The sequence below is a fragment of the Phacochoerus africanus genome, chromosome 3 (assembly GCF_016906955.1).
Source record: "Phacochoerus africanus isolate WHEZ1 chromosome 3, ROS_Pafr_v1, whole genome shotgun sequence".
Taxonomy (NCBI): domain Eukaryota; kingdom Metazoa; phylum Chordata; class Mammalia; order Artiodactyla; family Suidae; genus Phacochoerus; species Phacochoerus africanus.
Genome location: NC_062546.1, coordinates 204,761,175 through 204,831,507, shown reverse-complemented (window position 1 = coordinate 204,831,507; position 70,333 = coordinate 204,761,175). Strand labels below are relative to the sequence as shown.

Genomic DNA, 70,333 nt, shown 5'->3' with positions numbered 1-70,333 from the left:
GTGTCTTTCAGGATACGAAACTGTCAACCCCGTGTTTACCCCAAATAATCAACATTCAACGTATATTTGTTGAATAACAACTTAATGAGGTTTGACTACAAGTGACAGAAAACAAATGGTGGCCTAGATAAAAAAAAGCTGTAATGTCTTGTGAAAATAAGACAAAATGGAAATATTTTCAATATATAATATGGGAGTTTCGGTTGTGGATCAGCAGGTTAGGAACCCAACATCGTGTCTGTGAGGATGTGGGTTCGATCCCCAGCCTTGCTCAGTGGGTAAGGGTCCAGCGTTGCCACAGCTGTGGCATAGGTCAAAGATGTGGGTAGGTCCTGCATCGCTGTGACTGTGGCGGAGGGCCTGCGTGCTGTGGCTCTGATTCAACCCCTAGCCCGGGGAACTTACATAGGCCAGGGGTGTGGCCATAAAAGTGAAAAAAAGTGTAATATGATCTATAATCATGGAGTATTAGTAGCACACTCTAAGTATAAATAAATATAAAATAAGACCAAAAATAGATGGAGCGAGGCCTCATGGTGATTCCATGGCACCACCAGGGACCCTGGTTCCTCTCCTATTTCTCCACTGGATTTCACTGTCCTCATTGCTACAACAGGGCTGCCATGCCTCCAAGTGTCTCTCTGAAGTACAGAAGGGAGAAGAGGAAGCGACGGAAAAGCAAAGAGGTGAGTTATTCTTTGTTACCAGGAAAGTAACACGTTTCTTTGGAAGCCTGACCCAGGGGGGTTTTGCTTGGCTCTCACTGCAGGACTCTGTCAGACGCGCGCCACTTGTGGAAGGGATTTGGCAGGTGAGAGGCGAGGGCGGGCTGGGGGCCGCCGGTTCAGGGCCCCCGATCTCCCCCAAGACGGTTTACGGGAACAGTGTCATCACCACCCCGGAGTGCTGAAATTCGATTCACACATTTTTGTAGTTCTTAACGAGGGAAGTATGTCTTTGTGGTTTATTTTTTCTGTTCTTCTGGTTTCTGTGTCACACATACATTTGATGTTGAAATCAGAGGCACATCTGTAACTGGATGGGGGAGTCTTCGGGGGAATAAAACTTTTTTATTAAAGTAGAGTTCATTTACAATGTTGTGCCAACTTCTGCTGACAGCAAAGTGACTCAGTTACACACACACAAAACACACACACACACACACACACCACACACACATATACATTCTTTACTTTTTTCTTTTGTCTTTTTAGGGCCACATGTGGCCTATGGAGGTTCCCAGGCTAGGGGTCAAATTGGAGCTACAGCTGCAGGCCTACACCACAGCCACAAGCAACACAGGATCTGAGCCACATCTGTGACACACCATACACCACAGCTCACGGCAAAACACTGGATCCTGAACCCCTGAGCAAGGCCAGGGATTGAACCGCATCTATGGATACTGGCTGGATTCTAACCTGATGCCACAAGGCGAATTCATATACATTCTTTTTTTTTTTTTTGTATTATTGCGATCTGTCCCAGGAGATTGGGTTCGTTCCCTGCTACTACAGTAGGATCTCATAGCTTATCTTCTAAATGTAATGGTTTGCATCTACTAACCCCAACCACCCCGCCCATCCCTCCCCCACCCCCCTCCGCCCCAGGCAACCCCAAGTCTGTTCTCCATGTCTGCGTGTCTGTTTCGTTTTGTAGGTAGATTCCTTTGTGCCAGGATTAGATTCCACTAGAAGCGATATCACGTGGATTTGTCTTTCTCTTTCTGACTTACCTCACTTAGTATGAGAATCTCTAGTTGCATACAATTTGCTGCAAATGCCATCATTTTGTTCTTTTTTCTGGCTGAGTAGGATTACCATTGATATATGTACCCCATCTTCTTAACCCATTCATCTGCGATGGACTTTTAGGTTGTCTCCTGCCTCGGCATTTGCGAATGGTGCTGCAGCGATGTTGGGGTGCATGGATCTTTTTGGATTGTCGTTTTGTCAGGATATATGCCCAGGAGTGCAACTGCTGGATCATGTGCTTAGTGCTATATTTAGTTTTCTGAGAATCCACCAAACTGTTTTCCATGGTAGTTTACCAATGTATATCTTTTGGGGGAATTTTTAAAATAACTCAATATTTAAGGCTATTCATCTTGATATCTCTTCAGCAGTCCTTTTGGTAATTTATAGTTTCTGTAAATATATTTATATTGGTAATATATACTTTTGCATTTAATGTATAGATATTATAAGATTGCTTGGACAAAGCTGTATCCAACATTGTCTTAGAATTTTAAAAAACTCTTCTGTATCTGGTTAAGACTGCTGCTTTCCTAACAGTATATATTTATGTTTTGTCTTTTTAAAAATTTTCCAGTCTTGCCAAGGTTTGACCCTTTTTTATTTTTATTCTGTTGTTTTTAAATTGTCTGTTCTGACTTTGTCTGTCAGTCCTACCCCATTTATCTTCCTTTTCTGTTTTAATGTTATCTGGCTTTATATTTTTGGTTAAATTTTCTTGCTTTCTCCTTATTTCTTTAGCTGCTATTCTTACATTTAATATTTAGTAATTTATTCTTCTAACTATAACCTCAGCCTCCATCTATAAGTTTTGGGTTTTTTTTTTTTTGGTTTTTGTCCTTTTAGGGCCGCACCGTGGCATATGGAGGTTCCGAGGTAGGGGTCTAATTGGAGGCTACGGCTGCCGGCCCACGCAGAGCCACAGCAGTGCCAGGTCCGAGCCACGTTTGTGACCCACCACCACAGCTCCCGCAACGCCGGATCCTAACCTGCTGAGCGAGGAGGGATCGAACCTGAAACCTCATGGTTCTCAGTTGGATTCGTTTCCGTGGGCCACGTCGGAACTCCAGTGACTACATCGGTCTGTTACAATGTTTCATTTCTTCTTTGGCAGAGTTAAGGGTGTTTGAAAGCTCACGTGTGGGTTTGTATAGTCCTCTGTTTTCCTCTCTTTGTGAGGAATTTCTAATTTATTGGTCAGAGAACCTGGCTTGATGACTTCAACATTTAAAAATCTTAATTCCAGGATGCTCTCCTCAGTCCAGGATCTGACTTCATGCCCCAAACCCACTCTCCCTCGTAGACGTGATTCAATGCTTCACAGGTGTTTGAAAAAAACCTGCTGATTGGTGTTGTGGGGGGTACGGTCTGAACCACCAGCCAGCCACGGGTATTGAATCCCTCCCTGTGTTTAAACCTTTCCTACTGTTCCACCCACTCGTGGCTTCTCCCAGGCTCGCCCCTCAGCCTGAGCTCTCGGTGTCCCTGCGTCCGACCTGCGCTCAAGGTTGGGGAGGAGATGAGAGGCGATGGGGAGGCGGGGGGAGCTACCTCTGGCCAGGAGCGGTTGCTGTGCAGCCCGGCGTGCAGGTGTCCACCCGGAAGAGACTCGTGGAGAGGCCGGCGGAGCCTGAGACGGAAGCCGACCGCTCACGGGCGGGGCTCACGGCGACGGGGGCCACGGTGGACGACCCTCGTCCCGTGAAGAAAACGTTCGACGCCCTTTCGCCTGTCCGGGGGCCTTGCCCGTCGGTCCGGCTCGTGCGTCCACGCGCCGTGTGCCGCGACTCCCGGCCGCCAGCTGCGTGCTCGCAGGGCTGGGCGGGTCCCGCCTGCTGCTGTCTGACGCCCGTCTGCGGTAACGGAACGAGCTGGATTTTGTCTTGGCTCATGTGACCCTTGGTGCCCCCTCTCACTTTGTTGTTATAACAAGGGTTTATGTGGTTTCTTTTCTTCTTTTGTTGTACTTCTGTGGTTAGGTCTTCACGCTTCATCAGCATCATCCTCATCATAACTAATTGTTTTGGTACATGTCACATTTTCCTTTACTCGAAAATGAAGCATTTTTTCCCTCTAGGGGCTGCCTTATACGTTAATGCAACTTTTATGCCCCATTTCTCCGTCAGCCTTAAGCCATGACTGTCTTTCGCCCAAGCAGAGGCAGAGTTTGCAGCATGTTTCCAAACCCACATCGAATAAAATGGTCTTGGGTTTTTTCGTGTGTGGCTTGTATTTTACTAATTGTGTATTTTTGCAATAACTCTTTTGGCTTCTGCGCCCTGTTCCTTAAGTATGTTCATTATTTACTTTGAGTGTGATTTTCTGGTTCGGTCCTCCTCTCCTGCCTTTGTGCCGTATCTCTTACCTGCAATCTCCGCTTCGTCCATCTCTTGTTCACTGACCTTTGCTAGAGCCACGTTTTCAGGACGAATTCTTTTATTTTATTTATTTATTTATTATTTATTTATTTATTGTCTTTTTGCCTTTTCCAGGGCCACACCGTGGCATGTGGAGGTTCCCAGGCTAGGGTCAAGTCAAGCTGTAGCCGCCAGCCTACACCAACAGCCCACAGCCACGTGGGATCCGAGCCGCGTCTGAGACCCAAACCACAGCTCACGGCAAAGCCAGATCCTTAACCCACTGAGCCAGGCCAGGGGACCGAACCCTCAAACCTCATGGTTCCTAGCCGGTTCGTTAACCACTGCGCCACGACGGGAACTCCTCCAGGACGAATTCTGAGTGCTGGTATTTGTGCATGTATCCCTTTGTGGCCTCACATGGAAACGTTGGCATTGGGAGGACAGAGAACAGGGTCACTCCTCTGAAGTCCGAGCTGCTGTCCAGGTGTCAGCTGCCTCTGAGGTTTGCATGGGAGCTGGGAGCTAACATCCCCCCGACACCATGGTGGGCTCCCTCCCAGCCTGGGTGCCTTCCCAGTTCTTGGAAAGTGAACTCTCAAGGATAACCCCCCCGACTTGACCAGCCCAGCATCTGTTGGCCAGGAGCCAATGCTCCTTTCTTCGCTGCTGGGTCTCCGTTGTGAACATCACCCTCCAGGGTTCCATCCTTGTGCCCAGATAACCCTTCCCAGGTTCTCTGCCCCCACGGCGTTCTCTCTTATGCTCCTCCTGCCAGTCTCGGGAAGCAGGAGGGAGGAACCACTTGGGTCCCTTGGGAAACTTCTTGTCCTTTCCTCCAACTGTTCTCTCTGCTCAGGGCTGTGCGCACAGGTTGGGGCCTGGGTGGAGTGATGCTGGCTCACTGGTCAAGCTTCTCTCTCACCAGTATCTGGTGTCCTTCCTCCTGTTGCCGTCAAGGGCCTCGTGTGTGTGAGTGTGTGTGTGTGTGTGTGTGTGTATTTTGCCCTAGATGTTGGAGTTAGCAGGAAATACTTTAACGTACTGCTATTAATATTGAAGGAATCGTGGGAAATTGGTCTAATAGTGAGTAGATGGAAGAAATCTCAACAGGTTAAACTATAAAAAACAATCAAATAGATATTTTAATACTAAGATGAAAACTTTACTGTATAGGTTAACAAAGTATTAGAGATGGCAGAACGAAAACTAAACTTGACAGATTTTTAAAAAATGACCACCTTAAAGCAGAACAAAAGAAATTAAAGTAACAGTGTCTCCGTAACTATGTGGTATTATCCAGCCGTCTAATAGACTTGTAATGAGAGTTACAAAGGGAAAAAAAATAGAGAATGGGAAGAAAAAATATATGAAAAGGACAGAAATTCTCCTAAATTTGGTAAAAAACAGAACAAAAAACAACCCCCCCCCACCAAATTTATGGATTCAAGATCACTGAGCCTTACACTGTAAAGGAAAGAAGAAAATCACCCTGGCACACTGCAGTCAAAATGCTGTGAAAACTAATTATGAGGAGAGGACTCTTGAATGTAGCCAGAGGAAAACAAACTCATGACATTCTCAGAAAACAGCAAAAATTAGGCTAACTTCTACTGGAAACATGGAGACCAGAAGACATGGAACCAATCTTTAAAGCAGCGACAGAAAAACTGTCAACCCCAAATTCCTCTCCATCCAATTAGGAGGCAGAACTATTCGTTCAAAGATCTAAATCACCAAACCCTGGCACTTAGAAGACCGAAAGATGTGAGCAGTTCTCTACATAAGGAAATTGAATTTGTCATCAAAAACCTCCCACAAAGAAAAAGCCAGGCCCAGATGATTCCATCATTGAATTTACCAAACTTAAAAAAAAATACCAATTTTATACAGATGCTTTCAGAAACTGAGGAGTTGGGAATGCAATTAAATTTATTTTATGAGGTCAAGAAGATCTAACACAAACTGACAAGGACGTTGCAGCAAGAAATGACATTTTAGTCCCATAGCCCAGGACAGAGATCCAAAAACTTCGTAAAGTTAGAAAATTAAATCCGGGAACATACAAAAAGAATAATATATCAGTACACCAGTGAGGTTTATACAAGAATACAAGATTAATGCACCCTCCAAGAGCCAATCAACGCAATTTAGCCCATTAACAGATAAAGGGGAAATGTCCATCTCAACAGGTGCAAACAACGTTTGAGACACTCACTATCACGCGTGATAAAAAATGCTCACAAACGAGCCGTGGGAGGAAGAGTCTTCAATCTGTAAAGGGCATCGGTGGAAAACTTACAACGTTACCACAAACACTCATTCTCTTAAGTTTTTTCTTTTTTGGCTGCAGTGCAGCATGCGAAAGTTTCTGGGCCAGGAATCAAAGCCGAGCTGCAGCTGTGACCTACGTCACAGGTGGTGGTGACACTGGATCTTGACCCTCTGTGCCACAGTGGGAATTCCCTCTTAATAATTTTATACTAACACTGAAACATTGCGTGGCTTACCCCTCATATCAGGAATAATGCAAGGATGTGTGGCCTCATCACCTCTAAAAACAGTGTTACCGTAGCTCTCAGCCAGTGTCCTAGGGCGTCAGGGACATAAAGGTCACAAATATCGGAGAGAGTAAAGTGAGACTGTCTTAACGCACACACCTCATGATTGTTTACGTAAGAAACCTTAAAGCCACAAAATCCTACTCTAGATAGCAATAAATTTAGCTCATGTACAACTACAGGTGTGATACATTCACTGAGTCATAAAAAAATGACAAAAAATAAATTTAGGAATTCACGGGTCATAATCAACATAAATATTCCATTGTACTTTCATATGTTAGCAATGAAAATTGGAAAAATAAAATTTAAACTCATTCCAATACTGTCAAAATTAAATACACAGGAATCAATTAGGTACATTAAAACCTGTCTGCTAAAAACTATACAACGTGTCTGAGAGAAATTGAAGATGTAAGTTGAGAAATAGACTCTGTATAGATTGTAAGATCATGATTGTTACAATATTAATTCTCTTCACATTTATCCATTCGAATCCAAACCTGAGTCCTTTTATAGAAACTGACTCAATCTGAAAGGCACCTGAAAAGCAGAGTCTTGCAGCCAAGTCGTCTCAAAGAATAACAAAGCTGGAGGGTTCCTACTACAAAATTTTAGACCATGTGCCTGCAGCAATTGGGAAAGCAGGCATTTGGTATAAGGATAGGCATTGAGATAACTGGAACAGACAGAACCACCAAATATGAGCTACATAGATATGTGGTTGTTTTTCAATCGAGATGAAACCGGTTGTAACATAAAATCAACCACTTCGAGGGCACAATTAAGTGAACATTTAGTGCATTACAGCCCTGGGAAGCCACCAGTGGCTAAATGATGCGCTAGGAGGGTTGGGGGGAGTTCAAAAGGAAAGGAGAATCTTCTGACCGATGTTGGAGCGAGAGTGGATACACAGAGGGAGGGGAAAATGAAGGTCAGCCCTTACCTCGCCCTGCACAAGAGGCTCGAGCCAAATCAATGGATCAGTGACCCGTGCTCTACACACAAAATCTTAAAACCGTAAAACTTATAAAAGAAAACAGAGGAGATGGATGTCGTAGGACACAAAAGGCAACCAAACTAAGGACGAAACCGATCGGTTAGTCTTCATTAAATCCTCACCACCAGCTCATGCGCAGACCCTCTTAAAAACCAACCCACGGCTGTGGGGAAAAGAGTCCCAGTGCATGTGCCTAACACGAACGTCTATCACGTACATAAAGAGCCCCACCTCTCAATAACAAAGACCAATGTCGTTAGAAGTTGGAGCTCCCTTGCAGCTCAGTGGTAATGAGACTGACTAGTATCCATGAGGACACAGGTCAATCCTGGCCTCACTCAATGGGTAAGGTTCTGGTGTTGCCATGAGCTATGGTGTAGGTTGCAGACATGGCGGATCTGGTGTTGCTGTGGCTGTGGTGTAGGGCCGGTGGTGCAGCTGATTCGAGCTCTAGCCTGGGAACCTCCCATGCTGTAGGTGGGGCCTGAAAAGAAAAAAAGATTAAAAAAAGAAATCATGAGACAGGAATTCTTGCCGTTACTGCGGTGTAGGATGCGGCTGTGGCTCAGATTCAGTCCCTGGCTTGGGAACTTCCGTAGGCCACAGGTGTGGCTCCCGCCAAAATGCTACCCTCCAGGTGGCTGAAAGTAGAAGACACTGACACCACTTGATGTGGGGTGAGGATGTGGAGCAACTGGAAACTCCTGGCGCAGCTGAGGGGGTATAGGATGCATGGCACCTCTGGAAAACTGTTTGGCTAGTTCTTATAAAATTGACATCTCATAAAATTGACATTTACTCTATGAACCAGAAATTCCACTTACTCAAGAGAAATGAAAATATATGTCCAAGAAGAGACTTGTGAAAGAATTTTTACAGCAGTTTGTTGATAATAGTAAAAATTAAAAAAAACAAACCTAAATATCTTTCAACAGAAAATTGGACAGACAACTCAGTTCTATAGTCACACGGTGGAATACTATGCAGCCAGAAAAAGGGGTGCACTCAAAATTTGTTAAGGGAAGAAGAGAAATGGTGCCTCCTTATAATTCTATGTATATGAAGTCCAAGAAGAGGCAAAACTAATACATGATGACAGAAATATAGAGGTTACCTATGGGGGGTGGGGCTGCTAGAGAACATTCTGGAGCAAATGCTCCTTTTCGTGAATGTGGTAGTGGTCTGGGGTATATCCAGTTATTAAGACTCAAATTGGGAGTTCTGGATGGTGCAGCAAGTTAGGGTTCCAGCCTCTCTCTGCAGTGTCTGGTGGCTGCTGAGGCAAGGTTCGATCCTGGCCTGGTGCAGTGAGTTTAAGATCCAGCATGCCATAGCTGTGGTGTAGGCTTGCAACTGCAGCTTGGATTGATCCCTGGTCTGGGAACTTCCGTGTGCCGTGGAAGCAGCACCGCCCCCCAAATAAATTTCCAGTTGTGCACTGAATGTGTACACTGGGCCCTGTGTAAAAGCTTCCAGAAAAGTGATGAAGATGAGGTCACCCATGTACTATAGTGCCCTGTAACTTGAGTGGGTTTCGAGATTATAGTATTGAGAGGGCATGTCATGCCAGGTTGGACGTCAACTTACTCCTTGGCACCAGCTTCAATTGCTGGCGATCACGCTGGTGTCTGGATTTGCCGTCAGTGTCACCAGCCCCAGGAAGCTTTGGAGACCAGAGTAGGAGCTGCTTTCCAATTCATGCTCACGGTGGCAGAAAATAAAAGCAATGCAGACACTCGGGTGTCTTTCTATTATGGAAAATCTTGAACGGGGCCCCCATCTGCCAGTGGCCCATTTCGTAGGTGGCAGTTGAGGCCACAAGGGTCAGTCCGGGCCGGATCGGAAGACGAGGGGTCTGGAGACAAGCCGGGTGAGGCTTTGGCTATGAAAGAACAGAGGAGCCCTGTGCTGAGCCCTTCATGGGAACACAGTTCGGGGCTGTGCGGGCCCAGATGTGGCGTGTCATCCACGGGTGAACGGGCGTGGGCCTGTGCAGCCCGGTCCCTAGGCACAGCGGGGCACTCCAGGGGCGGTGGCAGCGAGACCCAGGAGACCAGCTGAGACCTCAGCTGGGGTCATCTGGGGTCATCGGAGGTGGCAGTACTCTTGGCAGGCCGTGGGGACCGTGGAAACGTCATCTGAGGAGGGCGGCCGGCTGTCTCCTGGGGCTCTTGGAGGTTTCCAGCAGGCTGGACCGTGGCTGCAGAAGGGCCACTACCAGGAGGTCCAGCAGGACACGGTGGGCCCAGGCAAAGCGTCAACTCACCAACCACGGCCACTCTGCTGCCCCGCGTCTGCTCGCTTCGCTCAAGCCCTGCACCCCCCCCGCCCCCCCCGCCCCAGTCCTCACTTCATGCTCTGTCATGCGCCGGGGCGGAAGTGCTGGGGCGGCTTTGGGAGGACCCTCCTGAATAATAGTGGGCGGTGTGGCCCAAGGAAGCCAGGACCCATGTGGGCGTGAGGACACGTGCTCAGGGGACCTCCGGGCCTGGGTCAGGAGGCTGGCTGCCAGGGCTCCGGGAGGTTTCTGGGGGGGTGCTGACTAGGCGCGGGGCCCACAGATGGGGCCGGCCTCAGGAAAGCCCCTCCCCCACTGCCTCGGCTCAAGTCGGACTGGGGGTGGGGGGCTGGGGGCCCAGGAGCCCGAGGGCACAAAGCTGCCTCTGTGGCTGAGGCCGTGGCAGCAGAGATAAGTCACAGCGGCCGCCTTGTTGTGCCGTCAGAGGGCAAAAAATGACCAGGGCTCCGTTTCCCAGAAGGGCCCCGTGTGGGCTGGGCCAGGGGCGGTCTGCCCTTGGCCTTGAGTGCGATGCTGCGGCGCCAGGGCAGGGGAGGTCAGACCCTCCCTCCTCTGACGCTGCTTCAGACACAGCTGCACCTGGGGACCAAGGCTGCGGGCCGGCAGGTGTGCCAAATTGGCCCTCCTTGGGGTCTTGGGTGGGGGGCTGCGGAGACCCCCACACCCACGTCCACCTCTCAGGCACTGTAGACCCGGCACCTCATGACGCTGGGCTGCAAGGCCCCGGGGCCACGGACCCTAGAGCAAGTGGTCGGTGTCTCGGGTGCGGGTGCACCTGGCCTCACCTGGCCAGCCAGCCCTGACTGCCCGTGGCTCAGGGACTCAAGGTGGCCCTGGGCACAAGCGAGGGGCACATGGGGAGTGCTTAGCTCCTGGAATAAGGGGGTGTCCAGTCAAGGGAGCATCAGGAACCTCGCTGGGCTGGCTTTGACCTGCGACTCCCGCCTGAACAATCAGAGCTCCCGGGGGCTCCAGGCCGCTGCCTTCCCGCCCGCGCTGCTCCGCACCACATGCAGGCTGCCACCGTCCCAGTTCACTCAGAACCCTGAGTGATCAGGACACCGGACGCTGCACCCCAGGACATCCACTGCTGACCCCAGGACCATGGGCTTGGCCCGTGACATGCAGGCGGGGGCGGGGGTGAGGCCCCATGGGCCATGGTGGAGCCCCAGTCCCTCTGCTCCCAAAGCTGGGAAGTTTGGGAGGTTTTCCGGGCAGTGACCACAGCTGGGGTGTCTGGCTCCATGCCAGATCTCCAGCTCAGGGCACGCCTGCTCTCCAGGCTGCAGGCCGCCCTGGGGGTTCTGAGACGTCCCACCCAAGCCAAGGAGTGGGCGTGGATGCAGGGCCTGAAAGCAGAGTGCTCACTGACTGCCTTCAGGGCACTGGGACCAGTGTGGCCAGGTGGCAGGAGGCCACATGATGGGGACACGCTGCCCACGCTGCCCACGGAGCATTCCTTATCCTGCTGGCACCCCCCCCCGGGGGGGTGGCGCCAGAACCATGTTCTCAAATACCCAGCTCAAGCGGGAGTCCTCGGGTGGACCCGAGGCAACGCGTCATTCGCTCACCAGGTTGGAACCTCGCCCTACGGTGCGCCTGGACTCACATGGGTGGGCTGGGGCTGGGACTCGAGGCCCCACACCCTGCGGCCCTGGGCTTTGGCAGGCGGGGGGAGTGGGGCAGGTCCGGGGCCTGGAGAGGTTTCTGGAGCTGCTGGAGGCTCCCTTGCTGGACCAGCATCAGCAGGGGGGCTGCTTGGGGGGGGGGGGACCCCTGCTCACTGCAGCGGCCAGTCTTAGAGATGCGTTGGTGGTCTGTACGTATGTGCACATGTATGCACGCACGCGGGGCACAGAGACTCTCGGTGGGCGTGATCAGCCCTAGTTCCTGAGTTCAAAGGGGGAGTCATTCTGGAAGGTTTCCGGAGAGAGTTGGGCCCAGGGAGGACGCAGCGGGTGGAGGGGGGGGCTTCAACCCCAGGTGGAGGTGGCACTGGGCATCTAGCACAGCCCTGAGACGGAAGACTCTAGCAGAGTAGGGGGCCTGGGTGTGCACTGGCTGGGCCCCTTCCAGCAGGAAACAGGCCCCAGATGGGTGGCTGAGCCACAGGCCGGGGCTGGGCCCAGTGCGGGGCCATGACCAAAGTCCAAGATGTGAGTGAAGCAGGTGCTCAGGTCCAGGGCTGCTCCCCCCACACCCCGCGGGCAGGAGCTGCCCCCAACCCCAGGCAGGAGCTGTCTGCCCCCCACCCCACCGAGGATGGCATAGCCTGGGGGCCAGTCAGGGGCAGGTGGGCAGCTGGGAGGAGCAGATCTATGAGGAAGGGGTGGGCTCTCTCCTGCTTCCCCGGGGCCTCTTTCAAGGAGGGGCAGTGTGGGTTCCCGGGGGGGGGGTATCAGCACCCTGTGACCTGAGAGCTCTGGGCGCAGGACTTGGCCTGGGGAGGGTCCCTACCCGGGTCAGCCAAGGTGACCAGCACTGGCTATGGGAGGACTCTGGCCCCGCTGGCCCTCCCCCAGCACCCGGGTTCCAGGCGGGCACCCAGGGCATGGAGGGGGCTTGCCTCAGGGGCCCCCTGGCCAGGGTGGTCATGAGGAGCCAGCTGGACCAGATGATGGGACCCTAATGGAACTCTGGGGTGGAGGGATAAGGAGACAGACCAGCCCCCTCTCGGGCCCACCCGCCGTCCTCCAGGCCTTGGGCGCAGAAGGAAAGGGGGAAGGGAGTGGGGGTGCCCCTTGCGGCTGGGCTAGTGTTTGGGTGACACCAGTCAGGATTCCAGACCCCAGCCCCGCGGAGAGCCCAGGTGGACACTCGGTCACCCTGCAGTCACCCCGACAGGGTGCAGGGCAGGAACGCACAGATGCCAGGCCCGACCGCTGGCACAGCTAACGCTCTGGAGGAGGCGAGGGGGAGATAGGTGTGGGGCAGTCCTGAGACAGCCATGGGGCCTGGACCCCCAGGGAGCTGTTTCCTTGTCACCCCCACTGCTCTCTAAGGGAACAGTGACGAGTCAGAGCCACCCGCCTGGGGCAGCACTGCCCGCCCCTCCCCCATCCCAATCTGTTTAGAGTCCGCTTGTCCCCGGAGCACGCGTTGGAGGTGGAAGCAAAGGGAATGCTGATCTATTAATAGATGTCACAGGGGAGGTGTCGGGGGGGGGATGAGAGTTCCCTGTGGCTTGCTTCTCAAACAGGGCCCCATGGGCCTTGGGCATTTACGGTGGCCAACGCCCCCTGCCCTTCGGCTCCAGCCCGGGACAGTCGCTGCTCCGCCCCCACGCGTTCCAGGCTCTTTGGCTCTCACATCTGAGGGTGGTGCGGTTGAATAATACCTGTGGTTGGATGTGTGTGGCTGGGAGAGAAGCGGGGGAGGTGGAGGAGCTGGAACGACCCTTGTACTTGGGAGGCGTGTTCACACGTCCGTGAGCAGGAAGTGGGCGGCTGGCAAAGGCTGACTCGGATGTGGCTGGCGATGGCCGGGAGGTCCCTAGGGGCCTCTGTGCTTGGCAACAGCTGGTTAGACCCAATGTGGCCAGTGTAGCTGAGTGGTCCCTTGCACACGTGTGGCTCTTCCCTGGACCTCAGAGACCCTTGATAAAACACCGGCGAAAGCTGCAGCTGCCCCAGGTCCGGTGCGTACAGACCCCAGCTTACAAGTGCACTGCTCATGTGCCGTTGGGGCCAGTGGGCAAGCCAGAGTATGGCGGGCGGGTGCCTCCTGGACATGCACGTTTCAACAGGTGGGTTTCCTTCCTGAAGGCCACCCCATCTATGCGGGCTCCGGCCATGACTTGCTCCTGAAGCACTGGGACCTTACACTGGGTGTTGTAGGGCACGGTGAAGCCCTCCTAAGCACTCAGGCCCCGTCAGTTACCCCACTCCAAGTCTAGCCTCTAGGTCAAGCCATTGCCTATTGGTCAGTCATCACTATATGGAAGTGACAGACACCTTGCCCAAAGAAAATAAGATGACTGATTAAATCATAGAATTGGAAAATGTAAGGTGGATGAGCTTCAGGCATAGCTGGATCCAGGGGTTAGACAAGGTTATTAGAAGCACCCCTCTCTCCCTCTGCTCTGCTTTCCCTTGTGTAGCATTACTCACAGGTAGACTGTCTCTCCAGGTGAAGAGAAAAATAGCCGTAAAAGCTCCAGGCATAAAGCAAACTTCTTTTCAATAAACTAAATTGCCCACAGGACTCATGTTGGTGGCTTGTGTTTTTTGTCCATCTCTGGGCTGGTCAACGTTTCAGAGACTGGGCAGTCCTGATTGGCTGGTCTGGATCATGTGTCCATCTCATGCTAGTCAATGTCTCAAAGGCTGGGCACGTCCTGATTGGCTGGTCTGGATCATGTGTCCATCTCATGTAGTCAATGTCTCAAAGGCTGGGCAGTCCTGATTGGCTGGTCTGGATCACATGTTCATCTTTGGGCTAGTCATGGTCCAGAGGCTGGATGATGCTGATTGGCTGGCATGGGTCATATGTCCACTGCCATACTTACAGTCCCAACAGGATCACTGGACTGGGGAGAGGGTCATTTTCAGAGGAAATTTGGGGAGTGAGGGGTGGACAAGCAGACCCCACATGCGCCCCCTCCAGGTGGTCATTCCAGGGTGGAAAATGCGTGCTTCCAAGGAGGAATTTTAAAGGTAAGAGCCCCGCTCAGAGCCCTTGGGGCTCCACCCGCCAACCTCTTGATTTGGAGCAAAACTCTGTGGCTGCCAGGACCTGCGTCTCAGAAGCGCCAGGAAACTTCAAAAGGGGCCTGTCCACCTGCCAGCTTGATCTCAAAAGGGGACTCACTAAGAGGCAGGATCAAAAGGAAGGGTACGATCCCAGGTATGCACAGACACCCTCCCTGGGAGGAAATCAAGGCTCTTTCATCCAGGCTGCAGGAGTCACCATCTGAAGAGACTTAAATATCCTAAAAGCATGTTTCTTTTTATGTCAGAAATGCAGCAACAAAGCCTGTTTCCGTCTTGCTTGGAAGTTGTAAGGGTGAGAAAGCGGAGCGGAGTCACAGAACCCGGCCGAGGTCTGTGCGCACAGGAACGATGACAGTGCTGGTCCAGGGGGGTCCCGACCAGCGTGCTGTGTGTCTTGGCCAGTTGCTATCCCTTTCTGGGCCCCAGTTTGAGCTTTTATAATAACAAGTGCCATTATCCCTCTTATTGCACAGTGACATCCATGCCACCACATTTGGGGCCGGGTGATCCCAGCAGGTCCTTCCAGCTCAATATTTTATGGTCTTGAATTCCAGGCTGAAGACGATCCGGGGAAACTCTGGGATCCCACAATCATTTCTGGGAGCCAGCCTTCCACGTTCCAGATTCCAGTCTGGGAGCAGAGAAAAGGGCGACTCTTGAACGGGTGATAAAACCGGCATGCCCTCCAGAGAGGATGGCGCGGGCGGCTTGCTTGGTCCCCAGTGACCTCAGCGAGTGGTCACGGGTGGGAAAAAGACGCAGCAGCAAATACAGGTCTTCCTTTAAGGGGCTTAACTTTGAAGATGGGGGTGGGGGGCAGGGTGAAGACGGCAGGAGGGTCGCAGCCTGAGGGGCAGTGCTGCGAAAGGAGACACCTGGCAGCTGAAATGCCAAGGGCAGAAGAAGCGGGACAAGGGCAGTGTCAGGACACAGTGAGGCTGTGACTGGGGGGGCACTGGCTGGTAGGGGACGGACCCTCTTAGTCAGGAGGACATGGTGCGGTGCAGCTGGGCCTTGATTTTCTAGTCAAGTTGGAGTCAAGATTGGGCCCGGAGGGAGGCGTGGGATCTTGAGCGCTGCCAGGGCCCGCTGGAGGGACCACTCATCTGCTTCTGCCGCCCAGGTGTGCGGGGCATGGGAGCGGACCTGGAGCAGGTGGACCTGGGTCTAGGGGCGGCAGGCAAGTTCCTGGGCCCATCATGAACCGTCAGTGGGATCTGAGGCTGAGGACCAGGCAGGGGACCCTGGGGCTGGGAGCGGGGTAGGCTCATGCCCCAGGCTCCCTCTGAGCACTGCGCATGCTCCCTCCGGGTGCTCCCAAAACACACTTCTGATCCCAAGCCCTCCTCACTGCCCAAATGGTGCCATGTCCCCAACGCAGGGGTGGCCCATCTTCCAGGAGGGGCCCCAGAGGGAGCCGCTGCCATTCGCCCCGGACGGGTGAACACCTGCGCACGTTTCCGCACGTGCGTGGATCGCTCTGGACTTAAGCTTTGAATACAGGGGGTATTTACTAGGGACTGTGGGAGTGCAAGGTGGAATCAAAGGAGAAATGAGATTGCCTTTGCAGTTTGGAGGGTAAGCTCAGTAATCACCACGAGACAATGAGAGGAAGAGGAGCTCATCAGGAGGAGGAGCGGCGTGGGGCAGAGAATTAGATCAGATACAGTTATCGGGGCAGAATCAGGAAAAACAGATTGCATTCTGTGCTCCTTTCATTGGGGGAGAAAGAAAGTACTCAAAGGGCTTTAAATTAAAAATCAATTCCTATTAAACTCTGGCTAATTTGTTTGCAATCCCTTTCAGCTCGGATGGAGGTGCAGGAAAGAGGGGGGCATCTCGGTTTGAGACCCGGAAGCATCCTTGGATGTGACCTTGTTCTGCCCCCTCAGGGGGAGGGGGAGGCCTGAGCTTTGCTGGAGGGACAGGTCACCTCTGCCCAGGGTGGCCCTGGGGTCCTTTGTGTGCTCTCAGGCCTGGCTGCCCTGGGTGCATCTGTTCCCACATAAGGGATCCAAACTCCTGGTCTGAATTTTTCTTCCCAGGACCCAGGACCCCTAGCGCCCGGCGTCTGTGTGGATGCCACCAGGGGAAGTGCCGTGGCGGGCAGGGGGTGAGTTCTTCACTCTGTCCGCATCCCTCTGAGGAGGATCTGGGCCGAGGAAACAGAAGCTTAGAGAAGGATGGTGCCCTGGTGCGAGTAACAGCCCTGGGACCCGCCTGGGACCTTGTTTGGGGTTTGCAGATGCATTAACTGAAGGATCGCGAGATGCGGATGCGGGGGGGGCCTGAACCGATGACCGGTTGCTCATGAGAAAGAGGGGAGGTTTGAGGCACAGGCACTCGGGGGAAGGGCCGGGGGAGGATGGAGGCAGAGACTGGAGGGAGGCGGCCACAAGCCAAGGCACAGGAGCCACCAGCCGCTGCAGAGGCAGGAAGGCTCCTCCTGCAGATCTTCTGGAGGCAGCACAGCCCTGCTGCCTCCTGGATTCCAGCTTTGGTCTCCAGAACTGTCGTTCGGTCCACTCAGCTTGTGGTCATTTGTTGGGCAGCCCCAGGACACTGACGCAGCCCTGCGGCTGCAGACTCGTGTCTTCACCCCCTGAGCCTCGTGTTCGGGGTGCTCGTGGTTGCCATGGAGACACCTACATCACGAAGCTCTGGGAGCCGATTCTGGTCAGGGGAACTTCTGCAGCCCTGAGGACTGAGGGGGAACCAGACCCGGGCCTCAGGCTGACAGGTCTGAGCTGCTCCTGACTGTGACCCCCAAGCTGTCGGGGGCCCCAGACCCCACCCCTGGCCACTGCCTGCTGTGCACCTATTTACAGGGCTCTTCCGGGAGCCCCAGAACTCTCCAACCTGGAGCCGTCACAACCCACCCAGACCTGGAGCTGGGGCGTGGCTGGCTCTGATGCGGTATCCAGGCAGTTCTGGGCGAGACGGTGGAGCCTGCAGGGGTGGGGAGGTTGTTGGAAAAGGCCTGCCTCTCCACAGGCTTCTACAGACTCAGCCATGTGGGGTTGAGGTGCCCCAGGGGCCCGGCCAGGCCCTGGCCCCGCGGCTGGGGCACCAAAGCGATCACGGGTCTCTTCTCAGCTGAACCTCTGCTGTGCGCCAGGAACTGGAACTGGCGGACGATGGCCAGGACTGGAGATCCAGGGGGAGGGAGCAAAACCATGTGGCATCACGTGTCGGAGGAGAAATGACGTAGGGAACGGGGACCTGGGTCCCTGCAAGGAGACAGCGCCCTTCAAAGGACAGGCGGCTCCTGTGGGAAGAGGCCGTCTGCAGAGTTCAAGGGCAGGGGGTCCCCAGGGCCCACTCGGTTCACCCGGCTCCACAGGAGGTCTGGTGCCTCTGCTGCCCTCCACCTGTTCCAGGTCAGTGGGACGCGCCGGCCCAGGCCAGCCCCCTCTGGAGTTTCATGTCCCAAGGACACCCTGTGTGCAGACCCTGAGGGCAAGGGCCCCCTTCCGTGAGGCCAGACCTGGGACCCTCCTGCCTGAGGGGGCGATTCCTGCAGCCTAGACCCAGGGACCTCTGCCCTGGAGCGTTGCTGGCCGAGCGCGAGCAGAGGGAGCCCTGCGGTGGCCCAGCCCAACACCATCCATAGCAGCAGGCTGTCCTGCCCTTGCTTGCCCCAGACTAAACCCAGGCGGCCCATGTGACATCCGTCTGTGCCAGGCCCGAGCGAAACCCTCTGGTCCAGGAGTGTCTCCCCATTTCTAAGCACATGGTCCCCGCGGCACAGCCTGGCTCTCACCCCATCCGCTGGGAATCATTTGGCCCTGGGGACTCCCCTGGCCCCTCAGCGTCTTCTGTCCAGGCCACGAGGACAAGGCCAGACTCATTCACTTCTGTGGGTCCCATGTGGGGAATAAGTGGCCGCCACAGGCCCTGTTCCACGCGGACCTGCTGCACGCTGGGTGGGCCAGGGATCCAGTGAAGATGCGGGGCCTGGGCAGGTCTATGGAGGGTGCCCAGATGGTGCCAGCAGCGTGGTACCGGCAGGCCCTTTGAGGGCAGGCCGAGTGACCGCACAGATGGTGAGCCGGGAGGCCGGCCCAGGCGTGGAGATCAGCTGCAGGCGGCAGCTTGGCATCATCGGGGGCTGGACTTGGGCGCCCCTTCTCACCGTCATCCTGGCAGCACTTGAGATGGGCCTTCCCTCTCCACCCTCACCCCCCAGCCTTCTGAGATGCTATAATTTCTATGCATTCTGAACACAGAAGGGGGACCTAGAGCCACTGGGTCATTGACTCATCCAGTGTTGTTAGCGCGTCATACAATAATCTTTGATGAGCGATGTGCACATCTCCCTCCAGGAACTGCGAGCAAGAGGGGGAGGAGGAGGAGCGGCGGAGAGAGAGGAAGGAAGGGACGGAAGGGAGGTGAGGGCGAGGGGGAGGGAGGGAGGGAGGAGGGAGGGGGGGGATGGGAGGGAGGGAGGTGCTGTCGTGGTAGGGATGTAGAGATGTAGATTTGTAGAGGATGTCTCTATTTATCACCTCCTGGGCGTGCCCGTCAGGTAATTAATTCATGCCGTAAGGACGGACTTACTGACGTACCTGGGAAGGACGTTAATTATTTATTTCTTTCTTTCTTTCTTTTTCTTTCTTCTTTCTCCCTCTCTCTCTCTATCTCTCTCTCTCTCTCTCTTTTGTCTTTTGTCTTTTTAGGGCCATACCCAAGGCATATGGAAGCTCCTAGGCTAGGGGCAGAATTGGAGCTGTAGCTGCTGGCCTACCCCTCAGCCACAGCCACTCGGGATCCAAGCTGCGTCTGCAACCTACACCACCGTTCACGGCAATGCTGGATCCTTAACATACTGAGCAAGGCCAGGGATTGAACCCGCAGCCTCATGAATACTAGCCGGGTTCATTACCACTGAGCCACAGTGGGAACTCCGTGATGAGCAGTGTCTTACTTTCTGAATTAAAATAATTGTGACTAACGGACTAGACGGCACCTAACTCTGACAGTTCTCCTCGAAAGTTCTACAGAGTCCAAGCCCAGTTCCAGGGCAGGCGCAGGCTGGGCAGGTGGTCGGGGGCCAGCCAACCCAGAACTCCTGGTCACCTGCAGCCCCCCCAAAGCTAACCCATCATCTGGGGGGCTGGGTCCAGGCGAGGGCAGAGGTCAGAGCAGCTGCCTCTTTTCCCAGAGCTAATTCCACTTGCTCCGCAACCTCCGTCTTTAAACCAGACCGGAAATGCGGGAGTGGGCCGGGCTCTGGGCAGGGAGGGTAAGGGGCCGACACCTCTCTCTGGTCTGACCCTGTGGGCCTTCTGCGCGAGACGAGGGTTGGTGAGGGTTTCCGCCAGGCTGCTCCGGAGGGGACAGGGCCACCCGGCGCTGTGCAAAGGTCTCCATGATGGTGCTGCTGACCCAGCCCAGGACTCAGATCTCCCAGTGACCCCAGGGTCAGCCCAGTCGCGTGAGTGAGTCACAGACATGGGCCAGCCAACCCTCCCTCTGTGGCTGAGGACTAGCTGTCACCAGCCCAGAGGCCCAGGGCCTCGCAGGCTGGACCTGAGCTCCACGGCCCACTGGTCCTCATGCCTGGGGAGGTTTTGGGAACCAGCCAGGCCCCCTGCTGCCTCTTCCCCAGGAACCTCTTGGCCCCTGGCGTAAGGGGCTCTCCTGAAGCCCTTTGGGTACAGGGATGGGTTTGTGCCCACCCTCTCTCCCCAGAAAGGCAAAGGGAGACAGGAGGTCGGTGCATGGCCGCCGGGTGGGTGGGACCCAGAGCCAGTGGGTGCTGAGACGTGCTGCCCCGGGGGGGGAGGGCATCAGGAAGGGTGCCCAGGTGGCTTTAGGAGCAGAGTGGGCGCCTCGCTCCCTTCCTGTCTGGGCATGGGTCCAGCCTCTTCCCCAGGCCCACCTAGGCCCGATGTCCTCCAACCCCTAAGGCCAGGCTCCGTCAGTCTGTGGCTTCTTGTCCTGTGCCCTGTCGAGCCTCACCCGCCACCGACTGTCCCTTCAGCCGCTGTGGTCCATTCGTATTTTCAGAACTGCTGCAGCTAAGCCCCGGCCCCATCCCCACCCTGGAAATAGGAGTGGCCAGGCACAGTGGGAGCCCTCCAGGCCCTGCCCCACCTCAGGGCCCTCCGCCCCTCGACCTTCCTCCCTCCAGTCGGCTTCCGCTTCCGTCCCCCTTCCCGGGAAAGCTCCTTGGTGCCCAGAGGGACGGGGCCCACCCTCCACAGGTCTCCACCCACCTCCGCTTAGCCCTTCATCACTGTCCCGCCGCCAAACCCCGCGGGCCCCACCCCTGGGAGGGAGGCGGCGCCATCTGATTGGCCAGCCGAGGCAGGTGGGCGGGCAGGGCAGCGTGAGCGACGGGCAGCATCCCACCAGTGGGGAAGGCAGGTGGGGGGGAGCCCCGCCCAGACAGGTGCAGCTCCCATCACTGCCCAAGGAAGACCCCTCACCGCGCGGAGGTCCCTGCACGGGGCCAGGCTAGAGACGCTCCCTGGGGTCACTGGAGGCTGGACCTGGACACGCCTCCAGAGGAAACCTGCTCCGACCACGGGTTCCCAGATGGTGCGGGAGGCCCTGGCGGGGGACTGGGGCCTGAGTGGAAACAAGAACCCCCTTCTCCTCCCGGCCGGGCCCTGTTTGGCTCTGTCTCAGCTCAGCTCACAGACCGAACGCGAGACAGTAGCGCATTCAGTCCAGGCGTCCTGCCCCTGCTCAGAGGTCGGTGGAGTGGGGAGGGAGAGGGGCTCCTGAGAAGGCGCAGGTGAAGCCAGCAGGAGGGGGCCCCTTGGCCAGGTCCGCTGAGCCAGGGTGGGGTGGGGCGGGGCCCTGGGACCCCTTCCTGGACCTGCCTGGGATTCCTGCCGCAGAGGGAGGGGCTCCGAGCCCCGCAGGGCGGCTGTGTGGAGGCAGTGCACCCTGGGGCGGCCTCAGCACAGGGGTTCCGCCCTGCAGACCCGCTATCAGGCTCAAAAAAGGTGTCATGATCATCAAACAAGCCCGGAACGCAGACGGGTCTGGAAAAGGGCACCTGTGCCCCCAGGAGGCAGCAGCGCCTGGTCGTGGTGCGCCAGACACACGGTCCGTGGCCCCGGAACCCCTCCCACCGTCCACCTTCTGGGTGGTTCCCTCCCTTTAGATGTTGGAACATGGATTTGCTTCCAAGAGGACCTGCACAGGCGATAGGAGCCCCTCCTGTGACTGCGACCTGATGCCTAAGACTCTATCTGAGCAAACTGGGAGTCCAGACGCCACCTGGCAGGGAGCTTTGGGGGCCTCCCCGGTCTGAGGCCTCCTGGAAAAAGCCAGCAGAGGTCCAGGGCTTGCTGTCCTGCTGCCACAGGATGTGAACTCCTCGGGGAGCTGGAAGCCTAGTCTCCCCGGTCCAGCCTCCAGATGAGAATGCAGCCTGGCCCACGCCCTGCCTCCAGCAGCCGGCTGGGACCCTGCGGGGTTATCTGAAGCCACTGAGATTGTGGTGCTTTGTTCTGTAGTGTAGACAAGTGGTGTCAGCTCTGCCCTCTCTGGCCGGGTGGCCTCTCTGCTCCGTCACCTGGGCATCATGGTGGCGTCCCTCTGGGGCTGGCGCTGAGGATGAGGGAGCGCAGGGTGGCTCAGCACAGTCCGGGGCGCCTGGAAGAGGAGTGGAGGCCTTTGGGGTCCCCCACGTGCTGTTGAGGGAAACAGGCCAACCCCTCCTTTCCACATCTGGTGGGGTCTCTGAGGGGGCCTCAGAGGTGTCAGATGGGTCCCAGGCTGCAGTGCATGGAGGGAGACCCTGGAGAGGGTGGGCACTGGCTGGCACGCTGCCACCCTGGCCTCCGCGCGCGGCCAGCACAGCCCCTCCCCCATCCACACCCCCGACCTGTGACCTGGGGCAGGACGAGGAGAAACAGCTCTGAGGGGAGAAATGACAGGCCACACTTAGGGGAGGGGCAGGACTGACGCCAGCTGGGACACAGCCTGGCTGCCCCCAGCCCTGTCTGCCCCCCGGGGTTGGGGAGGTGGGTGGCTGTCGGCGACAGAAGGGCTCTGAACACCCAGGGGCTGCTCCTTGCCCTGGAGCATAGGGGCGGCAGGGGTGGGAGACACAGGGGCTGGGGCCTGCGGGGAGGGGTGAGCGTGGCTTCAGAGCTGAGCTGAGCCTGCTGCCCTGGGGGCCCCTCTGAGGTGGGCTCCTGGCAGCTCCGGGAACATGAGCGGGTCTGCAAGGGAGGCGCCTTGAGGACAGGTGGACCCCTGCACGCGTGGCTCCTCCTCAGGGCCCTGGACAGATGGGGCCACCCTCAGGGGAAGGTTGGGGACAGCGGGTGGCGGGTGGCAGGTGGCTGAGGCAGGGCCCCTGCAGAGGGGAGCCTTGTCTTTCCTCCCGGCATCCTGCAGCTGTGGCCTGTCCCCAGGCAGCGGACGGGAGCCCCCGCCCCCAGCAGGGATCCTGAGGGGCTTCCCACTGCAGGAGGAGCATTTATAGGGGAACTGGGCTCACCCTGTGGGCGCCAAGCCCCATCTCCCCCTTGGGGGACCGTCCAGCTTCTAAAAAGCCCACAGAAGCTGGCCTCGGGGCAGCGTGCCAGAAATGATCACCCCCATTCGTGCGAGAGGACAGACAGGGTTGGGAGTGGGCTCCAGGGGGAGTGGGCTCGGCAGAGCTGGGGACCCCAGCCGCCCCTGTGCAGGTGGGCAGCGGAGCCCGGGGGCTGGAGCTGGACCCACCAGGACCAGCAGAGGCTCCGAGCCATCCCCGCAACTGTTTGGGCCTCCAGAGCCCCCTCCCACTTGTAGCCTCTCAGGACAGTGGCTGTGCTCCCAGGTGGGGTCTCTCTGATGTTCGCTGGGCTGGTTTCCTCTGGAATCTGTAAACACACAGCTGCCTTCAGTGCCAGCAAGTAAGTGAAACCACATGGGGTGGTTTGAAGCTTCTAGATGCTCTTACACATAATGAAAGCAGACGAGCTAAGCCCCAGGCATGCGGCAGACACAGGGCTGGGCCCAGGCGGCCTCCAGCAAGAAGACGTGGGGAGCCCCAGTGGGGTCAGAGCATATGGGCAAGGGGCTCAGGCTTGGGCAGGGGCCCGGGAAGGTCACGTCCGGGGAGCCGACAACCGTCTGTTGAACTCTAGCCTGCCCACCAAGCCCGGTTTCCAGGCCACCTCGTCCCGGCAGCTCTCCAGGGTTCCTCCCGCCCTCTCCTCCTCTGTGCTGCTGCCCCTTCGTGATACTCCACAGGCCCCTCACCTCCAGTCTCATGTCCTTTGGAGACACACTCATGGGGTCTCCCCACGGGAGAGGGGCAGGGGCCTCCCTCGCCACTGGCACGGGCACAGCAGTGCACAGAAAACGCAGCTGGATCCGCCTGGGGTCCCCCGGCTGGGGGTGAGATGGAACTGTCCTCAGCCGACCAGGACCCAGGGCTCTGTGAGGTCGAGGGCCACCCTTCCCACCAGCTGAGACCAGCCACACCTTTGCTCTCAGTTCCAGAACCTGTCCCAGAGCGGCTGGGCAGGGCCCCTCCCCAAGGGCCATGGCCTCTTGGTCAAAGCATAGCTGATGCCCGTGCCGTGCCAGGCGCTGACGCTGTGGAGCCGGGCAGGCCCAGGCTCTGCCAGTTCTCTGCCTTCCCTGGGAGCGACCGCAGGCTGAGCCCCAGGGGGGCCTGCAGATGATCAGGAGCCAGCTGATTTTCTTTGGAAGGACAGGGTGTCGTGGACACCTAGAGGGACAGGATGAAGGCCGCTTGGAGAGTCAGGTCAGGGCTGGGATGCTCCCGAGGCCTTCAGAACTGCTCCTGGTTCAAGACCTCACTTGAGTCTGACTCCTTCATTCAACGGGCCGTGAATCCCCGGCTCAGAGGGTGCAGGGAGATGCGCTTTTCCAGCGCATATAAACCGTCCGGCAGGGCTGCTGCTTTAGCCACAAAATGGTAGGGTCCTCATCCGTGCAAACACGTGCTTAGGAGCGAGTCGGGGGCGCGTGGAGAACAAGCCGGGAGGGGGGGGTCTCCCCTTGGCAAGGCCTCCGCGTGGAGCCGCAAACAAAACTCACCCACTAACAAACAAATGTGTGTGGGTTACGAGGCAGGGGCAGCAGGGCTGCGCTAAAGGCTGGTTTCCTCGAGACTCAGTAGAAGGTGTGTTTGAAAAGCCCCATCCAGCAGGGTTCCTTATGGGTAAATACAGCCGTATGTAAGAGGCATATCGCATCTGTTGATTCCACATGTATTTGTTCCTATATACCAGAAAGAGCCTGCGAACAGAGAGAAAGGAACTCAACTCGAACCTGCCACTGTGGACCAAAAAATGTCGCCTGCCGTGTCAGCAACAAAGGATGTTGCCACCGAGGCATCCGCCACCTCCACTGTGCACCTGAGGGGACTCGGTTTTAGCCCTAGACCGTCGGTTCAGGGGCATTTCAAAGGAAAGGTTTCAGTGAGCCCAGACTCTGGGATCTTCCGGACACAGGAAAGCACTAAATTCATTCACCCTGAGAGGTCTAGTTCTCTTTACCTGTAAACGCTGATGTTCCGAGTCCCCGGTCTTTGCTGCAACCCCCGCATACACCCCGGCTTCTCCCCACCCCTTCAGAGCCACCCTCCGAATTATCTGAGTCCCTGGTCTTTGCTGCCTCCCCGCCGCTTACATCCTGGCTCCTGCCCCCGCCTTCGGAGCCACCCTCGGAATCGCATCCCAGGCTCAAGTCCTCCGCACGTCCTCCCAGTAAAACCTAATTCTCAGCTTTCAGGTTGTGCATTTTTTTTTTTTTCCGGTCAACACCGTAAAAACAAGTCACCTAAGAAAAGCCTTCAGCAGAAACTTCTTAGACTTTCGGAGGAAAACTATAAAACTCTATCATGGGCTGTAAAGGGAGGTTTGCACAAAGGGGGGAGACGTGCCATGTGGCTGAACAGGAAGAGGAGATATGCTGAAAAGATGCCAGCTCTTCCCAATTAACTCGCAGGCTGGATTCCCTTCCATGTGCAGTGGAACTGGCAGGCGTAAGGGTGCTAGGAGACAATTCTCAGTTAATTTGGAAGAACGAGTATATAGAAGTAGCAAAAAACTAACAAAGAGGGGGGGTAATCCCCCCAGAGACCAAACACTAGCGAGGGAGAAGCTCTGCTGTTCAAGGAAGGGAAGGGCAGCGGCTGGCGGGGTGGTTGGCCCGTCCCCAGGGGGCATGTATCTGCGGCCTTCTGCACCATTTGTCCGTATTTTCTATTCAAAATACAAACGTCTTTTGAAGGCAGGAACACGAGGAAGATTTAGGTTTTATGTAGAAGTGGCGCAGTGCGGGGCTAGCGCAAAGGACAGACAGAGGGACCAAGAGAAAGACTTCCCTGCGCGCCAGTATCTACAAATGGAAAGAAGCCCCAAATGGCAAGGCAGTGGGAAAGCCAAAGATTATTTGATGAATAATCGTACTAGACGCTTTTAGAGGAGGAGATAAGATGACAAAACCAGATGATGTCCAAGCAAATTGCAGAAGGATTGAGGAGTTCAGTGTGATGAAAACCAAGCGGCCCAGAGACGGTTGCGCTGCGCGAAGTAGGGCAGAGACCGCTACCCAGCCCACGATGCCACGTGCACGTGGCATCTACAAATGATGCAGACGAGCGTATTTACAAAACGGAAACAGGCTCGCGGCGCTAGAACAGAAACCCGTGGTTACGGAGGGGAAGGGGGAAGGGTGGGACCCGTTAGGGATGTGGGATGACCGCACACACACACGGCTCTGCGCGCAGTCGCTGACCAGCGAGCACCTGCTGTATTCGCCCAGGGACCGGCGTTCAGTGGTTTGTGACAACCCGCGACGGAAAAGAACCTGCAAAGACTAGGCACACACACGCACACGCACGAATCACTGCCGCACACTGGCGACTAGACAGTGTCAGCCAACATCAACTAAAAGCCGGGGATGAAAATCTTAGAGAATGCAGATACGTCTTTTGAGGAGGAAAACTCTCCTATTTTAACAGAAAAGGGGGAGCTCCTGTTGTGGTGCAGTGGAAACAAATCCGAGCAGCATCCCTGAGGACGCAGGTGCAATCCCTGGTCTCTCTCAGTAGGTTGGGGATCCGGTGTGGCTGTGGCTGTGGTGGAGGCCGGCAGCGGCAGCTCTGATTCGACCCCTAGCCTGGGAGCCTCCATATGTCTCGGGAGCAGCCCTCAAAAGCAAAATAAATAAAATAAAATAAAATGGAAAAACAAAGGGAAAAAACCCCAGTAGCTACAACTGTATTCAAATGGAAGGTTTCCTTAAGTTCGATGACAATATAACCAAAAGCAAAAGTAAAAAATCAGGTTAGGCAGTTCCCGTCGTGTCTCAGCAGAAACAAATCTATCTGGCTAGTATCCATGAAGACCCAGGTTCAATCCCTGGCCTCACTCAGTGGGTTAAGGATTGCTGTGGCTGTGGTGTAGGCTAGCGGCTACACCTTCGATTCGATCCCTAGCCCGGGAACCTCCATACGCCATGGGCGCGGCCCTAAAAATACAAAAAAAAAAAAATCAGGTTAAGAAAAATATTAGGTGTAAATATCAAATATAATAACAAATAACGATTGATACTGCAAGAGCTAAAGTAGTAAATGGACATTGAAAATAGTTTATATTAAGGAACTATGACTTAGTAATAAACATATAGAAAGCTATCATAAGATAGTCATACAATTAAATTAAAGAAAATGCTATGATGGTAATTTTATTTTATCATTTTTTTTGTCTTTTTGCCTTTTCTGGGGCCACTCCTGCGGCATATGGAGGTTCCCAGGCTAGGGGTCGAATTGGAGCTGTAGCCGCCGGCCTACACCACAGCCACAGCAAAGTGGATCCGAGCCGCATCTGCAGCCTACACCACAGCTCACGGCAGCGCCTGATCCTTAACCCACTGAGCGAGGCCAGGGATCGAACCCGCAACCTCATGGTTCCTCATCGGATTCGTTAACCACTGCGCCACGACGGGAACTCCTATGATGGTAATTTTAATTAAAATAATTTATCCATTGTTGTGATAGTATGTAGTAGAACTATTTTAGACAGGGTTGTGTCAAAAAACATAACGTCAATATTTAGTGTAGTAATTTCACAATATTTTGAAAAATATTTTTTCTTTGCAGCTCGACTTCCATCACCGGATGGGCTATTATCTGGCAGTAAGAAGGGGCGACGGGCTGGTCTGAATGGATGAGCCTCGAAAACACTGCAGGGACAGTCACACAAACCACTTATGCACGACCTCAGGGTATGCGTGTTCAAAAGAGACGAATCTCGAGACAGAAAGTCAGGGCTGGAGGCGGGGAGGGGGAGACCCCCAGGTTGGTGAGCTGGCAGCACAGGTGCCGGCTAAAAAGTCCCCAGGAGCCAGACGTTCCCGGGAGCCAGGTCCAGCCATCCAGGGGAAAGCGCCGGAAGACGGCGACCAGAGCTTGTAAGAGGAAACAAGGCGAACGCCTCTTCAAGAGAAGAAAAGATGCCCCAACTGCTCTTGTCCAAAAAAAAAAAGTGACGCCAAACAGCACGGAGGTTCCACGGCTCGCGTCTCCGGAGGGCCGGCATCCCAGGAGGGACCGACGGCTGCGGCGGGGGCACTGATGGCAGGTGGAGGCAGGCCGGCCCTTCCCAAGGAGGGACCAGCCCTTTCCGACAAGGTAGGGACCCACGTGGCCTTAGCCGCTCGGGTCCCATCTGTGAGGCCACGCGGGGAAGCCTACAAGGACCCGCACGCAGGGCGGCTGCCGCGCTTCTTCACCCGGGCGGCAGCGTTCAGACAGACCCGGCCGGCCGCCTCCGGACCGCACTGGCTGCACAACGTTCGGTGCAGGTCCGTGTCCGGAGAAGGCTGGAGAGAGGCTTTGTTGGCAGACAGGCAGCCACGGGGGCACTTCTTGTAGTTTCCCCGAGGACCGAGGCCCAAGGCCTCGGCAAAGCGGATCTGGTAACGGAGCTGCAGGTGGGGGGAGGGAGAGGGGACGGGGGACGGAGGGGGAGGGGGAGGGGAGGGGCTCGCCCAGGAGCCTCACCAGCTCACCAGGTCAGGAAAGATAAGAAAGGCACCCCTGCCACCCGGACACAGAAACTGCAGACCCCACTGGGGTCACCCCGGGGCCAGAACTCCTCAAGGAGCTTTAGAAGGGCAGGGTTTTGAATGTGGGGTCTCAGTGAGATACCTTCCAGGGACAACAAGAGTCTGTAAGAAGTTCTCCTGTGGGGAAGGCCTCGCAGCAGGGGGGCGGGAGACCTCGTTCTCTCTCCAGGTGAGAAGCGGGGAAGGGGAGCAGGACCCCCACACCCCCAGACTCACATCCATCTGAATCCTCTCCGAGGCAGGACACGGAGGGGGCAGGTTGTCCCCGAGAAGCAGGTCCAGGAGGACACTGGCCTCTGGTCGCCAGGTGTCCAGCTGGAGGATCTGGGCTGCCTCTGAGGTCCCTCCGTGGGCCTTCAGGCCGTGGGCTTCCCGATGCCACCTGGCCTCCCTGCTGGCCGGACCCTCAGGGGCACCTGCAAGGGGCTCAGACGTGGTGCCCCGGAGGAAAGCCATCCAGGAGGGGCGGGGGAGGGCAGGAGGAGGGAGGGGACAGCGGACCCTGATGGGGGGAGGGCACCTGCTTCTGGGGAAGCTCTGTGCTGAGGGCCCCACCTCACACCACTCCTCCCGTTTTCCAGACGTGGAAGCAGGACCAGGAGGGCTGGCCACCTGGCCAAGGCTGCACAGCCAGGGCAGGGCACCTGTGTTCCTGGGGTGCTGAGTGTGCAGACCATGCTCTGTTGGTGGAACCCCACCCTGGCCTGGGGACAAGGGGCCTCCCAGCTCCAAAGCCAGTCTGGTTGGGCGAGACAGGGGACGCATGCCCAGGAAGCCCCCAGCCTGGGCAGCAGGTCTCAGCTGGCAGACTCCTGCAGCCCAGCGGGGAGGAGTCTGGCCAGCTCCCCCAGACATGCGGGCCCTGCCTGGGCTCACGCTGAAGGGCAGAAATGCTGACAGGTGCCATCGCCCTCGACCGCCTGTCCCTGGAAACCAGATGCCTCCTGTCAGCAGCCCTTCAGGCCCAGGACAGGCGTGCCCGCTGGGTGCTCTGCTCTTGCCAGGCCCCTCCCCACAGGCCCCCCCCCCTTCCCCAGACAGACGGATGGGCAGGGCCCACACGCGCCCCTGGCTCCAGCAGGGGCGGGGCTGCTGCCGCCCCAGGGTCTGGGAGGGACTAGGTCTGCTGGGAGGCTGGGGCAAGGGGGCGGGGCAGGTGTCACAGGTCCCCAGGGAGGCCTGGAGAGGGACTGGGAGGCTTCTGGGAGGAGAGACTGGCTTGGGAAGGCTCTGATCACTGGAAGCAGCGGAGATGCAGGGGTCAGAGGAGGAGGCGTGCGTCAGGCCGCCCTGGGCGGGTCTTGGCGCCTTTTTGGGCCAAGAGGTTCGATGGGGCCCCAGTGGTCACGGGCCCTGCGGGTTCTGGCCAGGAGCAACCCCGCCAGAACTGGTTCAGGGCCTCGGTGAGAAGGAACGGGCTGGGCACCCTGACAGGGGAGGGGTCGATGGGCCGGGCACCCCGATGGGGAGGGGATGATGGCTCAGGTGGGGTTCTGGACGCGCGTGGCTGGAAATGAACTCCCAGAAAGAAATGACGTGGTCCCGTCACTCAGCTCTGCTGTGGGCACGTCCTCTGTTCTGAGCATGGTGGGAGGTGACAGGCCGTCATCTCTGCCTGTCACAGCGGGGGCCAGAGTCACAAAGCAGGGCCGGCACTGCTGAAGATGCAGAGGGAGGCCTTCCCGGCGGCGTGTCGGCCAGAAGCGGGCCGATGGCTGCAGTGCGCCTTCCAGCATGCGAGCCTCCTGCTGCCTCTTATGCGCTGGACCCCATTACCTTGGGGAGGGGCCACGAGGCCCCCTACTGCCGGCAGTGGGGGTGGGGCACGGTGCCCGAGGGTCAGGAAGGCCTGGGTGAGGGGCCGGAGGGCAGGAAGAAGAGGAAGAAGAGGCCAGTTGAGCTGAGCCCCTGGGATCACGGCCATGCCCTTGTCCAGAAGAGCTGGCTTCCCAGGCTGGCACCCTGGGTCCAGCAGCAGGGGTTGTTTTTGATCCTGCTGGAGGCTGGCCGCTGCTGAGGCCAGGCAGGCAGGCTTGGTGACCTTGTCTGGGGTCACAGCACCTTGACAGGGGCCCACCGCAAGGGGAGGGCCTGTGCTTGGCCGTGGCTGGTGGGGTGACATGAGGGGGGGCTAGCCTGCCTGGCCCCGGGGCGGCCCCCCACCTGCCCTCCCAGAACTGGTCCCCAGGAACCAGTCTATGGGGTGCATGCCAGGGCCCGGGGTGAAGGTTGTACATTTACTGGAACCCACAGGCTCGGGGGGCAGAAGGGGTGTGGGGAGGGGACACGGGGGGGTCCGTGACCCGAGCACCCGGCTAGGTCTGCTTCCCTCCCGTCCGTGACGTCCTGCCACCCTGGGCACCCCCAGCATCCTCCTCTTCCATCTCGATATTTCCTGCCTGGCAGGGACCCCCAGGTGGGCTCACAGCTTCAAAGGCGTCCTGGAAAGCGATGCGTTCAGGCTTGGCATCCAGCGTGGGAGTTCAGGCGGGAGGGCTTGGCGACCATTTCCAGGGGTGTGGATGGATGTGCCAGAGTGATGGGCACAAGACCTGCCCATCTGAGGACACAGGAGGGTCCACCCGGAGGCCTGTGTCCCCCTCCCCGCTCCCCTCAACACAGTGCATTTCACAGAGGAGGGGCAGCTGGCCCCTCCAGGTATCAGGTATCCTTAGAGGGGACACCGTCAGAGGAGTGGGGAGGCGGGGGTTCACAGCCACAGGACCGTCAGGTCTGAGTCCCAGCTCCGCCACCTCTGGGCGTGTGACCTCAGGGCGGTCCCTAAAGCCCCGTGAGGCTTGGCTTCCTCTCCTTGGCCCCTGAGCCCAGAGCAGGGGAGGGTATTGCAGACGTGGCGGCACAGAGGCACGCACCTGGGTCAGGCAGCACCTGTTGGCGCCCCGCTGTCCCCAAGCCCGGTGACAGGGCGAGGCCAGGGGGCTGGGGGCGGCTAAGGGCTGGGCCACCCACACAGGTCCTCTTCCCCTAGGTGGGTGGGGCAGGCCAGGACAAGTCGCCTTTGGCCTGTAGCCACCAAATTCGCTTCCTGTGCAAAGGCCCCCCGTATTCCCACAACCGCTTCTTCCGCAGCCGGAACAAAAGGCCTCCTTCCTGGATCAGGCCCCTCTGCCACACAGCGTCCCCATTGTTAAGGGCGTTCGGTGCCACCCTGTGGATGGGGCTGCCCAGCCCCACAGGGCTGGAGGGGCCGCATTTCCTCTAAGGCCCTGTGACTGGGGGCCGACCGCTCCTCCCCCGGCCCCCAAAGCCACGTGCATTGCACCCCGACCCGGAAAGAAGGCCTGAGCTGGCACCGTCCCCATCAGGTCCAGATCAGTCGGGCGAACTGGCCCCGCGGTGAAGTCACTGCGGGGCGGCGTCCAGCCAGCGGGGCACAGGGGTCCTTAGGAAAGCCGGTCCGGGACACGGGGCGCTTCCTTGAGCTTGAGCGCCCCCTGCTGTGCGGAGCCGCCACAGGAACAGCTGGGGGTCCGCCTCCCACGACCCTTACCCCCAGGCCCGGATTCCGAGGCCGTCGGGAGCCCCTGCCAGGAGGGACATGGAGAACCCGGAGAAGGGCCCTGCGGGTCTGGACATGAGCAAGATAAACGGGCCGATTTGGGACAAAGGGTGGATGCGGCCCAGCATAGCCCCGTTCTGAGACCCCCCCACTGCGTCCTGTTTAAGGCTCCCTGAGCTCCGGGGAAGCTGCTGGGACACTCTGGCAATGTGGTAGGAAGCCGGCCGGCAGGCCTAGGCTCCGGTGTCAGGTGTAAATGAGTCTGAGGGCTCTGGCCTAGGAGGGAGCTCAGGTGTCTACACACACCCCGCCTCCCTTGAGGCCGCCGTTGAGGGGGGGAGCCCCGTCTCTTCAGGGGCCCCAGTGGTGGGCCACCAAGCCCATCAGTGGCTGGGAAATAAGCTCTGGTTTCTGTGACTGGGGCTCACACTTCAAATTAGTGATGTACAGGCCTGAGCGGGGCCCCTTGGGGGCCTTCCTCTCCGCCTGCCGCGCCCTCTGCTTACCTGCTCCACTTGCGAGGATCCGCCCTGACCAGGGGCTGCCGGGGGTTCTGTCTCCCTCCTCGTCTCTCCTCAGGGACCCACAGAAAGCAACACTGATTGCCCACTGATGGCTCTGTGGCTAGGAGTGGGTGTCCTTCAGGTCTGGGCAGCGGCCGTCAGGGGAAGGAACCGATGGTCTGCGTGGGGCTTGGCACCTGCCGGGGGGCCAGCCCCCCTGTGGAAGAGGCAGTCTGGCTCATCTCCACGCGGCTGCTGCCGCACAGCCCCAGGCAGGTGGCCCAGGAAGGGGCAGCAGGCTTGGTGGGGACCTGGGAGGCAGACACACCCGCCAGGGGGCCCTTTGTCTGTTTTGTTGAGTGACATAGCTGGCGCTGGACCGTACCTGGGACCTGTCAGGTTGGCTCCTGCATGTGCAGAGCCAGAGTCTCCATCCCAAGGCCCTTGGCTGCTCAGCCCTGCTCCATCTGAGCAGATGGCACCGCTGTCCACTCCTCACTGCAGGGCCAGGCAGTGAGAGGAACAGAAGGCCTGGAAGCGGCTTGAGCATCCCAGCCACACCTGCCCTCAGAGGGTTTGGGCGGAACGGGGAGGTGAGATCACGTGGGTCTCCCAGGGGACCAAAGACCAGGAAAGCAGGCAGCTCGGTCCTTTCCTGTTCCCAAGGCCAAGGCCACCAAACGGTTGGTGTGCATTTCATAAAACTGGGCATTGTGGGGGGGGGGGGGCGGAACTATTCTTTTCTCAAATACAGATTAACCAGTTGTATTTCTTCATTTATGAGTTATCAATTCATAACCTTTTTCACTTAACAGAGCCATTCATTTTGCCCTCCTGTTTTATAAGTCCTGTTGATCTGAACTGCTGTATGACACAGAGAGAGCACCTTTCTTTTTCGGCACTTCCAGTTTTGTGATAAAAGTGACACGCGGCACGGTTAGATTGGAGGGGACTTAGGTGATGAGGAAAGGACCCAAACGGGTTCTGTGGGCGCTCGTCGTCTCGCGGGGGGCTCCGAGGGTTCTCCTCTCAGCTGCTCGCCTCTTCCTGTGCAGCAGCGTGACTTTGCAATGTTGCAACACGCCGGGAAGACTCAGGTACCTCACAGCCGGACGTCTCTCCTTTTGACCCCACTTCACGCAATTCCTCCTCCCTCTCCCACCACCTCTGGTGACCACAGACCCGGTCTCCTCTTCTCCGCGTTTGTCCGCTTGACCTACAGCCTGGGCTTGGGGGTACAGCGTAGTAGTTCGATGTTTCTCTGCATTTTGAGAAGATCACCACTCACCATTTGGATATCTGGTTCCACCCTGTCACCGGACAAAGACGTCACGTAGCTATGGGCCCTGTGCCCCGTGCTGTGCCTTTCACACCCATGACTCATTTAATTTGTAACTGGAAGTTTGTACCTTTTTTGGGGGGGGGGCACACCTGTGGCCTATGGAAACCCCCAGGCTAGGGGTTGAATCAGAGCTACAGCTGCCGGCCACACCCGCAGCCGCAGCCACACAGGATCTGAGCCGCATCTGCGACCTACACCTGAGCTCCCAGCCATGCAGGCTCCTTAGCCCACTGAGCGGGGCCAGGGATCGAACCTGCGTCCTCACGGATCCTAGTTGGGGTCAGTACTGCTGAGCCACAGCGGGAACCGGAAGTTTGTACCTCCTAATCCTCCTCGTCTATTGCTCTCCTCCCTCACCCCGCCCCCTCTGACAGCCACCTGCCTGTTCTACGAATCTCTGACTCTGTTTCTATTACATCCGTTCATTTGTTTCTCAGATCACATGCGTAAATGACATGATGCAGTCCTGTCTTTCTCTGTCTGACTTATTTCACTTGCTTAATACCCTCTGGGTCCATCCAGGTTGTCGCACATGGCAAGATTTCATCCTTTTTAAGGATGTGTAATGTTCCAGGTGTGTGTGTGTGATGCCTTTATCCATCTCTCTGTGGTTGGGCACGCGAGTTGCTTCCACATCTCGGCTGTTGTAAATGATGTTGCAGTTGACATATATCTTTTCAAAGTAGTGTTTTCGTTATCTTTAGACAAATAACCAGGAGTGGAGTTGTTGGAGCCTATGGTATTTCTATTTTTAATATTTCGAGGAACCTCCGTATTGATTCCATAGCAGTGGAACCCGTTTCAGTCCCACCAGCCGTGCAGGAGTGTCCCTTTCTCCCACATGCTTGCTCACACTTACTTGTGGTCTTTTTGATGACAGCCGTTCTGACAGCTGTGAGGTGGTATCTCATTGTTTTCTTCGCGTTTCCCGGATGATTAGTGATGCTGAGCATCTTTTCCTGGGCCCGTTGGCCATCTGTATGTGTTCTTTGGAAAAATGCCTATTCGAATCCCCTGCCCACTTTTTAAATTGGGTTGTGGGTTTTCTTTTATGTTCAGTTGTGTGAATTCTTTGTGTATTTTGGATATTAACCCCTGATCAGATATATCTTTTGCAAATCTTTTCTCCCATTCAGTAGGTGGCCTTTTTGTTTTGCTGATGGTTTTCTTTACTGCGCAGAAGCTTTTTAGTTTGATGTCGTCCCATTTATTTATTTTTGCTTTTGTTTCCCTTGCCTGAGGAGACACACCCAACGAAATATTGCTAAAGCCAGTGTTGAAGAGTCTATGACTTATGTTTCTTCTAGAAGTTTTATGGTTTCAGGCCTTACATGTATGTCTTTAATCTACTTTGAGTTTATTTTTGGATGTGTAAGAAATGAGTCCAGTTTGAATCTTGTGCATGTAGCTGTCCAGTTTCCCAACACCAGCTATTGAAGAGGCTGTCTGTTCCCCACCGTATGTTCTTGCCTCCTCTGCCATAGATTGATTTGCAGTTTAAGTGTGGGTTCATTTCTGGGCTCTCTATTCTGTTCTATTGATCTGTGTTTCTGTTCTTGTGCAAGTACCACACTGTTTTGATGACTGTAGCTTTATAGTATAGGCTGAAATCAAGGAGTGTGATGCCTTTTGATGATCGTTTTGGCTATTCAGAGTCTTTTGTGACTCCATACATGTTTTGGAATTATTTGTTTTAGTTCTGTGAAAAATGCCATCAGCATTTTTTTTTGTCTTTTGTCTTTTTAGGGCCGCACCCATGGCATATGGAGATTCCCAGGGTAGGGGTCAAATTGGAGCTGTAGCTGCCAGCCTATACCACAGCCACAGCAACACAGGATTCGTGCCACGTCTGCAACCTACACCACAGCTCATGGCAACTGTGGATCCTTAACGCTGAGCAAGGCCAGGGATCAAACCCAAGTCCTCATGGATGCTAATTGGGTTTATCAACCACTGAGCCATTGTTATTTTGATAGTGATGACATTAAATCTGTAGTTTGCTTGGGTAGTGGGTCATTTTAACAATATAGATTCTTCTAATCCATGAACATGATGTATTTTCCATCTGTCTGTGTCCTTTTCAGTTTCTCTCATCAGTGTCTTCCAGTTTTCCAAGTACAGGTCTTCTACTTCCTTAGATTTATTCTCAGATATTTTATTGCTCTTGATGAGATTGCATTTTCTTAACTTGTCTTATGGTATTTCTGATAGCTCATTTTTAGTCTATAGAAATACAACAGATTTCTGTGTATTGATTTTGTATCCTGTAACTTAACTGGATTCATTGATGGGGTCTAGTAGTTTTTTGTTTGTTTGTTTTTTGCTGGCATCTTTAGGATTTTCTGTGTATAATATTATCAAATATTTTCTCTTATTTTATATGTCCCGTTTATATATGTGTGTGTGTGTGTGTGTGTGTAAAAAACCATTGATACATTGAAAAATATACATTGGGGAGTTCCTGTCATGGCTCAGTGGTTAACAAATCCAACTAGGAACCATGAGGTTGTGGGTTCGATCCCTAGCCTTGCTCAGTGGGTTAAGGATCTGGTGTTGCTGTGAACTGTGGTGTAGGTTGCAGACACAGCTCGGATCCCACGTTGCTGTGGCTCTGGCATAGGCCGGTGGCTACAGCTCCGATTAGACCCCTAGCTTGGGAACCTCCATATGCTGAGGGAGGCGGCCCTAGAAAAGGCAAACAGACAAAAACAAAAAACAAACAAACAAAAAAAGAAAAATATGCATTGATATGTATACATCACAGCATCTTTCAATGTATCAGTGGTTTCCTTTTTAATTTTTGTATTGATTTTTTACATGTAGGAAATCCACATATCCAAATCCAGATAAATGCTAGTGCCCATTTGTTTATGGTTTGTTTTTCTCTGATATTTGTGTTGCATGGTATGAAGTGAGGATCTAAATAATCCCCCCAGAGTTCCTGCTGTGGCCCAGTGGGTTAAGGATCTGACTGCAGTGGCTCAGGTCACTGCAGAGGTGCAGATTCAGTCCCTGGCCTGGGGCAGTGGATTAAGGATCCAGCGTTGCTGCAGCTGTGGTATAGGTCGCAGCTGTGGCTCAGATTCTACCCCTGGCCCAGGAACTTCCATTTGCTGAGGAATAAGTAAATAAGTCTGTCTCCCAAGGGCTCATCAATTGACTTATCACATTAATTGAACCCCCCCCCCGATTCACGCCCCCACCTGCCCTGAGGTGATGCAACCTTCGCCTTTCGTGAAGCTTTTCTACCCCAGAAACTCTCTGGGTTGTGTATTTTCTCATTGGACTTTCTGGTAATAGCCCAATGCCATGCTGATTTAATTCTCGTGGTTTTATTAGATGTTTTAAAATTTGCTGTTTCACTCTGTTTCATAGGTATTCTTGGTTTTCTAATTTAAATGGATTTTAGAATTATTTGATTCCAACATGTTTCCTTCTGAAGATTTTTTTGATATTGTTAAATATGTACATTAATTTCCAAAGAAAGAACAACTTTCAAATATTGATATTTATCTCCATTATTCAATTTAGAGTGATGCTGCCTCAGTGGGATTTCACACGGTCCTGGCTATTTGGGGTTTGGTCATTCCTAGGACTTTTGGGATTCTTGATGCCACTGTGAATATGCCGTCCTGTTGTCTTTTCATGTGGTCTATGCATTGCAGAGCCTATGGGGACATCTTCGATTACTGGACTTTTTTTTCCCATGTCCTGCTTTCTCATAGAAAATTCTTATTGGCCCTGAATTTTCTGATAATTCTTTTCAGGTTTTAAATAAAATTTCCTGCACATACCGATGGTTTGTAACTTTCTTCCTTCTAGTTGGGCCTCTTCCTTCCCAGTAATGACACTGCGCTGACACCCCCTGGCTGTTAAATTGTGATGCAGTTGGCAAACGACCACTTTCAACTTCTGGTTTTGAGGACTGTTTCTCTGGGTTCCTGTTGTGTCATATGGGGTTTGTTTTACCATGATGATATTCTTCATGTTAGGAGTATTTCCCTCTGCATCTTGATTTTTAATCTTTCACTATGGCGTTGGTATCTATTTTTACTAAAAATTCCTCTAGTCTTAGAAGCAGGGAATGTTTCCACAGAGGCGCAAGCACCCGCAGTGGAATGGTGTCCTTCCATGGAGATCCGAGCTCCCTTCCACCAGGGACTTGCTTGGGAGCTGCGCCTGCTCTGAGCAGCCAACCCTGTCGCGTCAGCATAAGGCTCCCACCCCCCCATCTAGTCCTCGGTCATGGCACAGAGCACGACCTACTGTCAACTTCCCTGGAAGCCCCGGGCTCACACTTCCCATGGAGAACGTGCTGCCTTCCCTGTGATCCAGCTTCCACCTCTTGTTCTGAGCAAAGCCCCTTCCTCACACCCTCAGAACTGAGAAGAAGGAGGAGTTCTCCTTGCTCCCAAGGCCCCTTCTCTCCTCTACGTCTGCACAGCTTTTCCTCCTGGTTCAGTCAAACCCCCCTCCATCCAGACACCTTCCAGTTACGTGCATCTCTGCCCTCCCTGGGCCCTGGGGTCCACGCGACCCGCCTTCCTCTGCACCCTGACCTCGCCTGCCACCCCGAGTGATGTGGTCTCCCTCCTGTGGCCTGACCCCCTGAACGCCAGCAACTCTTTCTTCTCCTAGTTCGGCTCCCCCTCCCTGGACCTTGCTGCAATCTAGAAGCACCCATTGCAGAAACACCCTGACTCCACCCAGGAATCCCAGGTCGCCTTGCTGTCCTCTGGCTATATTTCTGGCCCACAAGCTCCCATCACCACGACTTCCTCCAGGCAGACCGTGGTCCATCACCTGAGCCCCTCCACTCATACTGCATCATCCTTGTCCATTTTCCCCTCAATCCTTTCCTTCAAGCCAGCAGGCTTTCTGTAAAATTTTGCCATTCCAGTGGCATTCTCTGTCATCCTTCCTGCCATTAGCCCTGGTCACCCTTGAACTGGTGGCCTTAATGGCCACCCCCAAGGGAACTGTGACACCTCTTCTGGTAGGTTGACACAAGTCCCTGATTCTCTTCTACCTGCAGCCACCACCCACATCACCGGTTTTGCCATCTAGGAAACAGAAGGTGCAGGCTTGGGGACTCTAGATCCTATGCCTATGCCCCACCTGTAAGGGAGTGTGGGATGGAGGAAGGTGAATTGGCCATGGATCCTTCTTTAGTAAGAAATAAACCCCCACAGATCCAGTGTGAGCTGTTACACACACGACTGCAAAAGCATCTCTTTGCAGGTTCTGGGTGCCCGTGTGTGAAAAGGTGGGATGGAGGAAGAAGAGCTAGAAGAGGTTAGAACGATGCTGAGCAGGATAATTTGTTGTGCCTGACACACGCAGTCACTGCCATGTGTTCAAGTGGGGCTTGGGTTTATACATTCTTCCCGGGATCTTCTGTGCCTGTCAAATCTGAGGGCTCATGCTGATCAGCTCTGGAACATTTGTATGCATCTCCTTTATATACTTTCCTTCTCCCAGCTGTCAGATCTTCCCTCTGGGACATATATTCTTGATATGTTGGACCTTCTTGTCCTTTGTTCCATCCTTCTTACTTTTCCCTACTCTTTTTTCTCTCTTCGTCTTTCTCTGCTGTGTTTGGATAATTTATCAAATCCGTAATATTAGGAGTTCCTCCTATGGTGCAGCAGGTTAAGGATCCAGCATTGTCTCTGAGGCAGAGTGGGTTTGATCCCCAGCCTGGTGCAGTGGGTTAAAGATCTGGTGTTACTGCAGCTGTGGCATAGGTTGCATTTGAGGCTTGGATTCAGTCCCTGGCCCAGGAATTTCCACATGCTGTGGATGTGGCCAAAAAAGAAAAAAATCTGTGATTTTAGTCTGTTATGGCTGCCATATGAAACACCACAGAATAGATGGCTTTGAACAATAGTAAATTATTTTCTCACAATTCTGGAGGCTAGAAGTTCAAGACCGCGGTGTTGGGAGGGTTGGTTTCTTTGGAGACCTCCCACTGGGGCTTGTGGATGACCATCTTCTGCCCACGTCTTCACATGATTTTCCCTGTGTGTCTGTCCAAATCCCTCTTCTTGTAAGGACACCAGTCATATAGGATTAGGGCTCACCCCAATGACCTTGCTTTCACTTATGTAACTATTTAAAAATCTTTTATCGAAATACAGTCACATTCCAAGGTATTGGGAGGGGGCTTTAACATATGAATTTTGTGAGTACACTACTTCACCTGTAATATCCATCTTCCAGTTCACGAATTCTCTCTTCAGCTGACTCTAATTTACTTTTAACTGTTCCATTAAGTTTAAGTTCCACATAGCTATATAGTCATTTCTAGAAGTTTGTTTAGGTTCTTTTCTAAATCTTGTTCTCTACTTAGAATTTCAGTTTCTTCATTTTTTATTTATTCATTTAAAACTTTCATATTCACATCCAGGTTGCTTCAGTGTATGAATTTCTTGGAAGTGCTAACCCTCCCACTTTGGGTAAATGTGGACCCTCTGAGCTCAGATTCAGAAAGTCCACCTACACACACGTTCTGGAGCCTGGGTTTGGGAGCACACCCGTGCATGGTTCTGCTTTTGTTTACGCCAGATGCCCAGGACTGGCCTGGAGCTAAATAAACGTTAATTATTAGCTTAGAATTCCAGTGGTATAAACCTGTATCCCTCAAGATGTTCGAAGTACAGGCCTGGACTCTAGTTTTTCAGGAAAGAATTTTTCCACCGAGAGTCCAGGTGGAGACAAGAACACATATCGCATCTCTGAGCCAGTGGGTGAAGATTTTCTCGTCCAACGTTCAGACACCCTTCACCCAAGCTCACTTCCAGCACCCCAAAAGTGGTGGTGAGGATGTGGGAAACAAATCCAGCCCTTCTGCTTCCAGGCCTGGACCTTCACATGTGGATACAAGGAAGCAATACAGTGATGATTTTTGCAGTGGTATGCCTAACGAGGTAAACTGGTTTGGCATTTATTTTACTGAGGGATCTGGGGCTTGTGCGGCAAAATGTTAATGCACGTGGAATCAGAGTGTGACTCTAGGGTCTGCTGTATAAAAATAAAAAGCTGCCCTTTTTCCCCCTTTCCGTCGTTATTTTATGATTTCATATAAAAATGAATAAACCCAATGGGCAGTTTTCCTCCTTGGCTTTCAGGTCGCTCTCTGGCTGTTGAAGAAGTTGACAGTAACAACAGGTCTTCCTTCTAACACGGCTCCCCCTGCTTGGGCCCAGTTGTGACTCCCCTTCTTGTAGACACCCCATCATGCTGTACTACTTGGGGTTCTTAACCACTGCCTCTCTCCATCGCTTCTCTTTTCACCTTGAAAACCTCCTGAGGGTGGCGGAGGTGGCTCTTGCTTAATCTCATGGCTTCTATTACATCTCAGGCTAAAAGCCCCAAGTGTGTATCTCTTCCTGTCTCTAACCCCCCTCCTGGGACCCAGACCATTCTGCCTGCACTGTGTCTCCACTTTGGGTCCCACAGGCATCTAAAACGTGTTCCGTACTGAACAGCGTAGCCCATTGCAGCGAGAACTCCCTCAAAGACCGGCTTTTCTGCTGTTCGCGCCCTCGGATGGAGCAACAAACTCCCAGGTTCCCGTGTCAGGAGCCAGGCTTGTTCCTGGTCCTCCTGTTACCCACCCCCGCCCACTTACTCCCTCCACATCTATGCCCTGTGTACCTTATTTATTTATTTACTTATATTTTTATTTTTTGTCTTTTTGTCTTTTTAGGGCTGCACCCACGACATGTGGAAGTTCCCAGGCTAGGGGTTGAATCAGAGCTGTAGCTGCCGGCCTACACCACAACCCCAGCAAAGTGAGATTCGAGCCGCATTTGCGACCTACACCTCAGCTCACGGCAACGCTGGATCCTTAACCCCCTGAGCGAGGCCAGGGATCGAACTCCAGTCCTCATGGATGCTAGTCGGGTTCATTAACCACTGAGCCACAATGGGAACTCCTTTTTTTTTTTTTTTTGCGCCATGTACCTTGATGTAACTTTCAAAGCCTCCGCTCCTTGTGCCCTGTCCCCAGAGCATAACTGAGGCAGGCTTGTGGGGACCCCATTCACCCAGACGGAACTATCCTATGGCTGGTGCCAGACACTGATTTTTGGCTAAAAAGTCCAAGATCGATTCTGAGGACACTACAGATTTCGTTTCAGGCCACCCTCCCAGTCCCTCGGTCCCGGACATGGAAACCCCAAGCACCAGGGACCACACGAAGGCTGGAGGCCCAGAAACGGTGGGCATTTCCTGTTTCCGGGCACAGACGGTGTCCTTGTTGAACGGCTTAGCGTAACTCCTTTCAGGGGTCGAACTCCATATGCCAGGGATCGAACCCACAACTTCATGGTCCCTAGTCGGATTCGTTAACCACTGCGCCACGATGGGAACTCCAATTTCAGTTTTCTAAAAATAGAAAAATGCGTATCCATTACAGTGAGGAAATGAAACCCACTGGAAAAAATATCATCATTAGGAGGTAGAAAAATGGTTGATGGCTACTTTCTTTTTAAAAGCTTTCTGTGTTGGAGTTCCTGTTGTAGTTCAGTGGTTAATGAACCCAACTCGCATCCATGAGGTTGAGGGTTCGATCCCTGGCCTCGCTCAGTGGGTTAAGGATCCGGTGTTGCCATGAGCTGTGGTGTACGTACAGTCATGGCTCAGATCCTGCGTTGCTGTGGCTGTGGTGCAGGCTGGAGGCTGCAGCTCCGATTGGACCCCTAGCCTTGGAACCTCTCTATGCTGCAGATGTGGCCCGAAAAGGCAAAATCAATCAATCAATCAATCAAAATATGAATTAAAAAAAACTTTCTGTGTTGTATCTATCTGTTTAGAAATAAATCTATCTGACTTTCATGCTGCAAAAAAATTTCCCCTAAAGGGCTCTTTTGAAAAGTCTGAGTATTTATAAATGCTCAGGGCGACACAGGAAGGAGTGTGGCACCTCAGCCCTGCGTGGCACCCCCTGCCCCCTGCAGCTCTGCCCTGTGACAAGCCCCTTGACAGGTGGCAGCTCCTCCCTGCGGTGCCGGGACAGTGCCATCTGGTACTGGGGGTGGTGCCACTGCCCAGGCCACCAGGAGCACAGCTTCCGCAGCCCCCGCCCCTGCCCCCAAGCTACAGCCAGACCACCCAGCCTGATGCCTCCCTCCACAGAGCGGGAGAGGGGGGCTGGGTAGGGAAGGGGCGGGGGTCTGAGAGTGCAGGCAGCCCCTCCGGGGTCTGCAGCTGCCTCTTGAACCTCCAGGGTTCCCCGTCTGGAGACACAGCTCAGGAAGTGGTTCTGGACCAGCTCCTCTGCTGGAGAGGCCTGCACCCTGGTCCGGATTTGCATCTTCAGTACAGGTGGAAAAGCCTGGCATCCTGCGCGTCCTCCACGCGGGGCCTGGGCGGAGTCAGGCAGCCCTTGGAGCCCACCGCCCACTGAAGGCCAGTGAAGCTGCCGCAGGACGCGGGTTCCAGCGCTGGGACCGCAGTGCTTGGTTGCTCTGCACAGCGGATGCCAGTCAAGGGCTGCCCTCAGCTCACCCCCTTCAGCCCAGTGAGTGTGTCTCGGGCCACATGCTGCCTCAGAAGGAGTCCTTTTCATCTCTTGCGTCTTTGTCCAGGTGGACTGTGAAGGGCAGGTGGGGGCTGCTGAGACCACCCCAGCTCCCCCCCACCCCGCCCCAGGTCTCAGGGAGCCCCTCCCTATGCCCCACCTCCCCTGGGTGGGGAGCTTGGGCTTTGCCATCTGTGCTGTGACTTGTGGGGTCCAGGAGGTCTGAGCTCTTACACTGAGGGGCTTCAGCTTCCCGTGACGAAGGAGAGCTCCCCATCGAAGCCCCCCTCCTCCTATCGCAGCCGCCCTCCCCCCATCTGAGCAGGTCCTGGATGCAGCCTGTCCTGCCTCCCGCTGCCTGCTGTGCTCTGGCTGGAGGCTCTGGTCCAGCAGCATCTGCTTGGCTGCAGCTCCGTGAAGTGTCAGGGGGAGCAAGGCCGTGAGCTGCCTGGCCAGCAGCCCCGGGAGCCACCTGCCGAGTCTGCACCGGATGTCAGAATCTCAACGCCGGCCGGATGCACAGGCCGCGGTGCCCTGCTGCACGGCTGGCCTGGGCACAGGGGGTGCTGCCTCTGAGCGCTGTCTGCTTGCTCCTCGCCCACCCAGGTGCTGGGTGCAGAGCATAGGACACCACCCAACTCTTTTTTTTTTTTTTTGTCTTTTTAGCTATTTCTTGGGCCGCTCCCGCGGCATATGGAGGTTCCTAGGCTAGGGGTCAAATCAGAGCTGTAGCCTCCGGCCTATGCCAGAGCCACAGCAACGCAGGATCCGAGCCGCGTCTGCAACCTACACCACAGCTCACAGCAACGCCGGATCGTTAACCCACTGAGCAAGGGCAGGGATCGAACCCGCAACCTCACGGTTCTTAGTCAGATTCGTTAACCACTGCGCCACAACGGGAACTCCTACCACCCAACTCTTGCACTGTGGGTCTCGGGGACCAGAGGTGGCTGCTCGGGGTCAGGCCTACTGCCGAGCACACAGTCCCAGATTTTGTGGCTGATTCCTTCCTTGAGGTGTGTAGACCCTCGCAGGCCTCCATCTGTCACCCCTGCACCCCCCCTCCTGGCCCAGACAGCTCTCCTGTGCTGCTGTGGCCCAGCCACACTCCTCCCTAGACAGGAAGCTGGGTCATCTCGGAAGCAGGGGACCCTTCAAGCTTGCCTTTGCTGTCACCTCCCCGGACCGACACCTCCTGGGTTGGGCAGGCTGGCAGGGGCTGTGAGGGGGGCACTCAGGCTCTTCCAGGCCCTCTTGGACAGGGTGCCCGAGAGGACAGCTCCTGTCACCCAGCCCAGGCCAGCAGGGTCAATGCGGCCCGCGTCCTCCAGGGCTGCCCTTGAGGGTCAGTGCAGGTGGTCCCTCCGTAGGCTGTTTCCCGCTGATTGGCCTCCATTCAAAGCAGGGTCCTTGGCAGCCCTGGGGAGAGGCACCTATGTCCCGCTGGTCAGCTCTGCCTGTGCCCCCTGGATCCAAGGGCCCTGAGCTGCCAAGAGCTGAAGCAGGAAGCTGGAGTGGCTGCTGACCCCTGCTGGCCCTTGGGATGGCACGGTGTGCACCTGTGTGAGCACCCGGGGAGACACGTGAGCACTTGGGGAGACGTGTGCACACCTGGGGAGACATGTGCACACCTGGGGAGACGTGTGCACACCGGGGGAGACGTGTGCACACCGGGGGAGACGTGCACGCCTGGCGAGTGCTGCCAAGGATGCTCAGGGAGCAGAGTCTGAGGGAGGAGCTTGGTGGGCTTCGTCCCAGTAGCAGTCTGTGGTCTTGGGGACCCCCGCCCTCTTGTCCTCTAGCAGGGGCCTGTCCAGTGACCCCCCAATGGCCTTCCTGTTCTCCATGTCGTGGTCTCCACATGGGGTGTAGGAGTCGCCCCGGGGTGAGGAGGTGCAGATGCTCCTTTGAATGCGGGCTCTGCGGTTTGGGTGGGGGCAGGGAGCTGGGCAGGCCAGGGTCCTGGGCTCCTTCGAGGCCATGCCCCTCCCTGCCCCAGACTATTCCAGGCCATCATCCTCGGGCCTGGGATCAACCCTCTTAGAAAATCAGTAGATGAGCCTGGGATATTTAGCTCATCTGCTGATTCTGGGAGATTCTCAACCAGCTCGGCTGGTTTGGAATAAAGCTTTGTGTCTTTGCTATTAGAAATGCCTCCAAGGAGTTCCCGTTGTGGCTCAGCAGAAACGAATCTGACTAGTGTCCATGAGGATGCAGGTTCGATCCCTGGCCTCGCTCAGTGGGTTAAGGACCCAGCGTTGCTGTGAGCTGGGGTGTAGGTCATAGACGTGGCTCAGAGCCTGCATTGCTGTGGCTGTGGTGGAGGCCAGCGGCTGTAGCTCTGATTTGACCCCTAGCCTGGGAACCTCCACATGCTGCACGTGTGGCCTTAAAGGGAGAAGAGAAAAGAAAAGGAAAGAAAAGAAACCCCTCCGACCCAAGCAGCCCCAGCTGGTGACTGAAACCCGGTCACCCATCCAACCCCCGGCCGTTTTCCAAGAGCACCTTCGTGCCCAGGGAAAGGATGTGAGCGTGAGGTGGGGGAGGGGCCCAGCGCAGGAGGCCTCTCGCTCTGGCCCCTCATGTCCTTTGCACCCTCGCTCTTAACTGCAACCCCTGTGGGGCCTCACCCCCAGCCCTTGAGCTGGGCCGGTTCTGAGCTGGGCAGAAGATGTTTAAGGTCGAAGCTCAACGCCTGTGAGAACCTGATTCTGCAGGAGCAGCATGTGGCCCTGAGACCACCTGTTCCCACCCCACCGAGCGCCAGGTGAGCTGGAGCAGGTGTGAGACGCCTGTGGGTCCTGCCCTGCGGCAGCCTGTTTGCACAAGGCGCGCTGCTCCTCGTTCAGGCGCGGCTGTGCCCGCTCCCTTCTTCCGAGGTTCCTCGCCTGCTCGGCCTCAGATCTCGGGTGTCACGGCAGGATGGCATGTCTGTGTGGGTCTGCCAGCTCAGGGGTGCACAGGACCCCGTGGAGCCTCAGGGGAGCACCATGGGGTGTAAAAGTCTCCCACAGACGGTCCCGGCTGCCAGAGGCAAGCGGACCTCAGAGCCGCTGTGGTTCAACAGAGGCAGGCTTTTCCAGGCACTGATGGCAGTGCCAGCGGGACCCAGCCCTCACTCGGGGCCCCGCTCCCCAGCCCCCCTCAACAAGCCCTGCACGTGCACACGGTGCTAACTTTTAAGGTTTTCTTAGGAATCTCAGTTGGGAAACACATGACCATGCCTTGAACAGCATCCGATTCTGAGTTGGCAGGAAAGCACTTGCAGTCACGGTTCGATGTTTATTCATGACTTTTGTGAGTGGTGGTAGAGGGTGATGCTAACTCATAGCAAGTAAATGTCCTTCCTTCCATTTGGGAACCGAAGTGCTCGTTATTTATTTTTGAATGTTGCAGGCAGGTATTGCTCATGGAAATAGGGGGAGCTCCACACTTGGAAAGGTAATAACCCCTCAGATGTGTAGAGCATTTTAACATTTTGAAAGTGCTTGTATAGCAGGGGGCCGGCTCACGTGTTCAGAGTCATTCTGTGTTGATAAAAAGCAACGCCTGTGCAGGGAGATGCGAGTGTACCTTTTTTATGAGCACAGAGAAAGGTGAGGAAGGATAAGCCACACGAATAAAGTTTGTTTTTCTCTGGAGAGGATGGGAGGCAGGGAGGAGATTGCTGACTTTTACTTCGTAGACCGCTGAATTATTTTACTTTTTAAAATGTTCAATAAAATGAGAACGACAAATCATCCATATTTTCATTTCCCTCCTTTGAAGGAGTCCAGTTATTTCCCTAGGGTTACGTGCAGAGGCAAAGCAGGTGGACCATCCATCTTCCACGCTGTTGACTGTGTTTACTGAGGTCCTACTGTGTGCCCATCCCAAAGTGGGGTGCCAGAGACACCATCCTCAATAGCCGAGACACAGCCAGGATACGCACATGCTCTGGAAGGCGCTCCAGACAGCCCCCCAGGATCTTGCCCTCCTCTCGTAATAATTTCACGATGTCACCCACACAGCAGAAACTCAGTAAACACCGAGTCCCCGTTTTACAGATTTATTTATTCTTCATTTACTTATTTATTTAGCAAACATTTATTGAACACCTACCATGTGCTGAGCTATGTCTGCAGAGCAGACAAACACATGGTCAAAGCTACGGTGCTGCGGGACCACTGAGGAGGGTACCTAAGTCTGGCCAGGGGTCTGGGAGGTCCTCACGGAGGAGGTGCTGAGCTGTACAGACGGGAAGGACCCAGCCAGCCAAGGTGGAGGGAGCACAACAGGCAGAGGGAACAGAGGGTGCAAAGGCTCAGAGGCCGGGTGTGACAGAGCGGGACATCCGTGGAGATACATGTGGTTTGACAGCGGAGGGGCCCATAAAGGCCGTGTTGCGAGGATGGCAGGTCCCCAGGTGGACTTGTATCCTGACCGCCTGGGAGGCACAGGGAGAGACCCACCCGGAAGGAAAGCTGCTCGAAGGAGGGGCGCACCCGAGCTGAACGCGGGCCTCTTCCTCCTCTTGTGAGAACGCGGGGAGGAGACCACAGACCGTGGTCCAGGCGGGAGAGGATGGTCCGGAAGTCAAGGATGGCTGGGGCCCATCCGAGGTCCAACGGCCGCAGGTCACTGTGTGTGACCCGGGCCGCTGCGGGGAGAGGTCCCTGGGGAAACCAGTTTTCCGCTTCCCATCCGCTCGGGTGGTGGAACCAAAGGTCAGACAGGCCCAAGCGGGCAGGTCGCTGAGAGTTGCGGAAATACTCGCCACGGTTACCATGTGACGCAGACGCTTGCCTCCGGGTACAGGCCCGCGAGCAAGGCAGACGGACGTCCCCGTGAAAACCTGTTCCTGTGTATTTACGGGGCACCATTCACAACAGCCGAAAAGTAGGAGAAACCAAATGCCCGTCGACCGAGGAGCAGACAACCACTGCGGTCACCCCCCGAGGGAGTGTGTTGGATCATAAGCAAGGAGTACAGTACTGACTCCCGCTGCGAAGGGCACGAGCCGAAAAACACCCGCAGTGAAGGAAGCCCCGGCGCAGCGGACACACGCTCTGGGACGTCCTTTGTACGAAACGTTCCGGACAGGGAAAGCTGCGGGCAGAAAACAGACTGGCCATTTCTTAGGGTTGGGTGGGGACTGGGGAATGGGTGGTGACAGCTGGAAGGTGCAGGCTCCTTCCGAGGTCATGAAAGTGTCCTGAAGTTGACGGCGGTGCTGCTGGCACACGTCTGCGGATGGACCAAAACCCACCTCACTGAACACTCGGTAAGCGAGCACGTTATGTGGTTGTGTTTAGCGATACACCTGCTAAAAAGGGAAAACATGATCGTTTTACCCACATCCAGGCAAAGGGCAGGTTGCCAGGGCTGATGGGCAGCTGGGTGAGGAGGTAACACGGGCTTGTGCCTTCATTTCTTCATTTCACCCCCACTGGGCAGAGGGCGGGGGTGGGAAACCGAGGCCTGGCCCTGGCCCCCCGTGGCTCTCCCTGGGGGTGGGTATCGGGGCCTGGGCCTGGCTGTCCACACAGAGCTAGTCCTGCTTCCCACGCTCCCATCAGAACCAGCGATGGCAGGTGGTTCAGCCCGGATGCAAAAGGGCACTGGCCTGTAGCTATTTTTTCCACAATATCACGCTGATACGGTTCTTCTAGAATTAAGAAAGAAATCCTAAAAAATACCATTTTTTTTTCCTTAGACATTCAACCCAAATGTGAATTCAGTTTAAGGAGAAGAGGAATGGGTCTCTGGGCTGCCAGGGGTGCGTGAACAAAGCGGCCTTGGCCAGAAGGAGTTGGGAATCTCTTAGACTTGGTGTGCAAAGGGACGCCGGAGGCCTGGCCACCTGACCTTCTCCAGAATGCCTTTCAGGGGGACCAGACTTCCTGGCAGAGGCAGAAAGTTCTAGGGCAAAGGCAGGTGGAAGGAGGAGGAGGGGGCAGGGCGCTCTGAGAGGTACCTACTTCTCATTCAATCAGCTTAACAGTCACACCTTGGCCAAGTTCAATCATTGAAAGAAAGAATGAATGAAAGTCCTTCCTATTTTATTGGGAAAGAAACAGACTCAGAGAGGATTGGATGTTTTGTGGTTATCGTGGGGTGGAAAAAGGCCTTTGAACCAGGCCTGCCTGGCTCCAAACCACGCCCCGCCTCCCCCGACCCCGCTGAGGCCAGAATCCATAAGGCTGGGTGCATGCAGACTCACCTGGAAGCAAGCGCACTTTCCCTGGAGCCCAGGTCTGCCTGGCAACACTGTTTCACTTTTCTAGGATTAAAAAAAAAAAACAAAAAACAGGAGTTCCTGTTGTGGTGCAGTGGTTGACGAATCCGACTAGGAACCATGAGGTTGCAGGTTCGGTCCCTGCCCTTGCTCAGTGGGTTAACGATCTGGCATTGCCGTGAGCTGTGGTGTGGGTTGCAGACGGGGCTCGGATCCTGTGTTGCTGTGGCTCTGGCGTAGGCCAGTGGCTACAGCTCCGATTGGACCCCTAGCCTGGGAACCTCCATATGCCGTGGGAGCGGCCCAACAAATGGCAAAAAGACAAAACAAACAAACCAACAAACAAAAAAACCAAAACCTAGAGAACGCCTGCCCTAATTTTGTGTGTTTTGTTGAGGTAGGGATTTATTCCATTTTTCTCCCTTCTCCCTGGGTTCCCAGCCCGCGGAGCTGGATGTAGCCTCGGGCTGGTGGGTTAATGTCACTGGGGCTAAGAAGCAGGACAGAGAGGAAAAGCCAGTGCAGACATTCCTACCTGGGCTGGGGTCCCGGAAGAGCCTGTGCTTCTTCTTGCAACTCAGTATTTGTGTTGTAGAGGAAACTGCTGGTTATCTTGACCCTGCGGCTTTGATCTGGAGCCCCAGACTCCAACGTCGATGTCCACCTGAAGATGCTGGGAAGTGAAACGAACCACAAACCTTTCAAAGGTATAGAATTTTCGACAGAACAGGGTAGAGGTGAGCACACGCAGAGGGTCTGGAAGCACAGCTATGCCAGAAACCACACAGACGGCCAATGTGATTTAGCGTCCTGCTGGGGCCCTTGCACTCAGATGAAAGATCATAGCACCTGTGCTCCCCCACCACGCCGGCAGTGCTGGGGTCTCAGAGACCTCACCAAGCTGCAGCCTCAGAAAAAACCTGGCAGGTGCACCAAAGCCCCCGGGGCAGAGAACACGAATGCCTTTCTGCCCTGCCGCCTGTGCCTGTGCCAGACATCACTAATCAACCCAGGGCATCACCGATCAATTCCGGTTCTGAAAATGCTGTCTCCACTCAGCACTTCTGGTAGCCCTGGGCTGGTAAAAACAGGCTGGGATCCTTCTCAGCTCTGGCTCTGGAACAAGGTAAAGTCATGAGCCCTTTTCCCAGGGACGTCTTTCAGGGCCTTGGCCAGCACCCATCACCTGGAATCCAAACCCCACAGTCCTGGGGGTCCCCCAAGGACTCAGCAGACCCGTGCCACCCACGGCTCTATGGGGGTGTCACCGGGGCGGGTAGGAAGGTGACAAGCAAGCTGGTGTTCTCCCTTTCTGGACAGACCCAGTGCCTCCCCTCCCCCTCGCCCGTGCTCCTCCCCTCCCCATAGGCCAGGATGGCTGCGCTGGGGGCACCCTTCTGGGCACAGCCCCACCCCTCCTGGCCCCCGCAGCCCTGGGACCAATCGGCTGTGCGAAAAGGAGGAGGGTCTGGTGTGCTCCTCCCCCGAGGTCGGCCTGCGGGTGGGAGGCAGCAGGACAGGTGTTCCTGGCCCCTCCTCCACTGCCTGGTCCAGCTCAGCAGAGGGGGGGGCAGGCGGGGTCTCCCTGAAGCCTTCCTGCCCCTCCCACGATGGTCGGCCCTGCGCAGGGGCTGCTGGCATCTCTCCTCTGAAGTCTCTTTTATCTCCAGGATCATACGCTGTCCTGCAGCATCTCCTCTGTTCTCAACATCTAGCGGGCTCTTCAGACGGTGATGACACCTCGTGGGAATTCTCACCCCTTTCTGAGGTCCTGAGCCACCCGAGGCTGTCCAGGAATAGCCGCCCCCAGCCGCAGAGTTGGGTCGTGAGGAGGCTGCGGCCAGGACCCTGCCCTCGTCTGCACCGACTCGTGACAGGAGGAGCAAACCCCTGATGCGTGGGCGGCCGTCCAGACGAGTCAGGCTGTACCCACGTCCTGGCTGTCCCCGGCCTGCTGTGCTGGGCCCTCCCTGCCTGTCCTTCCGAGCTCCTCACCCAGGGCAGCTGCTCCAGGCTCCTGCCAGGGGACGGTGCTGATCACGTGAAGGGCAGGGCGGCGTCCCGGCGGAGGTGACCCAGCCTCTCTGGCGAAGGGCCTCAGCCAGCACGGGCTCAGGGTGTCTGGCCTCCAGGCCGGGAGTCCCGGAGATGGCCAGGAAATCATGTTGTGGCCTGAATGTGTTCATGCACCGAGGCTGCGTCCCAAGAATGACGGTATTTGCAGGAGTGGCTTTTGAGAGGTGACTGTGGTTAGATGAGGCCATGGGAGAGGCGTGATGGGATTAGTGTCCTTATGAGAACTTCTGTCTCATCCTCTCTCTGTCTCTCCACCTCGTGAGGACGTGGCGAGAAGGCAGCCGTCTGCAAGCCAGGAGCTGAATTTGCAGGCGCCCCGAGCCTGGGCGTCCAGCCTCCTGGGCATGAGACTTAAGTGTCTGTGTTTAAGCCCCAGCCCGAGACACGCAGTAGTCGTGGCAGCTGGAGAGAGCTGAACAGACAAAGCCAGCCTTGTGGTTGGGGCGGCTCTGTAAGGGTGGGTGGGGCCCAGAGAAGCCCGGTTGGCTCCTGGAGAGAAAGCCACTTGCCTCTTTGCTGAGGGACCCACTGGAGATAGCCACCACAGCCACCATCCTGGGGCTGGGACCTGGAGCCCGCGAGGAGCAGGGCGTGGCGACGGGGTGTCTGTCCCTGGACAGGGCACCATGGAGCGAGGCTACAGTGTGGAAGCTGCTTGTGGCCGCCGTCCGGCCCCGCAGGCCCTCGGGGGCATACCCAGAACACCCGTCCCTTCAGACCTCCTGTTTGTAGCTGGACATGGAGCGCAGGGCAGAGCTGTCCCCTGGCCTCCTCCTGGTCCCCACCGCACCTCGGCCCTGTCCTTGCTGGGTGGGGCTGTCGCCTGGAGCCTCCATCTCGGCCGGACACCCCAGCCTCCCAGCATCCTGCCTCTCCATGTCCTCTTCTGCCCAACCCCCGGCCTCTGCCTTTCCGTTGGCCGGGGCTTCCCTGAACCTCTAGGCTGCCAACTCGCCCTCCCCCCGAGAACATATGTGCCTGGCCCTGGAGCCCCTCCGCCCCACCCTTCCCCGACACGGCCCCCACCCTCTGCCCCCCGCCCCCGCAGTCTCCCCTCGGGCCTTGCCTCCCAGCGGGAGCAGGACCCTGGCTCTCTCTGTAAGTAGTGAAGAGCCAGCTGGCCAGGGCGTGTGTGTGTTTCCGAGCGCCCCCCACCCCTCTGTGTCATCACCGTGAGGGGCACAGTGTCCCCAGCAGGGCGGTTCCCTCATGGCCCCCGTCACAGGGCCTGGCCACTCACAGCCTGTGCTGCGGCCACCTTGAGTCCTCAGCGGAGAGGCGACCGTCCCCCCCCCACTGGGTACATCCCTGCACTTTCCGCCCTCACCCCCCGGGGACCCCGCCCATAACACTTGCCCCCGCGACCCTCCTCCTGAAGGGGGGGCCCGGGTGTGTGGAGGGGTGGCTGGCTGGGGACAGCACGATTCTGCTGAACGGGGACACCGGCCATGGGCTGTGCTGGGAGGCAGCAGGGACCTTGGCCTCCTGAAGCCCAGGTAGCAGGTCCCTGGGAACAAGGGGCAGCCGCCTGGATCCCCGCCTTGGCCGAACACCACTGGGATGGCCTGAAGTAGAGCCAGGAAATAGGAATCAGGGTGCCTGGCCTCACGTGAAAGAGAAATGTGTGTTCACACGCGAGCGCCCCGTTCTGGGAGCAGGCATCGTGATGGAGTGAGTGGGGGGACCCAGGGGACACAGGGCTGAGCCGCGACCGCCCCCACCCACGTGGTGGGGAGGGAGGGCATGTGTCAGACGGCTCTCTAGCGCCTGGAAGCTTGTCACCCCGTGCTTGTCAGGGAGCAAGTCCAGTGAAGAGCGGTGATATTCTGAGTGATTGCTCAGCCTTCTGGGAGCACAAGGGCCGGTGACAGATTTCAGGCTTTCGCGCGTGTTATGATTCTTAAGTGGTGTTTTCCACCTGCCGGCCTCGGGCTGGGTCTGCTCGCTCCCCACTGCTCCCTGGCCCTGGTCAGGTGCCTCACCGCCCAGAGACACAGCCCGTCCAGCTGCGTGTTTAGTCCTCAGCCTGGGGCTGGGGTGGCAGGATGGTGGGGTCTGCGGGGCTCTGGAGTCTCCAGGAGGAAGGGCCGTGGAGCGTTCCTGCACCTGCCCGCCGTGCAATGCCCAGGTGTGCGGAGCAGTTTTCCTGCAGCTGTGCCCAGGGAGCTGGCTGGAGCCAGGCACTGTGGGGGGACGAGCAGGTCCCTCTGAGCCGGCCGGGTGAGGACGGAGTGCCTGCACAGGTAGAGGAGGGGCAGGGTCGGGCAAAGAGGGCAGAAGAGACCTGCTGATCACCTTTCTGGGCAGGGATCAGGCGCAGGCTCGAGGCGCCACTCCTGGAAGAACAGTACCTGGAAATGCCGACAAGAGCTGGGCATCCGGGTGGGGCGTCCACGGTCCCCTTCCCAGGACTCACCCCTTCCTCTAGGGCGAACATCCTCCGGGACCCCTGCTGGGCCCCTCGATCCACCCGCCTCTCCTTTCTCTGAACGCCAGACCCACAGGCTCTCCCGGACCGCACGGTGTGCCTGTCCTGGAACTCTCTGCCATGCAGAAGGCCACCAGCGGCCTCCACGCTCTGCTGGAGCAGGCCCGGTCTCCTGGGCCATGTGTCCAGGGGCGGGGGGTGGAGGGCTGCAGGAGGACGTTTCCTGGAAGGTTGCTGATGTCGCCGACAGCTGGTCCCCCACAGCTGATTCATTTTAGGAAGGAAATGGAAGGGACCCTTAAGCAGCGGGAGGCCTTTCTATTGTGAGCCACGCTTGTGATTCCTTGGCTCTGTGGGGTCTGTCAGGAGCTTCAGGACGGCAGGAGTAGCCCAGCTCACACACGGGGATGCCAGACCAGGGGGACACAGCAACTTAGGGGCCCCACAAATATCTTTCAACCAGTAGATAAACTTCCTCCTTCCTCTGGGCCCCGGAGGACGCGGGCTGAGTCTTGAGTAGCCCCAGGGCTGGATGTGGGCTGCCCCGTCCATGGGACGCTGTCCAAGGAAGCTGCAACTTGGGGGTGCAGGATGGAGAAGCCTGGCTCCTGACTGCAGCAGTGCTGAGCTGCCACCTCCAGGGGGTGCCCTGCAGGGCAGCCCTTCTGGCAGGTGCAGGGATTGCAGGGCCACCTGACGGACAAAAGCAGATTTCGGCCCCCACTGTCTTGCATGCCCTGCTCAGAGGCCAGGGAACAGAGGGGGCAGGAACCCTAGGAGCTTGATCCACACACTGGCCAGGCGGTTGGGATGGCTCAGAGAAGGAGGGAGGAAAGCTGGCCAGGCCAGGCATCCTGCCACGGGTGGAGGGGGCGGGAGGGGTCGATCGCAATTTGGGTACAGCAATAAGTGTTGCTTTCTTTTGCAGTTCCAGGCTGTGGATGCCTGGAGCATAAACATATATACGTATGCATAAATTATGCATGTAAATTACATCTCTTATTATGTAACAATTGGTTGTGAATTATACATACAGAACTTATATATAAATTATACATCACATTTATATATAAATACAGAAAGTGTTTTGCCCATATTTATGCTTCATGTATTAATATATTAATATACTCCTATGGCTTTTCTGCTTTCTATTTTTACTTAATAATTCATGTTGCAGTTCTCTCCATACAGGGCATACAGATTTATCGAATCCTTGTAGACGGCTCCATAGCTGGCCTTTGTGAGGTGGCCTGTGATTTATTCATCCACTCTGCCTTTGATGGGTATTTGGGTCACGTCCAGTTTTTCACTATTGTACGGAGGGCTGCAACAAACCCACGCTTTTCTCCTTTTATCTATTAATGTGGGAAATTAATAGATTTCTTAGCATTGAACCAGCCTTGCATTCTCCGAGTGAATAACACAGGTGCTGTGTTTTTCAATTCACCCATAAATTCTGCTGCCTAATATTTTCTATGATGGTTATATGAAAAGTCTATAGTTTTTCTGCAATGTGCCTAATGGCTTTTAGCAGGGTGTTATGCTGGATATGCAAAAAAGTGGTTTATGTATTTTACTAATTTTTTCAAAGAGTGAGCGCCTAGGTCTAGTTATCAATTCTTTTTTTTTTTTGTCTTTTTGCCTTTTCTAGGGTCGCTTCCCACGGTACATGGAGGCTCCCAGGCTAGGGGTCTAATCGGAGCTGTAGACACCAGCCTACGCCAGAGCCACAGCAACTCGGGATCCAAGCCGTGTCTGCGACCTACACCACAGCTCACGGCAACGCCGGATCCTTAACCCATGAGCAAGGCCAGGGACCGAACCCGCAACCTCGTGGTTCCTCGTTGGACTCGTTAACCACTGCGCTACGATGGGAACTCCTAGTTATCAATTCTAATGCATGTCTCTAATTCCCTATTTTCTGATTGTATAACTTCAGTTTTCAGTTTTCTTTAGTTCCTGTTTCTACTCTTTGTCTAACTCTTTGAGTCGGAAGTTTGATTTATTTATTTGGATTATTCCCTTTGTCCACAGACGTGTGCATAACAGGATGTGTTAAATGCCCACCACTGTGTCAGCTATGTCTCTGAGGGCTTCTTGGTGGTCCTTTTATAATTCATGGTCTCCAGCTCTTCTGTGACTGTCATTCTTTTTGACCTAGTATTGAGCTGAGAGAACATGTAAACATTTGAAAGTGTTTTTTTGTTTTTTTTTTTTCAGACTTTGCTATTGTTTTGTTGATTGGCTCTAATTTTGCTGTGACTTCCAGCTTGTTGTTTTTGTTTTGTTTTGTTTTTATGCGGGGATCAAGGTATGTGGGCTTTATCATTACTGGTTCCGGGGGAGGGTCTGTTGAGGTTCTGTCTGTGCAGAAACCTCCAAGCTGTCCCCGGTGGCACACAGGCCAATCCACAGGAGGGAGGAAATACGGGAGCTTCGGCTTCTCGACACGGTTATCACAGCCTTGCCCAGCGTCTGCTTTGGTGTGTCTTGTAATGGACTGGATGAGTTAGATTTTTATATCACACATTAAGAAGTCTAATTCAGAAACAAATTAGAGGCATCCATATCCTGGGGCGCCTGGTTAAAAGGTTTTTATTGACGGGGTGCATGACCGAAAATGTTTAGACACCCCTGGGGTAACACAGGATCTATTTCTGTGACTATTTCCCGGGTGCTTTAAATGAGTGATTTTCTGTATGCAGGATAGACACTTAACACAAGACGCTGATTTCTCATTAATTTTACCGTGCTCAAGTTCCAAATTCCTAATCATTTTAAAATCTGCTTGATCCGTAAAGACGCAGGGATACCTCCCCTCCTATCGGATGTCTGCGGGCTTTTCTTCGCATCGCTTCCAGCTGTTTCTGTAGATTAATGCCGTTGATGTGCTGTACTCAGTTTGTGACGACACTGAGGCGGACTGTATTCTTGGTCACTATAAGGTGACCTCTTCTCCTGTTGAATATGCTTCTCCTTCTCTTTCTGGGCACAGTAACCCGACGTCACCCTCCGGGCTGCCCCCTCTCTCGTCGGAAAGTGTGGTTTGCTTTGTCTGCTGTTTGGCAACGACCGCAGCGGCACATTCGCTTCCCTGAGGCGAGGGAGGGGCCTCCTCGTGGACGGTAGATTTACTCCTAAACAGGTGGACGTTTGGGATTTAAGGGCCACCAGCAAGGTCCCCCTGGGTGGGAACTGTCCTTGTTCAGAACGATGACTGGTGCGTCCGAGCCGCTGCGGGCCCACCACAGACGTGCGTGGGTTCGCGGGAGACCCCGCCTCGGACTCCGCCCCGGTCCCGCCCTGGTCATGCCCACCGGCGCGGTCCCAGCCTGGCGTCCTCTTTGGGTTTGCGGAGCCAGAGGTGCTCAGATGAAGGTAGAGGTTGACCCTGGCTGAGCCCCAGGGGTCCGCCCTCCCCTGGCCCCGCCTCCCTCTCTCCCTCCCCCCTTCCCTCCTTCCATCCCTCCCCCCCCACCCCCAACCCCAGCCACGTACAGCGGCTCCAGAGACCACGCCGGCCCCAGGCCACATCCCCGCAGGCACAGCTGAGACGCGCTGCTCTGAGGCAGGACACACCCTCCTCCGGCGGGGGAGGCCACCTCGGCTTTTTGAACCCCCTCTGACGGGCAGTGTCCACCACGGAGAGTGGAGCGAGGACTTCCCCCACCCACTGCTGGAGGGGCTGGCTGTCCTGTAGCCCTGCAGCCCCACCTCCCCCTCAGGTCACCACGCCGGTGGGGGGAGAGGGCGTGGGAGTCAGGAGGGGCCTCGAGGCACACAGGTAGGGCCAGAATGATACCTCATGCCAAGGGGACCGTGCTCTAGCCGAGGTAATGGGAGGCCCTGGGCAGCAGTGAGCAGAACAAGTGCATGATGGCATTTCTAGAAAACTTTCTGGCTGCCACGAGGTCAGAGCCGGGGCGGAGGGCAGCTGTGGGAAGGGTGAGGAGGGGGCGACGGCAGACTGACTGGGAGCTGGGACTGGCCACCACGAGGCCAGAGGCTGGTGGTTGGGGGACCTCCACAGCTGGGCAGCTGGGAGGCTGGGGGTTCCCTGCCCACCTGGGGAAGGCGGAGGGAGGGGCTCTGCTAGTTTGTGTGTTGAGGGGTCTGTAGGAAGCCGACCCCACCAGGACGTGCTGGCGCCTGGCGTGCCTGGTTCTGAGGCAGGTCTGGGCACAGATGGAGACAGGACCTGTCACCACACAGGTGCCCTGGCAGTGCCGTTCGGGTGGGCTTGCTCAGGGAGCTGAGGATGCGGGCCGGGCCCAGAGGCCTGGAGGATGGCTTCCTGGTCCGCTCCGCTGTGAGGCAGAACTGGCAGACGGAGGCCAAGGGGCTGGGTCCTGGGCATGAAGGGCCCGGCCACGCCTGAATCCAAAAGACCGAAGGTGCTCAAAACCTGCATGGCGTCTGCCCAGCTGCCACTTAATTATTCAGGGCAAGTTCCATTAACGCTGACCCAGTGACCTTCTACGGAGCCGGCTGGGCACAAAGGGAGCTCTGGCTTCTAAGCATCAAACCGCCAAAAGTGGGCCAGGGTGACCCCACCTGCAGTGGACAGTCCCCCGCCATCTCTCCCCCGGAGCCCGAGGAGGCGCTGCGCAGTGGGGGGCTAGGGGCTGGGGGCTGACCCTGGGCCCACTCACTGGAGCTCTGAGGCCTCTGATGCCAGGAGCCCCAGGTTAGCGTGGCCTGGACAGGACGGCGCCCAGCACCATCAGACGGCCGCCTCCGGATGCCACCTGGAGGCACCTTGCGGGGTGAGGCACTCCCAGCAAGGGGCGGGGCCGTGGCTCCCGCGGAGGCTGTTTCTGTCCCTTCTGGTCGGCAGCGTGGATTTTGGTCCCTTGACATCCTAGGATGTCCAGGTGTGGCTGGACTTTGAAGAGGCAGGTTTCGGCCTGACTCCTCAGGACGAGGGAGCCCGGGCGCTGTGAGGATGCCGCAGCGCAGGCAGAGCCGAAGTGATGGGCCGGGACGGACGGACAAAGGGCAGGAAAGTCCTGGCCCTCATTCAGACTGAGGCAGCTCCTTAGCGGGGAACCAGCCAACGTGCCAAATGAAGTTTCTGCTCGCGTCACGGCCGATTTAGTTGTGTAATTATTGGCAGTGCACGGGGTGATTAACGAGATGCCTGGCACGTTTCTCGGGCTCTCACCTCCTCTCCGCACCTCTCGCTCCAACAGTTCCTTTCAGCCCTCAGCTTCTCAAGGACACGTGTGAGCCAGAAGCCGACGGCTGTCCTGGACCCTCGGTGCCGTCTGCCAGGCGTAGAAGAGCCCCGCGCTCCAGGCCCGCTCTGCCCGCAGGTGGACGTTCCCCACCTGCAGCCGCCCAAGGTCACATCAGCCCAGCGAGGGGCGGGGGTGTCTGTGCCCCCACCCCCCATGGCCCTGCCCAGGGTGAGGGCTGGGTGAGTATCAGGTGCCCAAGCTGGGCAGGAGGCCCCCAGGGAATTCTTGGACGGCCCCTGCCCTGATCTGCCACCTGCTGCACTCCTGGCTTTATTCTCTGGCCACGCCCCACCCCTGGGCCCACTCTGCACCCCCACAGCCCTGGGTATCCTTCCTGCGCCCCATGGCCACGCCTGTCCCTCGATCCCTCCCCACCAGGGGTCTGCGCCTGGCTCTCCCCCAGGGCACTCCACCCCCAGCCTTCTGTTCTCAGCCGTCCAGGGTCACGGCAGCAGTCCCAAGGCACAGACGGACCGAGGCCAGCCCACTCTGGAGAGGCCAGGGGACCCGGCACAGCAGAAGGACGCAGGCTGCATGTCTCCGGCCACCAGGACGCTGCTCCCCTCCGAGGAGGGAAAAAACCGCCTTAATTGGTGTCTATCGCCTCTCTTGTTACTCTGGCTTATAATTTAATTGCTCCTTTCAGAAACCTGTGTTGCTTTTATCAAAAAAAAAAAAAAAGAACCTTGCTCATCACAATTGTTAAAAAGTCACAAATTCATCAGAGTATAAAGAAAAAAGCAGACAAAAAAAATCGCTGGAAATCTCACCAGCCACAGAGAAGAGTTTGGTGTATTTCCTTCCAAACCCTGCACTGACCATATGAAGACATAATTTTTAAAGAGTGGACTTATGTTATCAGTACTATTGTCTCAGTGTTTGCACAGCGGCACCGGAGATAATTTTCACATTGATACGTATAGATGTACCTCATGTATGCCTACAAACTACATGTGCAAATTTAGACCCTATAAAATGTTATGCTTTTGCATACATACGATATATAAAATACATATGCAGACACACATACATCTCATCTATTTCCGTCTATTTCAAGAGCCGCATTAAATTATGGAAGTGCAGTGGTTCACTTAACCGACTTCATTTTGATGGACACTTGGCTTGGTTTTACTCATTTAGAATCAAAAATAATGCAGCAGCGAGCATCTTTGTATTCTGGTGTGAGTGTTTCTGGAGATGAATTTTTGGAAGTGGCGCTGCTGGGTCAAAAACACGCATAAACTGAAGCGTGATGGGCGCTGTCAAGTCGAATCTCCATCCAGAGCGTAGCGGCGTGTGGGGCCTCTCACCTTGTCAGCGCTGGGTGGCACCGCCTCTGTCACTGGGCCAAGGAAACGCCTGCCCATCACTTCAACTTGAGTTTTTAGAATTATTAGCAGATGAGAATGTTTCCATATGTGTACTGGCAGTATTTTAGGGCTAAAAAAGTAAAAAAAAGTCTGCTACTTCACAAAAATTAATTTCAGATAGATGAGAGATTTATATATTTTAAAAAAATTCATAAAAGTAATGTTATGTTGTGGAATCATAAGGGGGGCGACTTTTCTTAGCGTGACAAGGCAGAAAGTATTTTTTCTTTATTTCCCCCTCCCCTTTTTTTTTGGCTGAGGTAGGCAGTGGCTCCATATGGGATCTCAGTTCCCAGACTAGGGATTGAACCCCAGGTGGCAGTGGTGAAAGAGGAGACTGCTAGGGAGCTCCCCCAGGAAGTGATTTTAAAGGCACGGAAATGACTGCATTTTAAATTCAGTAAAGCAAAAGGCATCATACAGAAGGTGCAAGAGACACAGCGAGATGGGGGAAAGATTCTAATGTAAAATGCAAACAATGTAGAATGATAAGAAGGAGAAATTGCAAAAATCGAGCAGAACTTGGGGCTACGCGGCGGGACCACGCCGGGGATGAAGTAAAACCGCGCCCGGCCCCTTTCCCGCGCGGCTCTGGGGGAGGCGCCGTCCGCACGCGGAGGAAAAAAGCAGACAAAATCGGGCACCGCGCAAAAGCCAAGTGGAGGGAATGCCTGGGGCGCCGGGCGGTGGTGGCGGCGGCGCCGGAGGGCCAGCGCTGCCCGCCGGGAACCCGCGCGTCCCCGCCGTCGGGGTCCCGAGGAGGGGTCTGCCCGGGCGGCGGAGGTTGGAGACATGGAGGCGCAGAGACAACCAAGGCCACAAGCGCCCAAAGCCACGCGGCGGGAGAGCAGCGGGGGTCAGCACGTGGCCCGAGGCGCGGGGACGTGGTCACAGCCAGGGGAGGGCGGGGGGCGTGGCGTGACCTCAGCTGTGACGTCCCTCGGTGGGCGGGGCGCGGCCTGGGAAGCAGGACGGGCCCGCGTGGCGTGTGCTTCACAGGGTGCGGCACTGGACACCCGACGGCGTGAGTGTGGAGGCCGCATCTGCCATCAGGCTGGGGGCGGCCGGGAGCAGGCTGGGAGGGCGAGGCTGGGGCAGGGCGGCCGGCTCGGCCGGAGGCCTCGTCTGCCCGGTTCCTGCCCTTTCCCTGGGCCTGTGAGGCTACCCTCCCGCAGGGACAGGCCCGCTCTTGGCGAGAGGGTGGGCCTCGCCTCCCCGCTCCCTGCGGGCCCCGGGAGGACCCACGTGGCCAGCAGGCGATGACAGGATGGAGGCTGACTAGGATGGATGTGAAGCTCACCCAGGGACAAAACGGCTCTCAGGCCGGGAGACGGGGCAACACGTCCCTATGCGAATAGCAAAAGCGAAAACGGTGGTGTTTCATAGCTGTTCCAAAGGCACGTGGGGAAATTTGACAGCTGCCTTAGTTATCAAATGGCTGGTAACAAATCAACCCCAACTTGGCAGCTTAAAACAACAGGCATGCATTATCTCAGCGTCTGTGGCCAGGGTCTGGGGGAAGCTCAGCGGGTGCTCCTGCATTACGGTCCCACGAGGAGGCTGTGGTGCAGGTGTCAGCTAGGGCCATCGGGGGACCCACCTCCCACTCCTCACGTGGCTGCCTGCGGGCCTCCTGGGCTGTCGGCCAGAGATCTCCCTGGGCTCCTCACCAGGCGGGCCTTTCCAGGGGCACAAGGGGGCAGCTGGCTCCTGCCAGGACAAGAGATGAGAGACAGAGAGGGAGAGGAGGGAAGGAGAGAGGGAGGGAAGGAGGGAGGGAGGGAGGGGGAGAGGGCAGCTGGGGGGCTCACACGGCCCTCCGGCCAGGGCACCCCTTCGCCTCCAGGACACTTTCTTGGGTGTGAACCAGGGCAGCCCCCACACCAGGGGAGGAGGCTCGTCAGAGAGGAGGTGTAGACACACTTTAAAACCCCGCCACTGGAGTTCCCTGGTGGTGCAGTGGGTTAAGAGTCCAGCATTGTCCCTGCAGTGGTTTGGGTCACTGCTGTGGCGCGGGTTTGATCCCTGGCCTGGGAACTTTGACGTGCCGTGGGCGTGGCCAAAAAAGTAAAATAACCCCCCCCCCCCCCCCCGCCACAGCTTTAGGTGATAAAACTTCTTGCGAGAACTAGGAAAGGAAGACATCCTTCTCCATAAACTCTGGGTTGTATGTTGTATTATTAAAAACCAGCAGCAAGTACCATCCTGAATGATAAGTACAGACTGAATTATGATGCGAGTTGAGACAAGGCCTCGGGCAATCAATGGAGCTTAATTAACGCCGTTGCTTAGGTTATGTGGGTGCGGCTTACGTGGTCACAGCAGACGGGAAAGTGAAAGAAGGTGGGGTGGGTTCTGGGGGAAGAGGCCTGGCCTCGCACGGTCCCCACACTCAGGGTCGGGGTCCTCTGGTTACAGTGCCCGCCCTCCGCTCTCAGGGAAGCCACCAGCGTCCCTGGAATGTGGCCACAGGGCTGGCTGGTCCGAACCAGCTCCCCCTCCATGGGGCCGAGACCCGGGGCGTGGCAGGAGCCCCCACGTTCTCAGCACGTCACTGGTCCATCCTCCTTATCCGTCCATCACAGTCAGGGGCCAGGGGTGCTGGCGGGCGGGCGGGGGGAGCGCAGAAAGCCCTGCCATTTCCAGGAACACGTCGCAGAGGCCTGTGACCTGAGACCAGGGGGACAGCTGGGGCAGGATGTTCCTGGGGTCTGGGCGGCTGTGGCCGCTGTGGAGGGGCTTCCCTGCCGGGACCGGTGGGGTTCCCGAGGACTGCTCTTGGCTGGGGGGCTGTCCTGTGCACCCCGGCCCCTGCCCACTGGATGCCAAACACTCTCCTCCCAGTTGAGACAAGCAGAGATGTCTCCAGTTGCCACCAATGGTTGAGAAGCACTGCTCTACCATTGGGCAAAGGCTGCCTGGCTTAGAAGTGAGAGAGGGGTTCTCCAAGGCCAGTGCTTGTTCACGGGCAAAGGCCGTGATCAGGAAAAGCTGCACACCCGGAACAGGAGCGGACAGGCATGGGCCTTTCCAGCGTATATTGTAGCGAGAACTCGGGCTGGTGAGCTTGAGGGGGGCCAGGCTGTGTCCTCTCTGTGGCCAGCTGTGGCCCCCACCTGGGCAGGGCTCTGGTGGCGTGAGCTTGGCCTAAGGGCTGTGGGGCACAGAGCAGAGACTCCAGGAGCCCGAGCCCGGCTGGGGGGTCAGCCCAGCCCCCCAGCTCTCCGGAGAAGCTCTGGGCCATAGTGCTGTGTGGTGGCAGGTTCCTGCCTCCAAGATGTCGTTAGAGCAGAAAATCAGAGGGAAGGCAGCGCACTTCTGAAATCTGTCAAATTAATAGCCACAGGAAAGCCTAGCCCACAAAAAGATTCATTCTGAATCCCCTAAACTTTAGCTGTCACATTCAGTGAGTTTCCAGGAGGCCAAATGCAGAATGCTAATACCTTTTCTAGTCCGAGCCATCCGATCTTAATTAAATCTGCAGCACACTGAATTACTTTAACTATGACTTTCCAGCCAAAAGCATTGTGAAAAATGGTTTTTTCCCTTCTTATTTTAATCAGATTTCCTAACATCCGAGTGACTGTGCTGGTGGAAGGGCTGTGTGTGCAGACACGGGGGCAGCAGGAGATGCCTTGTTCCAAATCTCCTCCTTGATTTCAGGTAACAAGACCCATGGACTTCCCGTTGCGGCGCAGCGGAAACGAATCCGACTAGGAACCATGAGGTGGCGGGTTCGATCCCCGGCCTCGCTCCGTGGGTTAAGGATCCAGCGTTGCTGTGAGCTGTGGTGTAGGTCGCAGACGTGGCTTGGATCCCGTGTTGCTGTGGCTGTGGTGTAGGCCAGCAGCTACAGCTCTGATTCAACCCCTAGCCTGGGAACCTCCATATGCCGCAGGTGCAGCCCTAGAAAAACAAAAGACGAAAGAAAGAAAGAAAAGAAAGAAAGAAAGGAAGACCCACAGGCGAAAAGTCTAATAACCCAAAGCAGGGAGGAGCGAGGGCGACACGTGTAACAGCAAAGGACACAAAAAGCTCAAATCGGCAGCAGAGGCAGATGGTCCAGCGGAAAACGGGCCAAATACCTGAGCAGCCACCGCTCAGGAGAGCAGGCCCCCGGGGGGTGTCCTCTCAAGGCAGCAGGGATTGTAACTGAAGCAGCTACTGGGGTCCTCAGCTCCGGTCCCCTTTCCCGACCTCCTGGCTGCAGCCCCCCACCCCCCGGTGGCCAAGCAGAGGCCACCTCACTGGGCCTGACCGGGGCCGGTGATGAACTGGCAGGAAGGAGATGCCTGCGGGAGTGGGGAGGGGCTGACGCCGCCAAGACCCCTCCTGCTCAGCCCTGGCTTCTGTCTCTCTCGCTTCCCTCTCCCCCACCTCCTCGGAATCACAGGAACACCCATCTCAGGCTCTGCTGTGGAGACCCCCGCCCAAGACACACGTGGCAACTTCAACATACACGGAAGCTGAAGGTTCACGTCCCCTGAATTCTCACGCTCAAAACTGCTCCTCAATGCGATGGTGTTAGGAGGTGGGGTCTCCCGAGGTCATGAGGTCATGAGGGTGGAGCCCTCTTGAGTGAGATTAGTGCCCTTATAACAGAGGTCCCAGGGAGCGCCCACATCCCTGCCCCACGTAAGGTCCTGGGGAGAAGACGGCCACCTATGTCCCCTGTGTCCTCACACATTCAGGGCTCTGCAGGTGGCCGGGTAAGTGCATGAGTGTCCACCTGGGTCACCAGCAGCCTAGAACCACTTGGTGGCCACAAAAAGGTCCCTGAAGCCACCATGTACGGCTGACCACACGAGCACCCTGACCTCGGGGGCTGAGAGAGGGTCTTGGGGGTAGCAGGTGGGGTGACCGACCCATCATTATATCCATGGATCAGAAGTTCTCAGGTCCTGTCTCCAGGTCTCATGCAATAGGGGTCACTGCTTTACCAAAAGGATTCCTACATCTTGTTCTTCTCACTAGTATCAGAGAGAATAACTGAAACACGGGTTTTAAAGGTTTGCAGTTGCCACTGGGGTGACGCGGAACCACACGCAGGTGCTGGGCGGCAGTTTCCAGGCAGAGGTCAGAGCCCAGCCCACCCTAGGCAGGTGGTGTCGCCTGCAGCAGGTGTCACTTTGGGGCATGAGGCATGAGAGGCTTGTCCTGGAGCCATCATGGAAAGAATTCTTTCAAATCAGTCAGAAAACATGAACTCTCCAGGGAGAGGTCGGAGAAGCAGTTTGTCATCTCTGTTCTGGAGCCACATGCTCAGCTTGAAGTGCCATCCCATGGTCCCTCTGCACTTGAGGGCAGGTAGGATGCACGAGCTGGGCAGGGCTCAAGGTGGCTTGACTTTGGTTCACTCCCCATGCAGCTGGTCGAAGGGCAAAGAGTCCCGGGGAGAAAGATGCAGGAAGCGGGGCTGATGGGGGGCCGTGTGCGGGGCAGATACCAGGGTGCGGCAGGGTGTCTGAGCAGCGAGCAGGGCACTGGGTACCTTCTGGCCAGGCCACGTCAGCACTCACCTGGCTCCACGGCAGATGAGCAGTGCTTCCCAGGGGCTGGAGCCCCGCAGCCTGGCTCTAGGTTCTGGAGTCCTCACTGTGGACCCTGTTGGAGCCGCTGTCTCCCCAGCCTGCAGCTGGCCTGGTGCCCGGAGGGTTTCCTTGTGTCCTGGGCCGAGCTCGGCCCAGTCCCTACACCTTTAGCCAGGGCCCCGTCACGCAGGGTCACAGGCAGATGCTCCTGCCTCCTCTGCCTCCCCACATTCTCCCAGCCTCCCTCCCGCCAGAAGTAGACCCAGACCCAGAGGAGGATCCTTAAATACATTGATCGGCCCGGGACCCCAGTCTGGAGGTGAGATTTCCTGCGACCCCCAGCCCAGCCTGGCCTCCAGGGCGTGTGCCCGGGGCTCACACAGAGCCCTGCCCGTGGATCCTCCCTGGGGTGGGAGGTGGCCCGGGTGTGGGCTCTGCGCTCGGGCTTGCTCCCCAGGCTGTGTGAGAGCTGGGGTGCTCTCCCAGGTCAGGGCTGTCTGTGCGGCTGTTAGAGGCAGAAGGCCCCGGAAGCTGGGGGAGGGGCTCCCTGACACCCTTCCCTGTCCCAAGGTCTCAGACCGACACAGTGCCCCCAAACCCACAACTGCGAACAACAGGCAGCACTAGCTGTGCTTCCTTGGGCCCCGACTCTGGATGCAGCTCAGTGGGTGCCTCTGGCCTGGGGTCCCTTGTGAGGCTGCAGTCACACTGCGAGGTGGCTGAGGTCTTACCTGAAGGCACAGCTGGGCGATGACCCACTTTCACGGTCCCTCGGGTGGTTGTTGCCAGCACCCGGGTCCTCGCGGGCCATCTGCCGGAGTCATCCCCTGCTTCCCCCTGCCGGGCAGCCGACAGCAGGGCAGGTGGCTTCCTTAGAAAACCACCCTTAGCGCTCAGGAGGGTGAGACGGCAGACGGGGGTCCTTCAAGCCTGACCTCGGAAGCCGTGGCCATTACCTGCTCCGTCCTCTCTGGTGCAGGAGCAGCTCAGGGCCTGCGCTCACCGAGAGCGGGAGTTACAGGGCTCAGAGCGGGGTGGTCAGGAGCCACACCAAACTGCCTTTGCAGCGGCGACCCTCAGCCTCGGGGCAGCCCGAGCTGCCCAGACGTGAAGCCCAGTGTTCCAGGCGGGGCGGGGGTGGTGGTGGTCTGGGGGTTTCTGATCAAGGGAGACACTCATCTCATCTCTCATCCGCACCAAGGCCCCCTCCTCCCTCCCCCCCAAGTCTCTGAGTCTCTGACTGGCTGCAGGGCCCACACCCTGAAAGGCTGTCTGAGAAAGGCTGAAAGTTTCCCAGGCTCACAGCCCTCGTCATGAGGCAGAAGGTGTGAAGATGTTCAATTTTCCTTTTAATCAGGGAGGCATCCACTGGGGAAAACCTGCCAGGTCATTCTGAAGAGCACTTGCCAAGTCCAAGGTCCTGGGGAGACTTAATTAAGCCTGTGAAAACATGGCGGGGACCACACAGCGACGACAACGACGACGGGGAACCGGCCCGGCAGCTGCCAGGCGCTGCCGGATGCAGACGTGATTCAGCACGCCCGCCCTGAGCCTCCGCGCGCACACACCCACCGTTCCTGTCCTCGGGACCCCACGCCCTGTCCCTCTTCCCCACCCCTCCCCTCTCCCACCCACATTCCCACAGGATCTGATGACCCTCCTCTTGACACCCCCCCCACTCGCTGGACAGCCACCCCTCTGGACACATAGTCTTGGTTTGGAAACTGCCCACTGGGTCTCCTCTGAAGCCCCAGCACAGCGTGCCAGGTGTCTTGTTTGTAGCCGAGGTGGGTTCAGGTTCAGGATGCAGCAGATGCAGATGGAGGGGGATGTGTCAACTTGCCTGGGGCAGAAGCAGCTCACAGGAGCACAGTTGAGCAAAGACATGGGTGGCGGTGAGGGGTCAGGTGTCTGGCCGGTAGACGTGGCCAGGAAGTGCGCTGAAAAGGCTGGCCTGCCTGGAGTGTGCTGGGGAGGGTGGGGCTGGTGACAGAGGGGCAGCCCGGGGCAGAGGTGGCGGGATGCAAAGCAGGGACTGCTGGGGGCACCAGATGCCATTCCCATCAGCCCATCGGCCCCCAAATGCAACCCCACACAGTCACCAACAAAGAGCTGCCAGTTGCCCTCAGGGGGGCTGTATCCCCGAGGAATGAAGAAGAGAAAAAAACAAAAACACATTTTCCAGCATTTGCAGAGAGTGTCCCACCTTCCTGCCTGCAGAAGTTGAAGGAGTTACTCTCCCTGGATTAAAGAGCTCAGGGCTCCCCCAGGGAACTGGTGGTGCAGGACATGCGGGCCAGGAGGGGAGCACAGATGCCTGGGCTGTGCCCTGAGAAGGAGACATGCGCCTGGACCCCCAGGGCCCCTGAGCAGCTGCATCCCTCCTCGGGGCCTCAGACCAACACCCAGAGTCACCACCGACCCGAGGTCCCAAGTGTGTGCGGGAAGTCTACACCGAATTTTTGCCTACACCACACTGTGAGCCCACTTGAAATAATACACCAGCTTGGAAAAAACAAAGTCCCAACTTCATGGAGTGAAGGACCTGCTCTGGGAGAGCTACTCAGGTGAGGCAGTGACCAGACGCCCTGGGCTCCAGGCCCCGCCCAGATCTGGCCCTTCCTCCCCTCACCCTCCTGTGTAGGCACGTTCTCCAGAAAGGACCTGAGTCCCCACCCCCGCGCAGCATCTGAGCTCAGAGCTAGGGGTGGGGTGAGGACACTGCCCCAGTCCCCAGGCTCCCAGGGCCTCTGCAGCGCGGTGGGCGGCAGAACCCTCACGTGTGTCTGGCTGGGTCTCTCCAGGTGACACAGGCTGCAGGCCGAGTCCCCTAAGCATGTTGGCAGCAGGCACCTTCAGAAACCGCTCCTCAGGCGGGGACCGTAGCCAGGAGGCGACAGGGTTACTTCCACACCATGGGCAAGGCAGCCGAGGCTCGGGGAGGTAGGTGACCTTCCCAAGGTCACAAAGATGAGCAGAGAGTGGGGTGTGAGCGCCACGTCCCCAGATCCACAGCACGCCTACCCCCACAGGCTCCGGCCCCTCTGCACGCCCGTCTCCCCAGCCGGGTGTCCACGCCGGTCCCGCCCACCGCGGAGCCCAGCAAGGGCGGCTTGGCAGCAGTGTCACCAGCTGAGAGCCTGGACCAGCGCTGGGCGGGAGCCAGGGGAGCCGTCCGGGAGGCCCTGCGGAGGCACAAGAAGGGTGTGTCCTAGCTCAGGGAGAAGACTTTCAGCTTCTCAGAAGGCAAAGAAAAAACGAGAAACCACGTGGAGTAAAGAAAATCAATACAAATCTGCCTGCAATCTTATTTTTCCCCTCAATATGATATGGATCCCTTTTCTGTGTGGCTTTCATAGATCTCTGTCTGGGCTTCTGGCCAGCGCTGCTCCGAGGCGCAAAGATAAGTGCTGGCACCAGCCGAGCACACACAGGGCGTCCACTCGGGTCACTTAACGGTTTGCGCCCCTGAGAGCAGGGCCGCCCCTGCCCTGGCTCCTCCGGGGCCGCAGGTGGCGCAGGAGAGACACCCCCGGCCCCCCGCCCCCCGCATCAGCACATGCTGCCTTTCCGTTTCCGGTGCCTGCTGCTTCCGGTGAGCCCTGCACCCCTGGACCTCCGCATCCCCGGCCGCGTGGGTGGCAGGGTCGCGCGCCCATCCCGAGGCCTGTGCCCAGTGGCCTTGAGAAGCTGCCGTAGCAGCCAGGCAGACCCTACCGGTCTAAACCCGACTCATTCCAAGAGCAGAGCTTTCTCTAGTCACCTGCCAGATGGAACGTTCTGGTATTTTCCCAGGGGACTCGCAGGGCCGCACCCGCGCCGCGTCTCCATGGCCG

The 70,333-nt window shown here is 56.3% G+C and overlaps 1 long non-coding RNA gene across 1 annotated transcript; it reads right to left on the bottom strand.

The window, feature by feature from the left end:
- Nucleotides 1–47,718: 47,718 nt before the first annotated feature.
- LOC125122324 (uncharacterized) lies at nucleotides 47,719–51,920 on the bottom strand. Its single transcript, XR_007133769.1, has 4 exons — nucleotides 51,610–51,920; nucleotides 50,388–50,525; nucleotides 49,838–49,897; nucleotides 47,719–48,940 (listed from the first exon to the last, which is right to left on the bottom strand). It is a non-coding gene; the product is annotated as an uncharacterized LOC125122324 (long non-coding RNA).
- Nucleotides 51,921–70,333: the final 18,413 nt, after the last annotated feature.